Source organism: Phlebotomus papatasi, chromosome 1 (assembly GCF_024763615.1).
Source record: "Phlebotomus papatasi isolate M1 chromosome 1, Ppap_2.1, whole genome shotgun sequence".
In the NCBI taxonomy this organism is placed as follows: Eukaryota; Metazoa; Arthropoda; class Insecta; order Diptera; family Psychodidae; genus Phlebotomus; species Phlebotomus papatasi.
Genome location: NC_077222.1, coordinates 72,359,665 through 72,424,240, shown reverse-complemented (window position 1 = coordinate 72,424,240; position 64,576 = coordinate 72,359,665). Strand labels below are relative to the sequence as shown.

General features: G+C 31.9%; 1 protein-coding gene and 1 long non-coding RNA gene across 2 annotated transcripts; one reads left to right on the top strand and one right to left on the bottom strand.

Moving 5' to 3' along the window:
• Window positions 1-10,325: 10,325 nt before the first annotated feature.
• On the bottom strand, window positions 10,326-64,183 carry LOC129800736 (soluble guanylate cyclase 88E). Its single transcript, XM_055845351.1, has 12 exons — window positions 63,897-64,183; window positions 42,847-43,002; window positions 31,488-31,691; window positions 28,343-28,830; window positions 24,906-25,029; window positions 23,243-23,505; window positions 22,442-22,646; window positions 22,056-22,335; window positions 16,876-17,103; window positions 16,498-16,800; window positions 11,940-12,225; window positions 10,326-11,837 (listed from the first exon to the last, which is right to left on the bottom strand). The coding sequence occupies exons 3-12, from the start codon at window positions 31,653-31,655 to the stop codon at window positions 11,519-11,521; spliced, it is 2,664 nt and encodes an 887-aa protein (XP_055701326.1). The 5' UTR covers window positions 31,656-31,691; window positions 42,847-43,002; window positions 63,897-64,183; the 3' UTR covers window positions 10,326-11,518.
• Window positions 15,452-16,460, top strand: LOC129801504 (uncharacterized). The gene is made up of 2 exons (XR_008751700.1): window positions 15,452-16,203; window positions 16,276-16,460. It is a non-coding gene; the product is annotated as an uncharacterized LOC129801504 (long non-coding RNA).
• Window positions 64,184-64,576: the final 393 nt, after the last annotated feature.

The window sequence follows — 64,576 nt, the reverse complement described above, 5'->3', positions numbered from 1 at the left end:
CTTATTTACACAAAGTTGAATCTCTCATGCTGTCTCCTGAAAAATGGCCGAAAATTAGTTGGCCCCTTGTAATTTCCAAGGAGCGATATGGACACTCCTATCCTGAGACTCCTCCCACTTACTGTATTTCCTTTATCAAAGGCCAAATGTATTCCTTGCCCTATTAGTTTGTTCGAAGTATAAAAAAATTCAAAAGGTTTTTAAACACTTTCTATCCAATGTGCACACTTTTTTTGTTTTTCCTATAAAGTCCTATTGGGGGCGTGGCTTATTTTTTAATGGGCGGGAACTTTTACATTTGTCTGAAGATTGAATTAATGATGTAATGTAAATATTTCGGATGAACGGCTGTTACGGCATCCTTTTATAAAATATTAAAAATGCAAAAGTTTCAATATTAGTTGCCAGTTACCTATAGAGGAACGTGACCTATTTTTTTTCGTATTTTTCGTTTTTTTTTTTAAGTGTAAAATGTGACCTTGGAAAATATATTTAGGTGTTTGTGTAATTATATACCAAATGGATATGAAGTTAAGCGTGAAATTACACCTTTGCGAATTAACTAAAGCGCTTAATGATCATTTCTCAGCATTTTCTTGCGAAGATGGGAATATTTCTATATACTATTTTTGTTTGTCAATTGAGCTTAGGGTTATGCATCACGTCACGATTTTCTAATATAATTTGAGATTCAGTGTTTGATCTGCGCCAAAATTGCTCTGGGTACTAGCTGTAAATCATGAGTGTTATTTCTCTCAGGATTTCTTCATATTCAATGTATTTCATTGGCGTATGGACCGAGTGTTCTAAGGGAAATTGAGAATTCAGTGTGAATGAAAAGTAACGCAAATTAATTTTAATGCTCCAAGAAAATTTAATTCATTTGAAGACATTTTCCTGATATTTTTTTTAATAAAAATTTGTGCGTGTTTTGCCTTGAATTTTTCCTTGAATTAGATTAATTTAGCTTTTTCTATCGAATTCTCCTCCTCTTGAATTCTTTTGAGTCATTATCCCCAAATTGAAGCATTTTATGTTGTTGTTGAGAGTAATATTGAATTTCACGTTACACATTATATTTTGTTGATTTTTATGCTGGTGTTGATTTGTATAGTGAAGTGATGGATTCGGAGTTAAAATTGAAATTATAATTTTACAAGAAATCATAACATAAATAGCTGTTAGCTTTTGATTGATAAAATTAAAATTCATCAAAGCATCGAAAGAGAATATATTTTACTGCTCGAACTCAAAGAGAAAACAGTTATTTTTTATTAAATTTGAAATTGATTTGAGTAAGTAAGTTTAATATTTCAATATGAATTATTCAGTTTGTTATTCATAGATTATATTTTTACAACATGTTTGAGTGTTAAATTCCTTCGTTATTCAACCTTTCTGTTATTCTAGATGTGACTTTTTGATCAGAAATAATTAAATTTTGCCAGTAAAAAATCAAATCATTTTAAATAAAATCATGTCACATTGCAATAAGGGTAGTTTAAAAGTTAAATTTTCTTAGTAATGAAAAAATAAATAAAGCAGTGAAGATATCATGAAAGTTCTCGCAAAAGCTGTATTATGGAGTTTTTCTCAAACTTATATAAGTTAATCCTATTTTTGTAAAGATTTAAAGTTTTTAACAATCATAATATAATATTTTATTGCTCATTTAAAAAAAGTGAACAAATTTCGTCTATAAACTTGTCTACAACAGTTTGGTCAGTATTTAACCCTTTAATGACGATACACTTTTTACGGACTGAAAATCAACAATAAAAATTAAACTGAGAAACATAATCAATGATATGTCTTACATCTAACCTTGGAAAGTCCAACAGAGTCTGATTCGGTGTATTTTGTGCTTCTATGAACGATAGGGACAAAAATAGCCCAAAAATTGAAGTAATTTTTCTGACAATACCAATGAATATTTTTCGCTTTAATGAAAAATAATACGTATGAGTATTGTAGTTTTTATTGCCAAAAGGGTTTTGCGTAAAAACAATTGGAAGTATAAAAAATAAATAAAATCAATTATGAATTTGGAAATTTAAAAATTCGGCATTTTTCAGCTTAAATATTTACTACATAGCAAATAGCTAGACTTGCAAAAAATATTCTAGATTCCTTCAACCTTCTACTTTACAATTATGTACAGACATAAGAAAAAAATAACTTTAGGTAGTCAGAAAAAATTATTTTCTTTATGGGACACCGGTGTTCCAATCGTCCATAAAGGGTTAAGTAAAGTTGATCAGCAAAAGGGATGGCAAAGCGTCCCAGGCTTAGCGAATTGCTCATCTCGTGGCGCTATACCTCGAAAATACTTTTGCATTTTTACCGGTTACCGCTTTTCAGCCGATTTGAACCGATATCTAAATCATTCAAAATATTGTCCAAAATAGCTTACACTGAGAAAAAAAGAGGGTGCGATTAACTTTTTTCCTCGTAACTTCAACATTTTTTAGGTGTAAAAATATATTTACATTTTTTTATGTCAATTTTACACCTTTTGAAGGGTAAAATTAACATGAAAAAGGGTTAATTTAACCCCTAATACACCTAAAAAGGGTAATATTTACACCGATTTCGGATCAATAATGCAGGGTAAAATTAACATTTCCGGAATGTTATGTTAACTTTTTCGGATTTCTCTCAGTGTAGGAGTAGATAATTTAATTTAGAATAACAATTAGCTATAGGCTATAAATTGGTTTATAACTGTTTGGTAACTGTTTGGTCTCTAGGCGTGGCTACGGGATCACGGGGCTACGGGGTAACATAATTTCTCACAAATTATCTGAAATGTAGAGATTATGTTGAGAAAAGTGATCCACAGAGAGTTGAAGTTGGAAATTTTTGGGAATTCACGGGATGCATAAACCAAGGGATTATAATACTGCTCTCACTGTGGAATTCGAGCAGTAATGAATCAATAACTTTACTTGATCAACTCATTATCGATTAAGACCGATGCAACCGGGTTAGAAATTTCAATATCTTTCCAAAAAATCCAAATTTAAGCAAATCGATTAAAAAATGAGCCTTCCAAAGTCATAGTTATGTAAAGACGAAATCTTCTCCTAAGCTACCTCTATATCCAAAAATCATTGAAAAAGCTTGGGCCAATTTTCAGAAAAATCGAAAAAGCATGATTTTGGAAGTCCATGGTCCCTGAAGACCCGAATTTGATATCTTTTACAGTTTAAGTTCCAAAACTATAATAAATTAAAAACAAGAGGTTTATATAAACTGGTCTCTCTCTTTGAGTTCGAGCAGTAAAATGGTTAGAATCTGAACACGAAATAATCTTTGCGTTTTATTGTTTAATCTTACAAAAAGTACGAAGAAGATCAGCGAATTGAATAGGGTAACATCTTATCGATCCCATCGATCAGAAGAAAATCTAAATCTTAAAAAACGAGTCTAATTTATCGTAGATGCGAATGACTTTGCTACCCCCTTCCTCCCCCTACAGTTCATAAAATTTTCTTAATTCTATCTCGTAAAGATGGTCTTTAACGATCCGATGTACCATGTCCTACGGTGAAGATAATCTTTAAGTTCTAGAATTAAAGAGAAGTTTACGAACAGCAGAGCGGGGTGGGGTTCAAAGTCACCCTCAGAGAGCAAAATCACCCCCATCTACGGTACTAATAACAAACCAAATACTTTTTATTGTCCTTTTTCCTAATCCTATTATGATATTTATACCGCTTTTGAAATTTTAAATTGTGTAAATATTATTTTGCATTTATTCGAATTTTTCAATAACTGTGCTCTATTGTTTGAAATTTTTAATTTATTTTTAGCTTAGAAACTAACCTTTTAGAGAAATTTTTGAACTTTATGATAACGAATGGTTGTCTCCATGGAAATCTATAAGGAATATTATACAAGTCATGAACTATAATAAAAGTGATTGTAAAATAGTTCACGTGTTCGTTAGTTAAACAATAAAATTAATCAGTTTAACCATGAAAATACAAAAAATATTTCCAAATGAGACTGCTGATAAAATATTTACACAATTTATTTTAAAGAAACTCTACTCATAAGTTCAAAATGACCTTTGCCTAAAATTTTGGACAAATGTTCAAGGAAGGTTGATGAGATTCCAGTTTCAACACAATCTGTCTTCTGTGGAAGTCGTTAAAAATATTTATAATATACAATGTCAATTATTTTTCACAAGGTGAAGTTTATTTAAAGAAAGAAGTTCAAAGTATGTTTGAAAAGTCACAAAAGAAAGAGAAGGTTATTATAAAGTTTAATCCAATTTATTTTACTTATTTCTTGTAAAGTTAATCAGGATTGACAAAATCCACCAATAAACTTTGAAATTAGTTAGGGAATGGATAAAAGGAATTCACAGTAGGAGAAAGTACTCTCCCTTCGAACGTTCAAGCTTTCGAGTAATGTGAATTTTCTTTTTTTTCCTAAGAGACTTACAGATTTCTATTGGATTTCAGTTAGCTTATCATCAATTATTGATAATTACGTGATAATAATGTGAAGTGTCTTAGGAAAACTATAAGAAAATTCACATTATTCCAAGGCATGAACGTTCGAAGGGAGAGCACTTTCCCCTACAGTAGTGGATAAATATTAATGGATAGGATTACATATAAACTCATGACCAAGTTTTCCGTCAACAGCGACAAATGCTAACATTTTAATTAAAATGTATTTGATGTTAAAAGGGATTTAATGTTACTGTGAGCTCTGGGAAATAATTATGTTGAATGGAAACATTGGGAAAAAATCATGTCAATACACAAAAGAGCGAAACATGTGGGATGAAATAGTGTTCAAAATGCAATTAAAACCTCCCCCTCGAGATGATTTAGGGACAAAATGATAGAGAATTGTTGGAGGTAGTTCCAATGATATATTGTTTTATTGTTCTCTTGTACATTAAAATTTCTCTGGTTTCAACATTATTGGAAAACTTTAAAAATAATTCTCTGCAGATAGAATATTAATATTTTTTTTTTATAATTTGCAACTAATGACGAAATATTGTTCCTTTTGTGGAAAGGAGAGGATGTGACAACAGACAACGATTTTAAATACTTTTGTATTTCAGTTACATTCAACATAATAAACATTTAATAGACACACATAAAATATATATTCTTTCTTCTTTCCCATCTTGCAGTTTTATAACTGTTTTTTTTTTGTTATTTTAAAGCTCTGTGGAGAAAATTCAATATTCACAAACAATTTTCTTACAAGTTATTCAACAAATATTTTCTAACAAATCTTGCACTCTTTTACAAGATGTTATCGCCGTTGTTGGATTCATTTTAAATAAAAAAAAAAACATGGACTAGAAAAAACAAATGATGGATTTAAAAAGAATCTTGATCATCATTAAAAAATAATTTTTTCCGAGTTTTTAGGAAAATATAACCATATGTGGTCGTAGGAAAATTTTTATTTTTGTGTCACCGATGATCTTATCGTCCTTTAACGGTTGGATCACTACTTTGATGGAGCAAAGGTTCAATCAAATAAATAATATTTTTGAAAGCATTCCAGTGATTCAAATTGAAGGCGAAAAGAACACCGTTTTTTTCTGATGTTTATAAACTTTTCTGTAAAAATATTTAATTGAAATTAAGAGATGCAAGTGGGCTGTTACAGAAATCTTTTTCAACTCCAAACACTTCGAGATTAAAAATAAGGTGATGAATATTTTGTTGGTTCTGTAGATCGTATGGCCCATTCGACAATTGTTAACCCAGTCGACGGCCAAACCCACCAATCCTAATCCTTCATTCATATGACACACCCAACACATCATCCCTAGGCGGGTGCTGAAGGTTGTTATATGGTGCTCTTGTTGCTTATGGCAATTACCACTAGTACTTCAGTGAGTGAATATCAGTCGCCGTGGATAGTTCATTCCGAGGAAGTTGAAAGATGGGTGGCACCTTCAGTTCCCCATTTTCCCTTAATAAGTTATATTATTATTTTCAGTGAGCCCCATCAGGACTTACAGTTCTATAAATAAATTTGTTGTGTTTTTCTTTTTGTAATTATTAATATTAGGGGAAACCTGGGGCAAAATTTAACAAAACGGTTATTTGATTTTCTTATGAGATCTCACAAGATTTGAGAGATTTGCAATCAGCACAGCACATGGTTATAGGCAATTTTCGGATATCGAATTTTGTGTGGAATTATTTAACCAATTTTTTAACATTTCTATGACATTTTCATTGAATTGTATCTTGTATAATATAGGCCATATAATGTTAAACCAGTTAGACCAAATCTAAGTAAATTGAGTAAATAACACCGCTCACTGGCCAAGTTGAGGAACCGGCCGACTTCAGAGCACTTTACACTAACGGCCAAAACATTAAATACACCCTTCGTAAGTTTAAATACACCTGGTTTGGACTAGGAGAACACTATAATATCCAGTTCTATTGACTGAAATAGTTTCATATATAAACCTAAGAACAGTTTTAAACAAGATTTGAGAAAATACCTGGGCTAAAAAATTTATAATTTTATGATCAGTCAAATATGAGCTTTTTGGACAAAAATGCAAAAGTAGCCCCACATTCTAAAACTGATGTAATCTTTCAATAATCATTTAATATAAGCTAAATACTATTAGTAAATATTATTAAAAGACAGAAAAACTGAAAATAATGCCGAGGAAATATTTTTGGTACAGATTGTGGTCGATTTCAGGTGTGATGTGTTCTGAAAAGGTTTTCTTCTTTGAATATTAAAATTTCCAGCCTAATTCTACTTTTTCATATATTTTTTATTATTTTTCAAATTTCTTCTTATTATTTTTGCAATTTTATATCTTTTACTTCATTATTTTATTTAAATAAACATGAATAAAATCATCAAATTTAGTTCTCCTCGAAGAATCCTCCTTTAACTTTGAAAAACGCCTCACATATTCGAGGCATCCTGTTGATCAATTTCCTCAAAACGTCAGAAGGAACTCTGCCCACATATCCTGAAGTGTTTCCACCAAGATTGGAACTGATGTCGGCGCCTTCTCTCGAACCATCTGGTCGAGAAAATCCTAGAGAATTGCAATGAGGCTACAATCTGGTGGCTGGAGTGGCCAATGCATTCGGCTTATTGGGCGTGGGCTTGTTTATTAAGAGGATAACGATCCCAAGCATTCCTCGAAGCTTTGTAGAGGTTTCCTTCTTAAGAAAGAAAAACGCAGGGTCCTAAACACATGCATTGGCCACCCCAATCACCCGATTGTAACCCCATTGCAATTCTCTGGGATTTTGTCGACTAGATGGTTCGAGAGAAGGCGCCGACATCAGTTCCAATCTTGGTGGAAATACTTCAGGATATATGGGCAGAGTTCCTTCTGACGTTTTAAGCAAATTGATCAACAGGATGCCTCGAATATGTGAGGCGTTTTTCAAAGTTAAAGGAGGATTCTTCGAGGAAAACTAAATTTGATGATTTTATTCATGTTTATTTAAATAAAATAAGGAAGAAAAGAAATGAAATTGCAACAATAATAAATAGTAATTTGAAAAATAATAAAAAATATATGAAAAAGTAGAATTAGGCTGGAAATTTTAATATTCAAAGAAGAAAACCTTTTCAGAACACATCACACCTGAAATCGACCACAATCTGTACCAAAAATATTTCCTCGGCATTATTTTCAGTTTTTCTGTCTTTTAATAATATTTACTAATAGTATTTAGCTTATATTAAATGATTATTGAAAGATTACATCAGTTTTAGAATGTGGGGCTACTTTTGCATTTTTGTCCAAATAGCTCATATTTGACTGATCATAAAATTATAAATTTTTTAGCCCAGGTATTTTCTCAAATCTTGTTTAAAACTGTTCTTAGGTTTATATATGAAACTATTTCAGTCAATAGAACTGGATATTATAGTGTCCTCCTAGTCCAAACCAGGTGTATTTAAACTTACGAAGGGTGTATTTAATGTTTTGGCCGTTAGTGTACCTTATAATTAGAAAAACTGAATTATTATAATGAAATATATACAGTAAACTCTCTTAAATTCAGGCATTTGGGACCGAAATGTTACCCGAATTAGAGAGAAATTCGGGCATCAAATTGTTTGAAATGCAACGATTATTTGTTCACCTGCATACTCATATTAAGTCTACATGCTCATACAGTGGTGGAAATAAGTATAATTCCACCCCATTATCATTATAAAAACTCAACAAAAAAAGAAGTCTCGAAAAAAAGTCATATGAAGATCATTACATCCTTTCACGGCAACATAAAAAATCGTCATTTCGATTTTTTATTCTAAATATTTTTAGAATTATAATAGAATTTTGTTTTTTTGGGCTGGAAATAAGTATAATTCCAATCAATAAATTTAGTGATAGAGTACTTATTTTTGACCAATTTAAGGTTAATATCTTTTAATAATTTTATTTTTAACTATAATTAATAAAATAAGTCCAGTTTTATAAAGTTCTTTATTAATTTTTGCTGAAATATCGTGGGAAAAATATTTGACGAACAAAAATAAAGGAAAAATTAAAGTCTTGGTGGTGATGGATCGTAAGAACTAAGAAAAATGATTAGGTTCTATTAGATAATTATCAAATTTGTCAATATATCCGCCATACATGCTTCTTAAGGTACTCCAAGAGTCGAAAGTCTTCTGTTGTTAGAGGCCAAAAAAACTCTGCCTCTAACAGTATTGCTTTTCAGTGGAAAAAAAGAATTTTTCCGCCGAAATTTAATTGCAAAACAATACTTATTCTTTAACCTGGTTATGTCCTGATACTTTTATTCCAAAATGGCATTCGCAAGTGACCTTGGGTCATTGTCGCATGAAGACTAAAAATTATTGCAAAAAAGGCTTTTAACAGTTTCATCAACATGACATGTTTTACGCTATTTTAGAGTTTTAAAGTAATTTTTTTTGCATAAAAATGAATGATAGATCTTGCTTTCGCTTGTTTTTTGTCTGAAAAAGTAATTTTGAAACTCTCAAATAGCGTAAAACATGTCATGTTGATCAAACTGTTAAAAGCCTTTTTTGTATTAATTTTTAGTTTTGATGCGACGATGACCCAAAGTCACTTATGAATGCGATTTTGATACAAAACCATTAGCACATAACCAGACTAAACAGAAAGCATCGTTTTACAATCAAATTTTGGCGGAAAAGTCCTTTTTTCCATTAAAAAGCAACACTGTTAGAGGCAAAGTTTTTTTTGGCCTCTAACAACAGAAGACTATCGACTCTTGGAGTACCTTAAGAGGCATGTATGGCAGATATATTGACAAACTTGAGAATTATCTGATAGGACCTAGTCATTTTTCTTAGGTTTTAAGATACATCGCCAAAAAAACATTATTTTTTCCTCTATTTTCGTTCGTTAACTCTTTCGCGTCTTTAGGGTAATGTCATAACTCGGGGAAAAAAGTTTTTTTCGGGTATTTACATTAATTGAAATCTATCTGTTCGTGCACGACATCATAATAGAAGGATGTAAGGTTCTTGGTTCATTTTCTCAAGACTCCAGTTAGATTTCAATTAATGTAAATAGCCAAAAAGAAACTTTTTTCCCCGGGTCATATATGACCCTAAAGACGCGAAAGAGTTAAACACTTTCCTCACGATATTTGAAGAAAAATTATACTTATTTCCACCACTGTATTAATTGTAAATTTCACGAAAGTCCCTTAATAATGCAGAATCATATCACATCTGATACAAAGCATGGCAAATTTTAGCATATTTGCTTTATTCGATATAATCAAACTAACTTGAAAAATGTCAACAAACTTTTTTCAAGTTAGTTTGATTATATCGAATAAAGCAAATATGCTAAAATTTGCCATGCTTTGTATCAGATGTGATATGATTCTGCATTATTAAGGGACTTTCGTGAAATTTACAATTAATACAGTGGTGGAAATAAGTATAATTCCACTCAATAAATTTAGCACTAGAGTATTTATTTTTGACCAATTTAAGGTTAATATCTTTTAATAATTTAATTTTTGACAATAATTAATGAATTAAATTCCATTTTATAAAATTTTAGATTAATTTTTCTTCAAATATCGTGAGGAAAGTGTTTAACTCTTTCGCGTCTTTAGGGTCATATATGACCCTAAAGACGCGAAAGAGTTAATCTAAAATTTTATAAAATGGAATTTAATTCATTAATTATTGTCAAAAATTAAATTATTAAAAGATATTAACCTTAAATTGGTCAAAAATAAATACTCTAGTGCTAAATTTATTGAGTGGAATTATACTTATTTCCACCACTGTATTAATTGTAAATTTCACGAAAGTCCCTTAATAATGCAGAATCATATCACATCTGATACAAAGCATGGCAAATTTTAGCATATTTGCTTTATTCGATATAATCAAACTAACTTGAAAAATGTCAACAAACTTTTTTCAAATTTAACTGCTGTCCGAATTAAAAAGTAGCCCGATCTTAAAAGAGCCGAATTATCGAGAGTCTACTGTATAATATTATTGTCCCAAAGAATTTAACATTACGGTTTAGCTGCTTACGTCAATATTAAAGAGTAAATTCAGATATTAGAAATTATTCCTCCGTTTTGAGGTCTGAACAGCCCGACTTGTCCCTAAATAACTTTCTGTAATTTTTGGAAGGTAGAGTGACATTAAAATTCACTTAAAGTTTAGATATATTTTGGAATACAATGTCCAAATATATGACTTGTAAAGTAAGTTCAGTGTTTGGGGGTACAGCTGGTAGGTATAGAAAGGAGAAGAAAGCGTAGGATAAGAATGTGTTGTAAAAAGTTCTGACATGTAATCCAATTTGTCCATCATTTGCTTTCCACTTGGGGAATTCTAACGCAAAGCTTTCAGGATGAGTAGCTCCAATTTCAAACACTTCGCTTCTCTCGCATTCCTTTTGCCATTTTGAGATTTCAAATCCCGACGTTCTTTTTTCGAGATGTTTTGTGTTTTTTTTTCAGTCTTAATCCAAGAACACTGACCGGGATTAATTGATATTCTGATGGGTCTTGGATTTTTTTCCCCTTTTGTGCTTTTCAATTTCATGGTATGCCAAATCGATTCAGCATTTCTTTTATTCTATATGAGGAACGTCCCTTTTGTAATCACTTCCTGTGGTTGATGGTTTGGTTTGAATCATTTCTTTGGCAATTTCCTCCTACGCTAATTTGGATGTTTCCCCATTGTATGTGGGTTGATGAAGCCATGTGGAAATTCCAGGAATTATCTCAAACCGTATAATGATAACTTCTTTGGGATTGTTTTCAAATGGATGGGGGTTTGATATTGAGTTAGTATGGTAATCCAATTATTGTCATGAAATTCCTGTTGATCAAATGCACCTGCGTTGTAATTCTCTGATTCTGATGGTCAAGTTTGAGTGATTGGATGGATGGGTTGAGATACACGCAACAGTGGTTAGAGTGATGAGATGTGTCCTAAAGAGTCCCTAAGGCAGTGTCTTCCTCATCTACTCGATTGCAATGTTTTGTGTTCATTAAATAATGCTGCAGGCATTGGAGTGTATCCGATGCCGACCATTTTGATGGTGATTGTAGCTCGAACAACATTGATGATCCTTGTTGTGTAGACTGAAGCTCTGGCTGTTGGGGACACGCCTGGAGTGAGAATGGGACTTAACAGCGCACAGATTTCCATCTGATCGCGAATTTGGGGGTGGTGCAAAACTCAATGGACAGAGTCCTGGAATGTCGGAATCCAGAAAATCCTCCATCATCTTATCTAACTGTTCGAGTGTTTTTGTCTGTGTGAGATTTGTTCCACCCTTTCGTGTGTTCTTAGACATGTCCAGTGTCCTGTTTGAGATAAAGAAAGATAGAGAGTGAGAAGAGACAAAATGAAAGAGATGAAGTCTTTGGCACATGCTGCATACTTTATTGAACATTTTATTGTCTTACATTGCATTCTTTTTATCTGCTGACTCTTCAGCAATGGCGGGTGTTGAGAGAACTGAACTTTGACCACTGGTCAGTTCATCATCAGCCGATTGGCTTGATGTTGGACGTCGTGGTTTCACTTTTGATGCAGACAGACGCTGCTGATAGAGACTTCTGGGAGATGGAGGTGATTGAGCTCGGTGGGTTTGTAGGTCTTCAAAGAAGTCCTCAGTGTCGCTTATAAGGGAACCAAACATGTCGCTTGGACTGTGCATAAAAACATGGCCAGTAGAATTGGAGCGAGATTCTGCAATTAACAGAATTTTTAATTAATTTCACCCTTCCGTGCGGCATAAGAGAGTAACTAGCACAAGAATACATGCACTTTCTCTCTTTAATTTTTTGTACAGCTCTAAATTCGTTTATATTTTTCAAAGTATAAACTTCATTATGCGTTTTGTAAACATAATGCCTTACACACACTTTCGGCTTATTGAGAAACAGCTTTACTGTGTTATCACACTTGCACATTAAAATTTTAATATGATTCACATTAATTGTCGCTGATGAGTGTCCAAATGCGTAATTTGTGTGTTTGAATCATTTTATATTCAAAATTTGATCTATTTGTTGATAAAAAGGTAGACTTGGCCCGCAAAATTTGATATAAATTGATTTATAGCATTAATGCGAAAAATTAATGCGATTTTCTCTTTAGTTTTTTAATGTGAAAATATTTATGCTTTAGGTAAATTTAAACTTATTTTTGCAGACCAAGTCTACTTCTTTATCAATAAATAGAAAAACCTCAAATATTACGTGACTCAAAGATACAAATAACATATTTGGACGCTCACAAGGGACAATTAATGTGAATCACATTAAAATTTTAATGTGCAAGTGTGATTACGCCGTTACGTAAGTATAATAAAAATAATGATCAGATTCATAATTTTCTGACTAACCCGTCTCTCGGTTTAAGTCCTAAGTGTGTCTAGGGTATAAGGCAGAGTGGGGCAGTTCCACGCATGCATAACCTACGATTTTTTTTTTTTTTTTTTGAAAATAAAATCCTGCTTGGAAGATTAGGTACCAACCAAAGTCAAGACAAGAAGTTTGATTCTCCTAAAGTGTCTCGTTTTACAGTTAAATAACTTTTCAAATTTCGAATTTTTATACTAAAAAATCGCGAAAGACTATAAATAATTGATGAAACACGACAATAAGTTGCTGTCAAAAGAATAGAAAGGGCTGAAGTTACGAATAATTTTACGACATATTTTTTCTGTGAAATCTTTTTTTTTTTTAATACGTATGGTTATTGTATTTAAAATTAATTTAATTGTAACGATTTTGGTTGGAATGGCTAATGTATTACCTTATTACTAATATCTAGTGCACTGGCTACTCTATTCCACCTTGTAAGTATCTATTTGAAGTGTGATAAATGCAACTAACATGATAAAACATTTCATGATCTTTAGTTTATTGTGTCATGAACATTATGTAATGCGACTCTTAGAGCGTGTATGGATAGGCGCAATACAGTCGTACAAGTCTTTGACACAGATTTTCCAACACAAAAAAAAATATTGCAATTTATTTGAATCTTTAACAGGTGCCGTACATTTTTATCTATAGAACAAAGATGGGAGACTATTTTAACGACTTTAATCGAATATTCAAATGAAAACCTGTCGGTATTTTGCGAGGATTGGGAATTTATGTAGTTGTTACTCGTCATGACTGTTACAGTTGTTACAGTAATCCTAAATTCTGGATAAAATATTCTGTGAAGGTTTTTTTCTATTATGACTCTTACGGTTTCTCTTGTTTTTGGACATGTTTTGGAGGTGGTCCACGTGAATATTTCGTCCAGACGACAAAAAAAACATTAAGGGAAAGCACACTAGGTTCGGATGACTCAAGCTTCGAACAATTCAATTTTTTCTCTATGGTCCTTATGGGTTTGACCATAGTCCTTTTCTGAAAATTTGAGACATTGGACTAGCTATTAAAATATAATATTATAATGGGCCAAATTCATTTATAACACTCTAAAAAAAATTGAATTATGCGAAACATAAATCGTCCGAAGGTTGCGCGCTTCCCCTATCTTGAATTTTTGAATTTGGTTAAATTTGGATATTTTTGGAAAGGTCTTGCAATTAGTAGTGAATTGCTTAAATAACCGTAAATAACTTAACTTTCTCGTATTTACATTTTTTGTTTATTCGTATGCATGTAACTCATGCCAGAATATTTTAGAACGATTATTTCTTTACCAATTTTCGATTTTGAAATTTTTTGAATCAATTTAATCTCTAGTAGACCAGTAAGCACCAAAAGGCCATGTGAAAAAAAGCAATTCACGGAGAGCTCTATCTCGTAAGTTCGAGCATTCCGCAAAGCTAGGACGTTTTTTTACCTTACAGATAGCTTTCGGAAAACGTAATAAAAGGTTCTGAAGAGAATATATCATCGGTTGAATCAGTAACTGAGCTATCTGCATTTTTTGCATCTGTATTTTTTGCAAACGACGCGTCGCATCGCAGCGTAGTCCAGCCTAGTCAATGGTTCGACTGACGATAATTGATTTGCGCTAGTATTTAGGAAAAGTCTTTTATCCTTGACATAAGGAAAAGCGCCCTACCTTCGGACGACACAAGTTTCGAACAACTCAATCTTTTTTCTATGTTCTTAAGGGATTTGACCTATGACTATTTTCATACATTTTGAAGCATCGAACTAGGTATTTAAAATATAATATTATAACGGATCAAATTTATTAGAAATATTTCGAAAAGAATTAATTTCTCGAAGCTTCAGTCGTCCGAACAATGTTTCTAAAATTTGCAACAGATTCGTTCAGTGGTTCCGCATTATTTTGAGAGCACTAATAAATTTATCTATTTTAGAAAATAAGTATGGGAGACTGGGGCAAAAAGTTACAAAACGGATATTTTATCTTTTTACAAACTACTTGAATGCCCCAGAAATTTCTAATAAGTACAGTTTTATAGGAAATTTACCGCTCTACAACTTTGTGAAAGTAATTTTCCTCTATTTTGTAAGAAAATACATTTATCGAGCCGTTTTCTAAAAGGTAATATTTTGACCATTCTCAAAAATGCTGGGGCAAATAGTATTAGGCATGGGATGTTATCACATTTTGATTCGCTTTGTTACGGGATTCCGTAAAAATTAAAAAAAAAAATCCTAGATAACATATTTTCATAGGAAATTTATTCCTCTACACTTTTGGAAAACACCGTTTTCTCTATCTGCACGATAAAACGATTTTCAAGCTATTTTAGAAAAAAAACACACAAAAGACTGTGAGACACCATAAATTGTTTCGATTTTTCTTGCCTTTGCTCCATACCTTTTGTTACTTTTTACCCCGAGTGGTCGTTCTTAATAAAAAGATTTATTGAGATAAGAATCTTTGTAAAATTCTACAATATATAGCGGCTTCATATTCAAAGAATCCAAGACATTTAGGAAATAACAATCAGTGCATAAATTTTGAATAATAAGTAGGTAATAATTGATATATTCTTCAAGGAAAATATTTCAATAATAGGGCTAAAAATTTTGATATTTTTTGTTTTCTAAATTCCTTGTTCGAATTCTAAGAAACATACAACATCGAAGAAGGTCTATGGAAGCTATCTGTAGAAAAAAAAATTAAACCACTATCTTATTTATCTTGGAAGATACTGAATTTTGAAATTTTCGATTTGTGACTTTTTACCCCAGTCTCCCCTACGTCAAAATTGATACCTTCTTTAAGGAAAAATATTTTAAATCTTAAGTTGACTTAAAATTTCAATATATTTTTTTGTTTCCCCTTATTCCTTGATCAAATTCCTTGAAACTTTGGATGTTTAAGAAAGGTCATAAGGGTAGGTATTTATCATAAAGGTGTTTATTGTGTTTATTCTATTACTGCGTGAATATCTAGAAAAAAAACAGCGACATGTGGAGCACGACAGTGCCATTAACTTTTTTGTACTATATAAATAAAAATTGTTGGGTATATAAGCAATAGTCTCATACAAGTCATCAGACATCGCAAAATACTTTAAGTGATAACAGTCAATTTCACTGTGAATTAAATTCAGTCTTTCTGGTTTATTCAAGTTCATTTTAGTGCCAAGTACAGACGGCTATAACATGATTAACATATTTAAAATTACTTTAATTCTAACGATTTTTATTGTGGTCGCAAATGGATCGCCTTACCGCGATACTGACACTTACGAAATTGTAGAAACACCTCGTGAGTACATTTATTAAAATGTGATGAAAAATCAACTTGAGAAGATACTTTATAATTTTTATTGTGCAACAGAATGCAGCTTAGTCTATGGAGCGTGTATGGATCAATGCCATCCAAACGTACAAGCTGGTAAAACTGATTGTCCAGATGATAAAATATGCTGTGTTCTGGTTTAATTATGGGCAAATCCTGTACTACTAATTTATCAGTAATTTATTTTGATTAAAATAAATTTTAATAAAGAATCAGTGCATGTAGTTTTGTGGTAATGTGTGTATCTTATGTGTTAAGAACCTCTTGCTTTTCCACTGAGGATACTCCTCACAGGTGATCCGGCGATACTACGCCTTGCAACATCTTGGAAGGTGATAGGTGAATAGACCCTTCCAACTTCCTGAATTATAGATGTGGGAGTAGAGGGTTCCTTCTTCGGCGACATTGGGATGCTTACGCGTCGGTCGTGGTAGGAGGGGCGCCTGGGTGTTGTGACGAGGGAATGGGGCGCAGATAGAGCCAGCATGAGATCCTTCCCCTGTAGATTTGGCGTCAATGGCTTTCTGTGCTCTCGCTCTTCCAGCCAATATGTCTTCATATTCCCTGCCGATGACATACAATTGTCACCAATTAATTTATCATTAGCCAACGGTTTAACAAAAAAAAAATCCAATTAACCTTTGCCCTTGACATCCAACTCTCCACGCTCTGAGATCTTGTAGTTTGGTCCTAAGAATGCCTTTGTGGACTCTGATATGTGGATTTTCATAGCCAAGCTCGTGGATTCCATGCGTGATGCTGTATTCACTGAGTCCCCAAAGAGACAATATCTGGGCATTTTTAAACCCACAATTCCCGCTACAACTGCTCCTGAATGGACTCCAACGCGGATTTTCAGATGAGAACCTATGAATCATGGAAATATTTTCAACTTTAAGTTTAATAGCTTTATGAGAAATAGCAATAAAATTTTCACCAATAACTTTGTGCAGTGAAACAATTTCAAATAAATTCACGAAAGTTTTTTCAGGGTAAGTTATGACTATAAAAAATATTTAACGTACATTTTTGTTGCGGAGAGTTTTATCAAGAAAAGGATAGTTAGTAATAATGACTGACACCCGAAACTTTTCAAACATACTTATTATCATTGCAGTTATATCTAAAACAATGGCCTGAAAAGTTTTCAAGTAAGTGGAAACGTTAATTTATTTTATCACTTTCAGAAAGTTTATACATTGCCAACAAATTCTTTCAGAAATAATATAATGAAGACTAAAGAAATTTGTATGAGAAAATTAAAAAAAAATCAGTGTACATACTTATTACTTTAAAAAGACCAACGAATTTAATTATTTTTGAGATATTTATTTGGAATAGTTAATATATTTTTTTGTTAAAAAAAATCTTGAATAATGGTACTATTCCAATGAAAAATGAACATGTTTTCAAGTGCTTCTACATTATCGTCTTTTCTTTGTGTTGGTTCGTGTCGAGACTGTCTAGAAAATCACCAAGCAGTCGAGACAGGAACCAACACAAAGAAAAGTCGGTAATACAGAAGCACTTGAGAACAATAGTGCTAAAAACAGTGTTCAGGAGAAAGATTTCTCCTTTTCGTTTTCTAATAGAATAATGCTTGCCGCTTTCTAAATTAATTCATTTAGTGGATGAACTCAATGGAAACTTTAGAGTAAATTTTTTTCTGGAAAATTTGACCAAGTTTTATTGTATTTATTGTTAAAGATGTTGATAATAAGTTCTTGTAATATGCATTTTCATAAATCGATTGAAAAAGATTCTAGAAAAATGTAAAGTCGAGCCGTTTCATCTTATTTTGAACGCTTATATTATCTTTTACTAGTCCTTGATATATTTTATATTAAGTTGAGGGAAATATTTCATTCTTGCATGTTCTTGAAGTAGGACTACTCTAAATAATAAAATCGATTTTGGTAAAACAAAAAATATTGTTACGATCGAAGGGTCTGAGCACCCTACGCCACTGTGCTCAGTCTCCCTCATCCACTGACATTTTTGTCAGATGGCGCTGGTGGTGGTATATTTTTGTAGGACATGGTAAATTGGGATATTTTCGCTGTCAGTGTGACATTGTTTTGTTTACTGAGTGGATCTTTCTGATCGTTCTGTCTCCCTTATGCCCATAGAAGGTGGGAATTGCCAAGGTAATTTGTCAAGTTTGTGAGAATACTGAACTACCTTCGAGGATAATGCTGTGAGTGAAATATGCAGAAGATTCAACTAGAGAATCAGGTGGGTCATTATCCAGTGAGCACCCCCGGAATATGAAGATAAAAGACTTTTCGTCTTCAGGTTAAAGTTCGGGAGAGAAAGTCGCAGGCCCAACACCTAAAAGAGTGTTGTATTTTGTCATATGATGGTATTAGAGTTGGCAGTGAAGCTTGCCATCTGGGCCCTGAGCGTAGCGCCAGAAGTCCCGGAAAAGAAGTCATAACCTGCAAAGGTTCCTCACGTGTGACTGCAGAAGGTATTCGGGGTGAGTTCCCCCGCGATTCCAGTGGTCCCCAATCTTTGGGTGAAGCAGGAGTGTCCATGGACAGGCTTTCTCGTCGAGACAGACGAGCAATCCGGCTACAGGAATACATCCGGAGACGATCGGAGGAGCGGAGAGAGAATTTGCTGAGGCACCCCGATCATTGCGACAGCCGACGGGAGGTGGCAGTGCACTCAAAACGCCCTCCCCCGTTGCCAAGGGAGAAAGAGAAGGAAAGAGTTCCCAGTGGAAGATCCGCTTGTGTGAATTCACAAAGGCAGCGGGAACGAGAAAGGGCACAAAGAGAGAGAAGGAAGTGGGTAGCCACGAGCCCCGTCATTAAAGCGACTTTCACACCGCCAAAGCGCCCGGAAACTGTAGAAGAGGTTCAGCCTGAGGTACTAAACCTACAAGGGATCACGGGATCTCCTGTGGAGGATCGGATTTCATTAACTCCGGGAGTGGAGCTGGTTTTCTCACTCACGCCATCACCTGAGGCGCATCGAGAAGAGGAAAACGCAGTCAAAGACGTTCAGCCCTTCACCGGGACTGTACCAGAGCAACTTCCGAATTCTTCAGGGGAAAAGACGACAGAGGAGAAGTCTACCGTGTCCAGAGGATTAGTCTCGAGAGCTACCTCCCCCATTGTGTTCCCAGGGGAACACGAATACTCCGGATCTCTGTGGTGGCCGTGTACGGTCGTGGAGAGGCCTTGTCTGTGCTGGGGTTGGCCTGGCGGTACTGTACTTGGACCGGTTCGGGGTTTGCCAACACTTTCCAGGGGCGTTTGCGGGGGATCTGCACCGGTCCCATTAGCCTCGAACCCTGCAACGGTCTCGGAACAGCGGCACCCTGAGTCGGAGCCGCCGCCCCCGGAGACAGCGTCGACGCCCTTGCCGAGACGCCCGCGGAGCTGGCCGTGGGGGCCAGAATCGGGTATCTCCGCCCCTCGAGGATCTCCCGTTGCCTGGGGACATTCGGCGTGTGCTGTCCAATCGGCGTGTGGTTGTCTCTGGCGACATTGCCATTGAGGAGCTGCCACTCACCTTGTCTTTAGCTAAAAGCGAGAAGTCAGTCCGGGGTGGAAAGCGACGCCGAAGGAGGAGACGTCGACGGCGGGAGAAAAAGCATGTTGAGACCACCTTCGTTGTTACAATTTAAAAGTTACTAATAAGGGAAATAAATGCTAGTTTAATTGTCAATTTCTCTACATTCTTTAATTTAGCTGGAAATTATTGGGGAATAAGTCCACTTGCGTCGAGTTCTCATATAGCCAGGGTGTCGAGGTTATTAAAGCCGTAACAATATTGACGTTTAAAATATTAGTAACTGAGAAAAAAATGGGGGTGCGATTAACTTCTTTTCGTCAGAACTTTAACACTTTTAGGTGTAAAAATATATCAACATTTTTTAATGTTAATTTTACACCTCTTTAGGGGTAAAATTAACATGAAAAGGGTAACTTTAACCCCTAATACACCTAAAAAAGGGTAATATTTACACCGATTTTGGATCAATACTGCACGGTAAAATTAACAGTTTCGGAATGTTATTTTAACTTTTTTCGGATTTCTCTCACAGTGAATCAACTCCATTAATTTTTATTGACTTGAGTCATGGTCATTTTAGACTTGTTCCATGAAATTGTTGAACTAATTCACAAACGCTATATCTAGTTCATGAATTTAATAGTAAAAGTACAGTACTAATAAAAATCGCTGAATGCTTCAATATTCATTTTTTTTAATATTTCCAAATGGTATTTTATTTTAAAATTATATTTAAATTATTGGAAATTTAAATACATTTTTTGCCAAAATTTTCTACTATTATGTACGAGAATTAATTTCAAGACGAAATTTCAGTTTATACAACAATATTATCGTAATATTCTGAAGTCGCAAAGTGCGATTGTAGAGTAAAGAGGATAAAGTGTGCAGAATAAACAAACACAAAGAAGCTTTAAGATAATAATGTATCCCAAAAGTTCATATAAGACATGTTGTCTATTCATGCGTATCCGTTTTTGAGGAAACTCATCTAAAATGTTGACATATTCTTCTCAAAGTAGAGGTATAGGGTAGTGTCATGGGTTATAGCTAGAAGGTATTTCTCCAATAAGGGATTGAAAATAGTAGAATATATTTTATAGTGAATTATAGTAGAATATATTTTATGGTAATTTTTGTCCGTCGCTGCTGGAGATACTATCAGAAGTCTTCTCAAATCGAGATATAATTAATATTCTGTTTTGCTCTATCTTTTCTTCCACATCTTATTACTGTAAACAGCCTGAATGACTCCACTATTTAGTACACTCTTTCTGAACTGTATGTTCCTAAAGATTGAATAAATTGAATTGAATTGAAATGTTCCAAGTTCAAATTCTTACTTTTTTTTTACTGATATTTAAGATATTCAAATTGCATTCAGTGAGCTTCATTGTATTTGATTCCATGTGGGATTGAGTACTTCATTCTTTTATAAAAAAAATTATAGGGCTTATTCAAAAGCTTTTGGCACTCAATGGGTCAAGTGGTAGAGCACTCGGTCTATGATGCAAGTGTCCCGGGTTCGAATCCCCTTTAGGTCACCAGGAATTTTTCTGGCGTTAAAGGTGTTCGGAGCTCGGATTGCATCCTGTGAGCTTCACTGCACTTTATTCTACGGGCACGGGACTGACAATCTCATCTCGCACAAGAAAAAATAATATTGCATGTCTAGAAATCCCCTTGTAGGAAAGTCTTGTTCCTTCATGGAATGTTGTGCCAGCATTATTATTATTATTCCAAAGCTTTGCTTGCGAGAAGTACCTCTTTCTTTTACTTAAAAAGTTGACTAAGAATAATGATGAAAAACGTAATATTCAATAGAAAATTTGATTAGGGTTATTTCAACATTTTTGAGACCCTTTAAAAGGAATTGAATACGTGGACTTCATTCATTTCAAAAGAATAAATTAAGATCCTGTATTAATCATTTAGTCTAATTGATCAAATTGAACTTTAAAAAAAATGTTGTAGAGGAAAGTACCCCTGCTTTGCACGGTTCCAAGCTTCATAATGACTAAATTTTTCCTTTGTTTCTGCTGAATAAATGTGACTCCGCTATATATTTTAAAAACAGGACACTTCCCCCTAGTTTTTAAAATATGGGTGCGATAAGTCACATTTATCGAAAAACATAGGAAAAATTTCGCCATTATGAAGTTTGGGATCGTGCAAAGCATGGACACTTTCTCTTACTTGGACAAAAAGTCCCAGAATTATGGGCGGATGTGTTTAATGTAGGCTGTAGGTATGACTTAACCCTATGGGAAAAAGTTGTTAAAAGGTAACATTACCTGTCGATGGATCTTTGAGGTCCTGAATCGCATCGACCATGTCGAGTGCCATGTCACATACTTTCTCCGCATGATTGGGTTCCTTTTCTGGAGCTCCGGAAACCACCATATAAGCATCCCCTATGGTTTCCACTTTGTACACGCCATTCCGTTCCGTGAGCGTATCGAAGATTGAGTACATGGCATTAAGCATGGAGACAACTTCCATGGGTGTTATTCGGCTGCAAATTTCCGTGAAGGTGACAACATCGGAGAAGAGCACAGACACACAGTCAAACATCTGTTTGGGGGGGGGGGCATTAGGGGGTGGTAAATTAATGTAATTATCGTTTTAGAGATAACAGAGAATCAAAATTCTCTGAGGGGTGGTTTTCACTTTCACTTACTTCACATGTATCAATTGGATTCTCTCCACGTCGCAATCGATCAGCAACTTGCTTAGGTATCATCTGATATAGAAGTTCATCGGTGCGTCTCATTTCCTCATCCAATTTCCTCATGGATTCCTCTAGTTTCTTTGATTTCTGCTGCTCCTGATCCAGGGCCAATTTCAACTCAACAGACTGCTGGGTACCAGCCAGCATTAAATCTCTTAAATTTGTAACAAAATTAAACGCAATTAAATTTAAGTGTTCAACGGAATGTCTATTAAATTCTCAGAGTCTCAAGCACGTGTCAAATGGAACAACCGGGCAAAAACGGGGTGTTGATTTTTTTATTACTGTTTTTTTCTGTTTTATCTTTTTTAAATCGTACAAGATATCAATAGGTATCTTTATGAATTATGTGATTTTACATGATTTTGATCGCTTTATTTAATAAAGTTAAGGATAGTGTAGTAAATCAAATACAAGCTGTTTTGTTCGAAAATTTATCACGGATTTGAAATATGAAGATAACATTATTATAAAGACGCCTAATATTTTTATTGAGAAAATTCAAAAAATTTTAACACGAATTAATAAAATCGGAAAATAAAATAGTGTTATTTTTGGTTGTTGTTCGAAATGTGTTAAATTTTAAATAAATCATTCTTGGTATTTTTTTTTTGTAAAACGGAACAACCTTTTTCAGAGCATAAATAAAAATCATACCTGTAAAATCTAGCCCGTCTATCCCTTATCATTACATTTTATGCTTCTTGAAATAAATTGCAGATATTTATTTCAAATTCCACACATTCTTACCTGCTAAAGTCATGCATACTAAGATCATTTATGTACAGTCCAGTGTTGATGAGGGATGTTAGGTCAGGCATCACAGGTGTTCCCAGGAACATTATCATTCTCCAGTTTTCCATATAAATCATTTGTCCTTTCAAACGTAAATTTTTCTCATTTTCCAATTCTTCGTCGGTGTTGCTTGAGTCCTTCTGGTCCATCAGGGCAGGTCGGTCCATGAGTGATTCCACAGTGACCAATTCAAATATGTTGTTTGTACGATTTAGAATCTGTTAAAAATAAATGTTGTCAATTGCTTCAAAATCTTGTAACCCCTAAACTTCACTGCTTTGCGTCGGATCTATTTCAGAAGTTTTCTGCTGAGTTTTTCAATTTGGAAAGGTCTACTTTATATAATAATGTATATATGTATAGCTTTCTATTTGAGTTCGAAAATTAATATACTTATTTGCTCTTTTTTTTTTACTAAACCAGAATGGCCAAGAGGTTCAGAATAATAAACAAATAATCAATCAACTATGTTATTAAAGCCATAAATTTTTAATTGGTAGCTCAATAAATCTCTTCAAAATAGAACATAGATTGTATGAGATTTTATATCTCTATGGTAAGTGAAGCATAATCAACCCTGAAAGTTGGATTGTCACCCTAGAATATAATGATTTTTTGAAAAATAGTTGTCGCTTTTGACGAATTATCTTTTGCAACATGCTTTTCTTTGGTAACTAATACAAGATATTTTGGGAAAAAACAATTAGCGTAAAATGAAGTAATTTGGAACCATTTAAAATTTGGGACATTTGAGATTTTCTCACTGTTTAAGAGATTCAAAAGGAAGAAAATCAGTTCCTTTTCTTCTTAATCGTCTTTTTCTTCTATTTCGCGGTCTTTATTTTCTCTTTGCTCATCTGAAAAAAGAGAAAATCTCAAATGTCCCAAATTGTAAATGGTTCTAAATTACTTCACTTTACTGGTAAAAGACAACGAATGATTTTCGAAAAATCATTTTATTTTATGGTGACGAACCAATCTTCATAGTCAATACATGCTTCACTTACATTTTTCTAGTAATTTTTGTTTATAATATATTTATTTAATACAAATCAATAATAAAATCACATATTTTATTTACAGATGAATATTTTTAATTATTATATTAATTTCAATCTTCTATTACATTTTAAAATTTTTAGATTTTTAGATTTTTTTAGATTTTAAAATTTTGTTTATTGAATTTTTAAATAGGGGTATATTTATAATTTAGTATAATTTCGTGGAATAAATATGAAAATATTAAAAAATAAAAAAAATCAAATCTTTCATAAAAGTTTGTTATTTTAGTTTTTCTTCTAGTGATTTTCTGTGACTCAGTCAGAGACTCTTACAACAAGTTTAACGTTTATGAGGTAAGGTCGGAGGAACGTCTGTTCGAAAGGGAACCCCTATTGACACTTTTGTCAAAATGTTGAAAATTATTTAATGTTTCTAGTAAAATATAAGTAATATAACGTTTTTTCTGTAATATACCTTATACTATAAACAATGATGTTCAAATTTCATATCCCAAATGGTACAGAGTAGGGTGTCAATAGGTGCTGACACAAGTTCTTAAACTGTCAATAGACGTTCCTTTCACCCTATTTGTTTTAAAGAGAATGTATTTATTTACCGTTTGAAACTTAAATGCAATGAGAGGTCGAACTAAATCGAACAAGTTGGTAATTTTCTTTCCTACGATGTCAGGTAGTATCACCATAAGAGAATTTCCAATGCTCCGTACGACCATATCGGACCTGCAATGATGTTTAGTAAAATAGGATTATAGAATTAATTGAATAGAATTTTGTCTTGCATCATATTATCTCATATGTATAAAGCTCTTAATAACTATCTCTTGCATTGTGTATTATTATAAGTTTACGAAAACCCTATTATAACAAAGAGTAATGTCTTGAAAATATTTAATAAAAATTAGTGTATTGCATATAAAATAGTCCTTTTAGTTTATTTCATTAGATTTTTAAAAATGAATATTTTCATGTTATTTCTAAAAATTTAAGGCATGTTTTGAAATGTTAAATATATAAAATAGACCCATTTTTGTAAAGATTTAAGTTTTTTACTGACCATAATCAGATATTTTACTGCTCATTTTTAATTTTTTACTGCCCATTTTGAATTTTTCACTGCTCGTTTGTTTTTTGCCTTAATTAAAACACCAATCAGTAGAATCTTTTAAATTTTGGCAAAAAACAAACGAGCAGTGAAAAATTCAAAATGGGCAGTAAAAAATTAAAAATGAGCAGTAAAATATCTGATTATGGTCAGTAAAAAACTTAAATCTTTACAAAAATGGGTCTATTTTATATATTTAACATTTAAAATAGTTCCATATAGAGTGAAAAACCCTTTATTTTCCCTTTGCCAAAATTTGGACGATATTAACTTTTTACTGCTCATTTATTCAATGCCTTTAATTAATAGAAAACTGGTAATTTTTATGATAAATCTGATATTTGGAAATTAAAAAGTTTCGTAAGACACTTATAGAAATTTGGCCAAATGGGACAAAAATGGAAAACTTATAAATTGAATTAATTTATCTATTCACATTTACATATTTAATTCCATAATATATTCTCGTCTCGTCACGTTTTCTGACTGTCTCGAGCGGATAGAGCTTGAGAGGCATTTAAAATCGTGTAAAATTGTTCAAATTGAATACTATCATATGTTTGAAGTTTGAATTAAAAGAATTTTATCTTGCGAATAGCGAAAATATGGTATATTTTAAATATTATGTATTATATTTTTAAGCTCTATTTAAATATAGTGCCTGGACTTGCAGTGTTATAATATGCACTCTGATTAGCTGGAACTTAAAGACATTCAAAACTTTTAAAGCTCTATCCAATCAAAGAATTTATCTGAGTTTAAATATTTTATTTATATGTGATGATTTTTTTTTTAATTTAGCTTGTGTGTTTTTGTATAAGATTGTGAAATATATTATATGTTATTGTCATATCGTCACTTTTATCAGCATTTGTCGTAACTTGCTCGTTGCCTAAATAAGTAATTCTTGTGTATATATTAGGTGAGATTCTTAACAATCTCACCTACTATAATCCTAACAAAATTTCATGTCGTCCGATCGACCTCAAATTTGGCCAAAATGTGTTTCGCCACTTCCTGATTCCGAATATATATGTGGCTAAGTTACGTTCCCGGCCGGCCGGCCGGCCGGCCGGCCGGCCGCTCTTTGGAGCTTAATAGCTCCTAAACTAAAAAAGATATCGACTTGCGGTTTTCGGCAAAGGTTATATATCGGGTGAAAATTGCAACTTGGTGCATAGACCCCCCACCCCCCACCCCTCCTTCCGCCATTTTGAAGACCCCCCTTTTTTTGTTTTCTCAATAGCTCCGCCCCTATGGCATTCAGCGGACTCAAATTTTAGTATGTTATAGCTGGGCCTTAGAGCTTTCCATCAATACCAAACTTAAGGTCCCCCGACCCCCCTGACCCGAGCTATAAGGGTCCAAAAAAAATTTCTTAAAATGGCCATAACTCCGGTTCTAATTGTCAGAATTTAAAAAGTGAGGGCTTTTTGGAAAGCTCTCGTGAAATGCCACTTCCCCTTCTAACATCGCAAGTTCATAAAACCACCGCTAGGGGCGCTTTTTTTAAAAAGAAAATTTTTAAATCTTAAAAGTTAAATAACTCAAAAATTCCATTGTGCATCGGGCTGAAAATTTAATATGTTGTAGCCGTTGATTATACCTATCAAACAAAAAAAACCTTAAGTCGATCCATAACCCCTGACCCGAGCTATAAGGGGTCAAAGTTCGAACATTGACCGGCCTCTATCTCCGGTTCTAATTAACATAGCGACCTAAATTTTACCTTTTTGGTTTCGTCTCGATGAGCACTTTCAGATGGAAGTTCAAAAAGTCACCACAGGTGGCGCTGCGATAGCGTCAAAATTCATCGAAATTCAAAGTCACTTTTCTCAAAAACGGCATTGTGCAAGTTAATGAAATTTTAGTATGTTGTAGTCCAGTCTAGGACGTTTCCAAAATGGTGCGTATGCGCGCTGTGGTTTTAATAGAACCGGAGATATGAGGGGTCAAAGTTCACGAAATTCAAAAAATCATATCTCCGGTTCTATGTGACCGATTTTGATGAATGAGGGCTTAAACGAAAGATCTCACCAAATGCTACAACTTTCTAGAATATTTGAACTTCGTGGGACCAACACCAGGGGCGCCACAGTCAAGAAACTAATTTCAATATCACATAACCTCAATTATCTCGAATGTCGCTGAACCGATTTTGATGATTACTTCAACATAATTGTAGAGCACATTTGTCTCTACATTTCGTCCATACATCATTTTCCACTCAGACTACGCTATCACTCCGATTTTGCCGTTTAAGTGTGAAAAAATTGATTTTTCCAATAATAACGCTTTCAAATCACTCAGATGCCAATTTGACTGCCTCTACTCCACCAAGACACTTAAAATAGGGGTTTAAATGGAAAGTCCCGCAAAATACAACAATTCTTTGATATAGTTGAAGTTCAACAAATGACTACTTGGGGCACTCTGGATGAAAAAACGAGTTAAGAAACAAAAAACCTCGCTTATCTTGGCTTCTGAGTAATCGATGAGTTCAAGTTCTACGGCAAAATTATAGAGAACATTCTGGTCTACATTTCACCCATATAACACTTTTCTGTCAGTTCATCCAAATCCTTGATATTTTGGTTTAAATACAAAATTTGTATAATTTCACGAATTTGATTCAAGATAACTGAATGGCGTCTCCCAACTTCAGCTCCAAATCGAATTTGCATGCACTCCGAGTTAGCTCACGTTAAGAATCTCACCTACATAAGCCGGTTAGGATTATCTGTCCTTTTTCCACAATTTTACAAGAATTGTTGATAAAGGCGGGGAATAAATTACAAAAATCGTTAATCCAAGCAATGATTTGCTAGATTGAAGATTCTGGGAAGTTTTTTTGTACATTTTGAACAATTTTGTTTTCAATTAGAAAATTTAGTAAATAAGCATTTGTACACTTTGTATTATTGTACTCACCCGAAAACAATGCAGAAGGGGAAAATTTCAAATAACACTGATGCACTGATGGGTAGATGTTTTTCTTCCCGTGTCATAGCCAGGGAGGCCAATGTAAAAGCCCTATTATCGAATGTAAGTTGGAATGTGACATGAACTGTATCAAAGAGAATTTCCTCCCGAACCAATTCAATGTGCATCTCTTTGTGATAGAAATGTCGTGCAACTTCTCTAATCAGTCCCATGGTATAGTAGACAAACCCACGTCTCTTGGAACGGTAGTGAAGAGTTAATCCCTGCCGAGTTTCATTCTCACAAATAAAGGACGGTGCCCGCATTCTTGGATATGAAAATTTGAGGTATTCATGAAGATTATCTAGGCCATTCAAAAAATCTCTCATATGTCGACCGAGAACACTTAGAACTCTATCGTATCCATATTGACTGACAAAGTTCACGAAAAATACACCCATTTGATCCATAAACTCCTTCTCTGTTACTCCCAGAATCTATAAAAAAAAAATGTTTTATGAAAAATGATTGAATATTAGAATGGAAATTGTTCTCTTTATATCTAATTGCGCAATCAAAGCACTTTGTGAGTTTAATATTATGCATTGATAACAAAAAATATATAGTAAAATGTATTACAAAACAGAAACAAAGAAGATTGCCTTCAATAAATTATAAGATATTATATGTGTCAGATGCAAGAACAAATTGTGTATCATCCATGTTACAAAGTTTATGCTGTGATTTTTTCATAATCACAGCTATGAGGATGCAGCTGTTTTGTTAGCCTGATCGAGAGTATTAATTTTCGTATTATTGTAACACATTCTATAAAACATTCCTGACTCTGAAACAAGGTCAATATTTTTTTGAATAAATTATTCATTCAAAAGGAAATTAGTAAAATTTGTATTTTTGTTGAAATTTCCCTAATGTTTACCCTAATAAATCCAATCGAAAATGAACATTTTTTAGCACTTTACTGTTTTTAAGTGCTTTTTCCTTATTGACTTTTTTTTGTGGTGGTTCCTGTCTCGACTGTTTTCCTCAGTCTTCGCTGTGTTCTAAAATCACCAAACAGTCATAACAGAAACCAACACAAAAAAGTCGATTATTTAGAAGAACTTGAGAACAGTAAAGTACGAAAAAACATTCAGGTTTACGTTGGAATAGCACCATTAGGGTGAGGTGGGGCTATTTTGAGCTGTTGGGTTACATTCACTGAGAGAAATCCGAAAAAGTTAAAATAACATTCCGGAAATGTTAATTTTACCCTGCAGTACTGATCCGAAATCGGTGTAAATATTACCCATTTTAGGTGTATTATGGGTTAAAGTTACTCTTCTTTAATGTTGATTTTACCCTTAAAAGGTGTAAAATTAACATTAAAAATGTTGATATATTTTTATACTCAAAAAGTGTTAAAGTAATGAAGAAAAAAAGTTAATTGTAGCCTCTTTTTTTCTCAGTGTTGTTAACTGGGAAGGAACTGTGTAGGAACTGGGTTTTAACATGATGTGATTTGGATAGACAAAACAATTGTGGATCTAAATAAAATATTTGTAAAGACCAGATTCATTTAGATATAGGCGAAAAAATCATATATCAATGTAGCCCCACAGCTCACAGAGTAACCCCACATCCCCCTACTTTTTCAAGGTATCCAGATACCGAGTAAGTCAATTTCATTCAATCTTACATATTTTCTTTTAAGTTTTAGCTTCTTAATAAGAAATTTATGATGAAAAATTAATTTTCCGATCTTATGTACACTTAGTTTAATGAAAAAAAAAATAGATTAAAAGTACCTTTAAATTTGATGAATTAGAACATAGCTTTCCAATTTTGAAAAAAAAAGTTTCTTTTAGCTGAATGCTTGTAAGAATTATTTTAAACTTGTATATCGCTTTAACTTTACAATAAAACTATATTTTATAATTCTAAGTAGTTCACAAAATTGTTTTTTTTTAGATACCAACAGTCCCAAAGAAGATGAAGAAAAGCTAAAATAATTTTTTCTAGGATTACAACAGCTAACGAATAGGGGGAAATATTCTCCCTTCGATCATTCACGCCTTTGATTAATGTGAATTTCTTTTATTTTCCTACTAGGCTTACCGTAACTGTGTTATCACACTTGCACATTAAAATTTTAATATGATTCACATTAATTGTCGCTGGTGAAAGTCCAAATGTGTAATTTGTATGTTTGAGTCATTTTATATTCAAAATTTGATCTATTTGTTGATAAAAAGGTAGACTTGGCCCGCAAAATTTGATATAAATTGATTTATAGCATTAATGCGAAAAATTAATGCGATTTTCTCTTTAATTTTTTAATGTGAAAAATATTTATGATTTAGGTAAATTTAAACTTATCTTTGCAGGCCAAGTCCACTTCTTTATCAATAAATAGAAAAACCTCAAATATTACGTGACTCAAAGATACAAATAACATATTTGGACGCTCACAAGCGACAATTAATGTGAATCACATTAAAATTTTAATGTGCAAGTGTGATAACGCCGTAAGTGTGGGTGGCTTTGTCCTTTGCGGATGACTGCACCCTTCTGTTCGTAAGCTTTTCTTTAATTCTAATGTTTTATGTTTAAGAACGGTTCTCACCGATCAGACATGGTTGATCGTATCGATAAAGATCATTTTTTACCGACGCGGTGTCAAAGTCACCCGCAGGGGACAAAGTACGGTACAATTTATCAATAATTGATAATAAGTTGAACAATATGTAATAAAAGTTTGTAACTCGCTTGAAAAAATAAAAGAAAATTCATATTATTCGAAGGCATGAACGTTCGCAAGGAGTATATACCCCTACTTGTAAACTTGGAAAATGCACTAAAGGCTTTTTGCAATATATGCAGATTGCATTCGAATTTCCAATAAAGAATGTCGTATTAGTTCTCGTAAAACAGAACAAGCTCATCACTTTTATACTTGGTATATATTTTTAGCAAGATGCTTCCTAGAATATTGGCATCTCCTCTGTTTATTAAATCCCTACAATAAAACTACCCCATTTAAATGGATAATGTTCCTTTTCCAAAAAACTTAACTACAATATTATACCATACATGGTATATCTACTTCTTCGTATTAGAACCCATAAAATAGAAGCGATAAAATGTGAAAAACCTGTAGAGACTTCTTCGCCAATTTATTGAGAAGTGTTTCCGGGTAAACTTGATGGACGGAGAATGAGGGTGAATCTAGTCCAGCAGCTTTTCTTATCTCTTCCCATCGTTCTTCTCCATACACAGTCTTCACATACTCAGCCAAATTCTCCAACAGTAATCCATACATCGCGTTAGTTCAGTTTGTTTAACTTGATGGTTTTTCCTAGAAAGGGATAATTGAGGGATGAATTTCATTCACTCTGCTTGGCGAGGTTAAAGATGCTGAAAATATTTTTCTAAGGGTACAATTATTCATCATTTACAGAGAATTTATTTTCTTAAAATGTGCCCTTTGTGTCATAAACACTTTAAGGAAATTTCTTTCAAGATCTTTCCTAATTTTAGAATACTGAGAAAAATTCTTGTTCCGATAAAAAGACTTTGATACAATGTTTGCAAAAATCATCGCTTACAAAATTATCTTATAATAAAGAAGATTTTCTTAAAATACAAACGAGACGGGTGATCCGAAAAGTTTCCATTACATTAAAGTTACATTAGATAAAGTTCTAGCTTTGAAAGGGACCAATTTTATTTACTGTTTCAAAAGGGGAAGAAAAAATGAGTCAATTAAAATACCATTTCGATTTAGTACGTAATTCTCCTTAGTTTATTTTTAATTTTTTGCAATTGAAATGTCTCAATAAACTCTTCGAAAAAATAGCCCTGAAATCTAAATAGGATATTTAAGTGAATTCGAAGAATAAGGGTTAATAAAATATATTTTCGAATTGAATTTTCTTACTGATTTTGAGATTTAACTTTGATATTTTACTTTGAATTCAATTTTTACATAGAGTTTGCTAAAAAAAATATCTTGGTGGTTAAAATTTTCGTAATTAAAAAAGAAAAAAAAACCACACAGAATCATTCAAAAATTATCACGAATTTTTGAAATCCAAGCTCAAAAGTATTATTTGATACTTAAGCAGAGAAAACATTAACTACTGATTTATGCATTTGCTTTGGACGGTATATAATTAAACTTGATCCTCATCTCTGAGAAATAAAGAAGGCTTAAAAATCTTCTACTCCAATATAAGCTTCTGAATTTTCTGCATTTAAAGATGTGAAAGGTCCCCGAGCCAGTACCTTTATAATTAAAGAAATCTTAAAGATGTATGATATTTCCATTTCACCTTCGTTGAACATTACATTTTAGTTTAACCCATTCCTTACCATGGTATTATACATCATACGCAAATTGAGTGATTTTGATGATTTATTTCTGGGCAATTTTTATCCGAATTGCTGTCGGGAATAGATTTTTAATAACATTAGTTATTCAATTACTTGAGAAAAATAGTCCGACAGAGATGAAAATACATTTTGTTATTGTTTTCTTGCTTCGTGGAAGGTCATGCAACATTTTTGCTCAAAATGGCGGACGGAAAATACGACATCCCGTCGAATTTGTTAAAATTGGCCTCTTTCCTCTTTCCTGATTTGAATTCTAGTTGCCAATTTATGTTCTTGGATAGTTGCTCTATTTAAATCAATAGAGTTTGTAATGAATTAATGCACAGAATTTAAATTCAGTGACCGTTAAGACGTGTGTTTGACAGAGGCTCCCCGCGCCCCCATAAGAAATAAAATTTTCTTCTTTTCAAAAAAATCATCTATTAATCTGTAGAAAACTAATCCCAAAATATGAACATTCTATATCAAGTATTTCTGGTGCATTGACTGAATAGGTTAACGGCTTAAAGAAATTTGACATTTAATATTAAAGATATCTTTATCAGAAAATCTGAATCAGTTTCGATAGCCCAATTTGAAAAATTAGTTTTTAAATAATTCTAGCTTTCCTTTTGGATCAGAAAATTATCAATGAAATCAAAAATCAGTTTTATTTCTTTTTCAAACGTTTTTTTATATACTATCCCACTTTTTCGCACTCTTCTAATTCTATCGAACATCGCAACAAATTCAAATTTAAGTTGAATGCCAATGATGGAAATAGAAATCGGCTAAACGTTCGAGAAAGAAAAAGATGTAAATTTTGATTTCATTAATATTTTCTGATCTAAAAGTTATGTCAGAGATCTGTATATTTGTCTCAGTTAGAAGGATTATTTGAAAAGAAATTTCAAAATAAATTTTCAAGTAGGGGAAAGTGGATCACTTTTGAAATGCTGCATTTTAAAGGTGAAGGTGAATGTTAAATTGTGAAGTTAAATTACATTATGATACGTCTCAATTCTTTTTGAAAATAGGAGACAAAAGTCCAATTTCAAAGGTACTCCAATTCAAAAGTGCCCCACTTCTCCCTAATTTTCTAAAATTACACTTTTTAGAAAAAAGCAACAATGTGCAAAATGCATAATATTCTCATACATGTAATATTATATAATATATCCTTAAGAAATTAGATAAAATACAGCTTATAATTTTATTTAACAAATTATTGAGTAGATAAACCAATTTCTGTATCTCTTGAGTTATGACGTTGCCTGTGTAATAGGTCAAAAGTCTTGCATAATGAATGAACTTTCTGTTACGCCCACTCATTCTGTATCAGCAATCATGAATGACATCTTTGATTGCACATATTCAGTCATTAAGGAACGATGGTGAAAATTGCCACGTGTGTTGTATCTTCTATAAATGCGTGCGGAAACTTAATTAGCAGATCCCCTACGTGTGGAGGCGCCAAGTAAATTGGTCAATAGGTCACTTGAAGGAAGTAGCATAGAACACACAAAAGTGGCATTTTCAATAAATAAATAGGTACTCGTATCTTGCTTCATGATTGATTGCTATTTAATAAAAGTCTCAGTATTGACTTAGGGCGATGGTAAAGCCAAATTGTGTTTACCGTTCTTGTGCTTTTCCACCCTGTTTGAGGCACTTGAAAATTTAACTTAATATCCCCAAACTACCCAGTATATATTGAGTTTGTTCCTGTATGCTGCAAAATTTCGGGTAAAGTTGACAGACTTTTAATCTTCTTGCCTATCATTCATGCGGCCTTTATGTTCTCTCATGAAGGTATGGGTAAGAAGTTTGCGGGTGTGAATTTCCTAGTCAGGACAAAAAACTCATTTTGTGTGCTGTGTGCGAGAAAATAAGTGTTCAAGAGGACGGAATTGAGAATGGTGGAAGTTGACATCCTTAAGATATACAATTTCGTGAAAGAAGTCTCTCTGAGGAGGATAGAAAAACTCTTGGATGAGTAGTGATAGCGGATGAGGCTATAGAATACGGAGGAGATGGATCCGAATCACTTGGAAACCAAAATACATTATATAAGAAAGTCTCCTTTTCATGGTACATTGAAGCTATTTATATGCGAGAATATAGCGAAAAAGAAAACAAATAGTTTATTTGCATAGAATTTCGATAAGGTGATTCCACGCTCCAGTGTATTATAAGAATATTCAAATTCAATAAGATCAAACGACATCGCATCGTCACATTAATCTCAATAAATATTTCATCACTTCTTGAGAAAATATTTTAGAGACAAAATTCTTTTGAGCAATGACTTATAAAACAAGACTTGAAGGACACGTGTACTGATTTGTGAAAAAAATTCCAAAACATTTAGTCAATTTTTAAATTTATGGTATATTTATATAACTAGTTGTTAGGATTGTTTTTCTTTTGTGTTTATAGTGCAAAAGTGCAATGCATTTAATTCTGCAGTGAATGATATTGAGAACCTTATTCAATTCTTTAAGGAAAATAAAAATTGTGGAAACTAGGGTATAATGAACTTATGAATTTTGCAATGAGCACATTCTTATAGAATAGTTATATTCCTTTTTGTTTTCTTACGAGATCTTACATATCCATTTGCAATTTTTCTCTTGGAAATTTTTCCTTCAATTTTTATTCATTTACTTATCACAGACAATTTTCTTTAATCTTAACATGAAATATTCTAGTCATTTTTAAACTATATTTCCACAAGCTTTTTTGGCAAGAATATTCTCCTCGCTTGCTTACAAAAAATGGAAAACGTGAACTGGGAGATAAGTAGAATGAGTACAATGCAGCCAAAAATGCAAAAAAGTCTCAAATGGTTTTTTCCATCACCGTATTCCTAGTGATAAATTTTTGGAAAGCTTTTCGGGGGATCTCAAAACAGACATTAAGCTCTTAAGCATATAAAAGTACAACAATTAAAACAATTAAACAATAGTCACGAAGGGTCCCTTTCAAAATCCTGAAAGCTAAAATCTCGCACTTGTCAAAATTCCGTCCAAAATCCTAAAAGTCAAAACCTTGAAAAGCCAAAATCCCGAATTAAAAGTATCATAGCTACTCCCACGTTATCGTTGACCATTCGGGAGTTTGTCTCTCGGGACTAGGGTAGAGTCAGCCCTTTTCGCCATGTAAGCACTTTTTGGCCACCTAAGATAAAACAACTAATTTAAGGAATTTAATAATAAATGGTACTTCTACACTCATAATATGCTCTATTCTACTATTTTCATGGGTTATCACGTCTCTTAAATATTTAAAATTCATTTTAAAATAAGTGGCGAAAAGTACTGAAACAAGAACAATTGGTGGAAATACAATTTTTTCAATGAGATTCACTAAAATTCTCGAAGAGTATCCTAGATATTTAGATAGGTGTTGATTCAAAGTATCGTTATACAATAATTCATTTTAGTCTGACAAAAATTTTACACCTAAGGAGGCCAAATAAGCTTAAGGATGGCGAAAAGTACTGACTCTACCCTATAGCTTTTTTGGGATTTTGACTTTTGGGATTTTGGTTTGCAAGATTTCGATCCATTCAGTATTAGATGAGATTCTTAACAATCTCACTTAATACTGAAATTTTACCAAACTTTGAAGCCATCGAAACTATTAATGTTTAGGAGAAACTGGGGCATTAACAAACACGGGGGAGTTGTAAACCCTGCGATGTTTTTAATAATATATTAGATTTCAGAGGACGAGACCTATACGAATTTATATAGATAGTATAGGGATCATGGTTTCCTGAATAAATAGTCAACATAAGTCCAATTAGTGACGACATAAAAATCAGTTTTTACGACTATCCCGTGTTTACTACCGCCCCAGTTTCCCCTATCGAGTTTCATAAAGGTCAATAGTAAAATTTTTGATTTATGGATAAGGTCCAATCTTTTTTTTATCTTTGAATAAAGTTTTTAAATTGTTGGTTTGATGCCATATTTCAGAGTATGAGAGCACTAAATTTACTGTAAATTATGTCAGTCAGTCAGTTCATTTCCTATTTCATCATGCTTTTTAAATTCCTATAAATTTACAACCACTTTGCACATCAATTTGACAATTCGGTAACAATGAGAAAAATGATTATGTTGTTCAAAATAGTCTACACGGAAAAAAATATTTTGTATATTCATAAATGTTTGTGAATTCCTATGGGGGAGTTACGAAATGCTCGTGAATCGTATAGCCCACAAACAAGTTCGTAAAAGTTTGTGCTTTTTTCACAAACATTGTTCGTTACATGATAATTTGGCGAACATTTTTTGTACTTTTACAAACATTTGTTCGTAAATGTTCGTAAACACGCAAAAAATGTTGGTAAAATTTTGTCATTTGTTCGTAGATGTTCGTAAAATGTTCGACAGGAAAACAAACATTTACGAACAAATGACAAAATTTTACGAACACTTTTCTGTGTGTTTACGAACATTTACGAACAAATATTTGTACAAGTGCAAATAATGTTCGTCAAGTGATCATGTTACAAAAAATGAAAAAAATACAAACTTTTACGAACTTGTTTGTGGGTTATACGATTCCCGAGCATTTCGTAACTCCCCCATAGGAATTCACAAACATTTATGAACATACAAAATATTTTTTCTGTGTAGGTATTTTTGTCTGTCATTTTTGAGCATGTTTTTTTTAATTTGTATGATGTTTAATATAAATATTATTTACTACAGTCAGTCAAGTGAAAATTTCCAGAACTGTTTTTTTTTTTTCATCTTATTGAATGCAGCAATGAGGAATTTAATACAATATTTTTTACACAGGTTTATGGGAGTAACTATTTCATTTTCCCTTCAATTTGAGGAAGAATAGGATAATTCCGACAGATTCTGGACGTTATTGATTTCCTCTTAAAGAATTTAAAATACTTTTCTCCAGTATTATGATATAACTTTAACTTAATCTTGCACCGAAAGAAAAATAAAAGATATGGACAAGACAAGATTTCACAGAATGCTAGAAACCTGAATTTAGAAGCTTTGTATGGAGAATTGGTTCTGCATGGCTTATTTGTCCTTTTGTGGAACGGCTTCTAAATAATCTTCCCATAACTTTCGCCTTGGAGAAACAGCATTTATGAATTGGAGCATGTCCAACTTAAAAAAAAAACCGAACAAGATAATAATGGAATTGTATTCAACAAAAATCTGTTTTGCAGGGAAAAAAAAGCATAAGTTGCAAATAATGGTCATGCTAACTATTTTAAGGTTGCTTCACGTGATAGTAATCAAAAGACTCAAAAGTTGGCATCTTTAACAGTTTGACCTACGAATGAGGTGACTGATAAACAAATTTCCAAAAATAGGGTTATTTTGCTTTGTTAATAATAAAAATTTATAGTTATATGTGTAGTTTAGGTATTAAAAATGTAAAAATATACTTTTGGGGCTTTAAATCTGAACAAAGTTTGAAAAAGATCCGCATTAAGTGAAATATTGGATAAATTTAAAAGTTTTATTTTAACGATTTATTATCATTCGTAAACTCGAATATGTGACTTTCTGTTATTTTATACAATACCGCTTTCATATCGGAGGGACCATAAACTTTTAAAAGTTTTAAAACTTTTAAGAACTTGCTGTTTTTGCCTACAAATATGTTTGTTTTCAGCACCACAATTTTCTATGACCATTTCTATTATTCTCAGCATTCTCTATCCAAGAGATAAAGAGACTTGTAATCACGTAGTATATCCTCAGAATATTGCAATTTAATTCCACTTGTAACTATTTTTGTTATAGCGTAAATTGTTTGAACTTTGGACAAAGAATTCAATTTTGGTTACAAAATAGTACAATGCAGTGCATTTATAAAATGAATATTGTAGAGATGTAGAGTGAGAGTTAATGGAACTTACTTAAAAGGATAACTTTTGTTTTGAAAACATATTTTCAAAACAAAAGTAATTACGGATAATCCATAGAAAATTCATATTTGTACAGCGTTCTTTCGATTTTTAATATAATATGTTTGTATAAAAAATTGTATTTATATGATATTTCATTCTTAGCAAAAAGTTATGCCATTGATATTTCAACCCTAGTACTTTAGGGTATTTTCTATAATGATATATATAAGTTTTCTCTTGCTCATGTTACTTGAATGTTTGTCCATCAAATTGGATTATACTTTTGTAATTTTGAGAAAGTCTACTCTTTGAAAATAGGGGAAAGTGCTCTACCTTCGAACGTTCATGCCTTCGAATAATGTGAATTTCTTTTGTTTTTCGTAAGAGATTTACACTAAATTATCACGGATTTATCAACAATTGATGATAAGCCAACTAATATTTAATAGAAATGTGCAAGTCTCTTAGGAAAACTAAAAGAAAATTTACATTATTCGAGAGCATGGACGTTCGAAGGGAGAGTACTTTCCCCTACATTTTTCATCAATGTTTTAGAAGTGAATAAATCTTTTTTAGTAAGGACTAAAATAAAAATTTAAAAAGGAAGAGTAAATATTTTGTAATGAGCACGATACGGGAGTTTTTTTGGAAAATTTCTTAATACCTACTTTTGAAACACGAACAAAATTTGCAAATATGATTAGTTCATTTCAATGAAGCAATATTGGAGAGAATGATAAGTTTTTATTTAGAAACATTTAGAGCTTCTTATGGAACTTTGAACTGCCTTTTAATATTTATTATCTTCCTTTGTCTTGTGCAAAGTGAGTGGAATAAAACACTTGCTTTTACACAAAAAAGGTTTTAGTAAAAGTCATGATTAGAATGTTCAAAATAGACATAAAAGCTTCGTACAGAGAAAAAAATATTTAATACACACGTAGATACATCCTATAATAAAGGTACTCTTCTCAAGCATATAAACTTGTGAAGACTGAATACACTATATATAATATATTTTAGTTCAAACATAATCCTATATAAAAATTAAAAGAAGATTATTAAGTGTAATTAAATTAAGATGAGTTCTTGTGATCCTAGCAAGTGCTTTGTTCTTCAACACGAGTAAATATCTTTTTAATTAAATTATGCAAGAATATTTCATTAATCCTAAATTCTACCTCTTCAACTAAGTAATTTAGAAAAATAAGTATCGAAATATTTCGTTCATTAAATGTACTTTGCAATTAAAGCAAAATTGTAACCACATAGAATTTAATATATTAACATTTTAATGTAAAATTTTACATTTAATTAAAATTTTCATTGTGGGCTATTTGTTCTATACCAATTGATGCCACGATTTTTTTTGTGAATATCGCAGACAAGGAATACTTGCACAATTACATAGTAATTAACAAGTTTCTATTGTACAAAATACGAATCTCTATATGTTTTACATTTGCTCTAGGGGAGACCGGGGTATATTTAGGCAACTAATGAAGCTTTTTATTCGCGTCTAATTTGTGAAAAAAATGGTAAAGTTTGTTTAATGTTTTTTATAGATTATTTAAATAGCACTAAGATATTGATTGTATGAAACCGTTTAGACGAAGGTGCGCTACCTTCGGACGACTGAAGCTTCTGTCAATTCAATTTTCTCTCTATGTTCCTTATGGATTTCACCCATAGCACTTTTTTTTTGAAAATTTAAGGCATTGGACTAGCTATTAAAAAAAAATATTATAATGGGCAAAATTCATTTATAACACATTGAAAAAATGAATTGTGCGAAGCTTAAATCATCCGAAGGTAGCGCGCTTTCCTCTAGTTGAAAACTCTAAGATTCTTTTGAGAAATTTGATAAATGTATTCCAGCAGAGATAAATATATATCGTCAATTTTGGGGTACAAATTTCCACCATTTGGGGGAGGTGGGGCTACTTTGAGCTCTAGGGCTACATTGATATACGATTTTTCGCACACTTCTGAAAGAAACTGAGCTGTAACGTAATATAATCTAGATAGTCAAACCAACTATGGATATAAATAAGTTAATTGGAAGACCATGCTATCTTTAGAAATATTTGGGGTCGAAAAAAGTTCTCGCTGTTCACCGATAAATGATGTTGTCAAAGTCTGTGCGTACTGGCGGTATTTGTAACCAACTTCATAATGATTCTTTATGATTACTAGGGGAGACTGGGGCAAAATTTGTCAAAACGAAAATTTCAATATTCACTATTTTCTAAAATAAAAGAGACTGAGGCTTGAAATTTTTATTATAGATAGTCTATATGAACCTTCTTAAACTTACAAAGTTTCAAGGGATTCGAGCAAGGATTTTGTAAAATAAAAAAAATGAGATAATTTTGAGCCCTATTTTTGGAATAATTGTCTTACAGAAATTATCAACACTGATTAGCTCAATTTAAGCACATTTCTCGTTAAGATAGAGAAAAATTATCTTCGACAGAGTTGTAGAGGAATAAATTTCCTATAAAAATACGTCTATTTGATATTTTTAACGTTTGCGAGAGTAAAACGTCACAAATTATACGAAGACTGACAAAATTTGCCCCAGCAATTTTGAGAATCTCCACAAAATTGACTTTTAGAAAATGATTCGAAAATCACATTTCTTTCGAGATAGAGGAAAATAGTCTTCTGCAATGTTGTAGAGCAGTAAATTTCCTATAAGAATATGCTCATTATAAAACGTTTAAGTTTTCTCAGAGGTCGTGAGAGAATTAAATATGCGTTTTGACAAGTTTTGCCCCAGTCTCCCCTACTTGTTCCGAACGATGACTCATGACCTGGCTGGTGTGCACTTCAAGTCCTACGAAGACACCCAGAAATGGGTTGACGCTTGGATAAAGGGAAAAGATACCTCATTCTTTCGACGAGGTATCCGTATTCTGCCTGAAAGATGGGAGAATGTAGTAGCAAACAAGGGACAATATTTTGAATGAAAAAACATTTACTATAATTATCCTTAACAAAACTTCGATTTTCACAAAAAAAAACAGCGAGAATTTTTTTCTGTACCCCCAATTCATACATGAAAAAATTGTACATCAATGTTTCCCCACAGCACAAAATAGCCCCCTTCTCCCCTTAAGTCAAAATTTTAAACTGGACATACCAAATTAATTATTTTAGTAAGAGTTTAGGATCAGATATTTTTCTTGCGTAAATTTTCCTTCCTAATTCTTAACCATAAAATTTTATGGGTTAAATATTTTCGAGAATTATCCTGATTCTATTTGGTCCTGATATGATAAATTTTAAACTTTTTGTAATTCAACGATATTTATTGAAATTTAGTAAATTTAATAAAGTGTAAACTCGATAGATAAGTGAGAATTTATGAGGCACATAGGGCACATACATTTAAATAGAAATTTCACGTTGTATAGGTTTTACAGAATTGTGGTGAAGTTACAGCAAAAGGGATGTGCCGTTTTTTACGTTTTCTTTCAGATATCTTGAAGCAATTCTAACTAAGATTTATAACTATCCCAAACGGCAATTTTGTGTATACAAGAAGTATATAAAGGAAAAATTGCAGGATATTTTCGAAATCTATATATACCAAGATTTATATATGAATTATTTTAAAAAGGAAATTTCAAGAGAGTATTACATTACAAAAGAAAATTTCGTTTGTTTCCTCTATTATTATTATTTTTGTCATTAAGGATTAAACTGAGCAAAGAGGAAAAATGGACGAGGTCACATTTTACCTTGTATACTTAAATTGGAATTGTGAGGAATCTCAGAAAAGTACATTTTGTTATAGTAGTAGACAAGAAGAAAAATAGAGTTAAAACAGAAGGTTTTTTAGTCATTGAAACCTTTTGACGTCCAACGTTTTGGTTCCTTTTGCAGCTGGTTTTTCATTTTTTTTTACATATTTCATGATTTTAAACACTTTTGTTGTTCGTTTTTCATCTTTTTCAGACAATCTTGATTTTTAGTCTGAGAGTTGGTAGATGTTAGAGCAATAAATTAAGTGATAGTAGTAAATTTATTTCATGGATCAACCATCAGAAATTTTCTCCACAGATAAACAATTTTTATGCATCAAATGGTATCTGACGTGTTAACAGAACAGTGAGTACTTAAATTTCCCATTGATTTGAAGAGCCCCATTTAAGGGATCACAGCATTCAAACTTTACAATATACGTATTATGTCTATACAATTTCCTCAGTGAATAAAGGCGAAAGATACTCACCTTTTGAAGCTTTTAAAATCAATGATACTCGACTTTTAGGATTGTCATTAGGTTTCTTCTTACTTATTTCTTCGCATGGAATTACTACTCCATATGGTTTAGAAAACTTTTGCGTAGGAGGTTATTCTGGATCAGGGTGTCAAAATACGGAGGTGACTGGAATAAAGAAAAAAGAAAAAAGATACATAAAAATATTATCCTTACGCATAATAATTTTCCCCTAGATACCAAGTGAAATTTCAAATCAAATAAGAAAGTTCATGCCTAAATCTCTTTGTGATTCCATAGAGAAAATTTGTCAAATATTTCTGGCTTCCCAACCAACGCTTTTGCAGGTGAAATAGAGGTGAAGTTCGTATGGAAATAAGTATCAAATATCATCATGCCGTGTCCCACGTTTCAGTAAAATATTTTAAGGGGGTGAAAATCACTACTTGACTATAAACTCTGAATTTTCTCAACACAATTTGTAACTGTCTTTGCTTTAAATCATGCAAAATTGTGAATTTTCAATTGAGGTTTACTCCTACTCACAGTATATTTGACTTCAACCATTTGAATATTTGCAATGAATAATTTAGGTTTGTATTTTAAAATTAGAATGCCAGATTCAATAAAATTTTGGAACTTCGACTATAGATTATTATATATAAATATTGTATTAGGTGTTATCTGTTATCAGAATATTAGTGGCCAATAAATATTTCAATTAGTTATAGTTCACAAATCATGTAAAACCCTTACCAGTTATTCATGCTTTTATGGTCTAGCCAATCTGAGAACATGTGCGGATTAAAATGTATTTCAAGATTTAATAATATATATATAGTGAATGTTTCAAATTTACTTAATATTTTTGTAATTTTAATAATTCTCTTTATATCTCTCCTAGGTAATTACAAGGGGCCAGTTGAAGCTCAGCCATTTTTCAAATTCAATTTTCATTTATCATGTCATTTTCATTTCATCTTTCAGATTCAGATGAAAGATTGAATTTATTTCTTTTCTGTTAGTTTGAGCATTAATAGAAACATCGAAACTATCAAAAAGAGTCACTGCTAAAAATAAAAGAACCAAATTGATCCAAATATGATCCTATTGCAAAGGATGGATCAAATTTCAAACTCTCTGAATGCACATTTACCTATCATAAAGAACATGTTAATTTGATCCATCCTTTGCAAAAGGATAAAAATTGGATTGGTAACTTTTATCATTTGAAAATATAATAAATTCTCTATAGCAAAAGTCTGTGTATAATTTCCAAGGAGCAATATATTATCATTTTAAAAATTTTCCAAATCATTCGGTTTAACTCCCTAAAATTATAATTTTTCCCCATTTCTTGTTCAATAGCGAAATAGGAAAAAATCTGTAATGTAAGCATTTTTTACTAAAGATGTCAGAGAATTTTAAAACTATTTGTTTTCTTGTTAAATTGGTTATTTCAAATAAATCATATTTTCAATTTTTATATTTAAAAAGTTTCTCAAAACTCTTGCAGCAGTTTTTGTAAAAAATATAAAAAGCCTTATGCCGGCTTCAGACCTGGGGTTTAGCCCAGTTGCCGAAAGTTTCAAATTTCAAAATAGTAACCAATTTTATTGATTTTTCAGAAAATTTTTTGAAAATATTCATTCCTAAGTCATATTTTCCCAAAAAAATCTCGACTGATAAGAAATAAGAGAAGTTAAGCCATATGGCTAAGCCTTAGTCCTGAAGTCCGTATTATAGCTTAGACAGAAAGATGTTAGGTTTAAAATAATTATGTTTTATGAAGACTGTCAAACACAAATTTTTAAAATTATAATCATTTTAAATCTCATATTGTTTTGATATATAAAAGTTCATCATTTAAATTTTTTAAAAATTATTTCATATTTTCAAAAAATGCTATATGAACTGAAATATGCCTATGATTCCTTTTTTAGTGTTAACCTTATAAGGAGGAGAGGATAAAAATTTAGGGTCAAAAAAATCACTTTTTCTGACTTCTTAGAGCAAAACATAACTTTAGAAGGCCGTAGGAAAAAAATAGAACATTGGTGCTCCTATCGTCATTAGAGGGTTAAATTATATTAGTTCAACTTTGAAGTCCTAAGGTTATGAATACAAATAGAACAGACAGACGAAAACATGGGTATGTATAAGCAAACAGAGTCATTATTTATTTGTTTTAAGAACCACATTTGTTGCAGTTCTCACGATGATAAAATTTCATTCCGAGTGTTCCACTGTGAACTATTCTATTTCAAAACGACTGCTTTTCTAAAATCCCATTTGAAGTTAGAAAATTACTACACAGGGGAAGGCGATTGGATCGCTTTTTCAGGATTTATAGAATACTTCATATTTATCCCATATTCTTTTGATGTATCTGGTCTATCTATCGTAATACATTTTAATAGCTAGTCTTTAGTCTCACATTTCCTGAATAAATTAGGTTAGATTTTCATTAAAGGATGAGTATGAGAAAAATATGTAGTGTTCGAAGTTAGTGTGTGTGCGAGCCCTGAAAGCCTTCCCTTACTTATTTTACGTGTGATTTTTGGTGTTGTTTAAGTGACTAGTAAATATATTGATTTGGATAGTAAAAATTTAATTGGAGCAGTATAACTCCATTTAAAAATTTAAAGACGTGAAATTTTTATGCAAGTTTTTGGCAAAGGATAGAGTTTTTAATTTTGCTGACCAAATTTGATTTTTTTACTGCTCAATTTTAATGCTTTTTGTCTCTAAACGTATTGATTATTATTATTTGTCTATGAAATTGAAATTAAATTTTCATGAGCTGGATCAGCCAAATACTCCCTATGTCACAAAAAAAAAGTCGTACATTCTTTCATACAAAATGCAGTAGCAAACGTACAACTTTTTTCGGGACGGAGGGAGTATGTTATTTGGAATTTGACTTAGTATAGAATGCAATGTAGCATTCGATGTATGGCTTACACGATATGTGATCAACAGACAATTTAAACCGCTCTTGGTAGTTTGCTTTCTTCCATCTAAAAGGGTGAATGATTCTGTCTTCGCAAAATTTGTCACCAATAGAGATGAGTGAAAAGTGCGGTGATGTCGAGGGTGAATGAGTTAGAAACAATTTGGCACGAAAATTGAGTGGATGAAAAGAAGCTAGAAAAATAGAGGAAAGCGGGGATATTTGAGATGATTTTTTGATATTAGAATTTAAGACAGGGATCCTTGTATTCAAGATTCAACTAATTCTTTTTTGTTTTCGTTGTTAACAAAAAAATGACCTAGTGACAATTATGATAATGAAATAACGGAGATCGTTAGAGGCTTGAAATCCGATTCTGGGGTCTTGATATCTGGAAAGAGTTTCTATTTCTCCCAGAGTCATTTAAACCCTGTGGCGATCTCCATTTCCCCAGCATCATACTTAAAATTTAATCTCAATCGAAATTAAAATATTTTTAGCATCCATTTACTTGAGTGAAGTGGAAATCTAAGTAATGAGAACGAAACTTTATTTCCCTTTTCTGCTAAAATTAAAAAAAAAATTATATATGTAATATAAAATTAGATTTATTTATACATACAGTAGACTCTCACTAATTCGGCTATTTTAAGGTCGGGCTACTTTTTAATTCGGGCGGCAGTTAAATTTGAAAAAAGTTTGTTGACGTTTTTCAAATTTGACTATGATTATCGAATTAAGCAAATATGCCCAAATTTTCCACGGTTTGTCTTATTTTTGATGTGATTTTGCATTATTAAGAAGATTTAATGAAATTCACAATAATTACGAGTAACTAAACGTAATATGAATCCGCAAATGAACAAAACATCGTTGCATTTCAAATAGTTTGATGCCCGAATTTCTCTCTATTTCCGATGACATTTCGTTCCCAAATGCCCGAATTTGAGAGAGTCTACTGTAATAGATATCATCAATGGCTTTTTGGAATGTAAATGTAGTTATAAATAATAAGAATTATTTGACAATCATTTTTATGAACACTAAAATTACTTTGATATTAATTTTTAATTTTAAATTACTCTATTTAATACTAATAATAAAATGGATGCTTGTTAGACTGTCTTAGTATCTAACCTGTAACATCCTCGTTCTCCCCTATGTGCCATTTTTTTTAACCGACAACGAGAGTAATCTGATAGTCTGGTATATAGAGCTTTCAGAGAAGTATATTGTAACGAAAGAATAACTTTTTCGTGTCTGGAGGAAAGCAGTAAAGGTTTTTACGATGAAAGAGGATGTCTGGTTTAAATGTGGCATGAAAAAAAGGCCACAGAAGGTTCCGGTAATTGGACAAATAATGAACTGTCATATGAACTTCCGAAACTTATTTAATTTTGTAGGACTTTATTAAATTCAGAACTTTTGTGATTATTTTGCTTTAATATACCAGATTTCTATTCAAAAACTTTTCATTAAAAATAAAGGCATAAAAGGTCTTATTTTATAATTATGTTGTAGTATCGATTGTGTTTCAAAAGGTAATATTTAAAATTGCATATCCCCAGATTAGAATATTTTATCTTGGCAAATGATCCTGGGATTTTTGAAATAAATTTTAAAGCAAACTCTACGAAGTGCGCTAGAAAGATTTTTATAAATGGAAAGATGAAAATTCACGTATAAGTAAATCATAGGTATAATGGTATAATGCTAGTCTCTTGCTGTCTCATTTAAAGCAAAGTATGTATTCTGTGTAATGAAATACCGCTGAAGTAGTTGCGTTGAAGTATCTTACGGTCTTATTTAAGTTACCTCATGAGAGTAAATGCAGAGCTTTTATCGTCTAAAGACTAAGCTTCAGCAGGGTATTTGGTGGCTTGGAAGGACTTTAGTGAGGATCTCTGAGATTAGTCAGAAACATCAGAAAGTTGTGGTCATGATGTGATGTAAAAATATTACTAAATAACTTGAGTTTGCGACTCTATGCGGACCACGCAAATGAAATATAATAGATGGATAAATTATAAAGCGTATTTTCCAAGACATATCCCTATAATTAATTCAATACAATTTTGACTTTAATGTCCAAAAATTCAAATATAAATATAATTTGAAAAGGATTAAGAACATCACCAAGCATCTAGAACCCCACTAAATCAACTCATATAATAATGTAAAGTAAAAAGGTGGACAGGGTGGACAACTATGTAGAAATTTTCAATAAATTAAGCAGAGATACACACCGAAAGTCATTTGTTGAAGTATCATTTGTTGAATTATCACTGAGAAAAAAAAGAGGGTGCGATTAACTTTTTTTCCTCATAACTTTAACACTTTTTTAGGTGTAAAAATATATCAACATTTTTTTATGTTAATTTTACACCTTTTTAAGGGTAAAATAACTATGAAAAAGGTTAACTTTAACCCCCAATACACCTAAAATGGGTAATATTTACACTGATTTCGGATCAATACTGCAGGGTAAAATTAACATTTCCGGAATGTTATTTTGACTTTTTCGGATTTCTCTCAGTGATGGTAAAGAAATAGACAGAATACATTAATTCAAGAAGGATTTTCCAAAATTAAAAATAAAAGAAAAGTTGTCATGCAATGTAATAAATTAAGTTATTTTTCTACTAATATTTAATTTGTTAGGATATTGTATCTGCTTGCAATTTTCCTTATCTCATAAGTAATGTATTATAAACAATTAAGCTTTTAAACTCAATTTAATTGAGACTTATGTTGCTGAATAAATTATCAGTTGTGAAAATATCAGAAAATTCATCTTCATTTTGAAAAATCAATTGAGTTAAGAAGAATGAATTTCTATAAATTCTGTGCATAATTTATTATATTTAAGTGATGGATAATGGGCAATAATAGAAGTTTGGAGAATTTTCCAATATTAATTTGGTTTTCAGCGGAAGTGTTGAAAGATTTATGTTGATTTTAGGAAGAAGATTATTGGAGAATTGTATTGACACATTATGGTTTCATTGGAAAATCCACCAATGTTGTTGTTCAATGAGTGGAATTAATGAGCATTTTGTGGTCAGGCTGGTTTTATAATTCAGATTCATCGTACCATCAAGAGAACCATTGAAGTTGCAATTTATTTGAAGTGAATATCTCTTGAAAGTCAACGAATAGGATTTACATTTAATTTTCTTCCCTTATTATGCAAGGGGTTATATATTTTCTGAAAAAGACACAGCTTCATGGGGTAAGTCGTGGGGGTTGCATAGTTTTTCTAAAGAAAGAAAGGCGATATGTATGAAGAGTGGAAAATAATGCCACCGCAATAGCCTCCGTAATTGGTGACAGTGGTGTTGAGAGATTGCACAGATTGTGCATTGGATTCTTTTGCTCCAATTTCCCTTATTCATTAATTTACCCTCTCCCACACCTTCAGTACGACACATGAGCGTCAACGACGAAGTTCTTAAGCATTCGTCCCATGGGGAAAATTTATATATCAATACGTCTCTTTGGCTTTGCTGAGAAGTTCCCTAATGATGATTGAATAGCTTCATTAGGAATTAGACGAACAGCCACGTTTGCAAAGAAGCACATGATAACCATAAAATGTATCTTCAAAGACACTTTCTCTCATTGGTATGGCAAAATAAGATAAAGTTAGAAGACATGATATACTTTTGGGTCAAAGTAAATTGTAAGAGAGCACTCAATCTAATTCAATTATATTAACATTTCTTCGAATTCACTGATAATTGCATTAAGGTAGAAATATCAGAAAGGGGTTAGTTTATTAATTTCTTGAATTCAATATATTCTATGTTTGCAACACTGAGAAAAAAAAGAGGGTGCGATTGACTTTTTTTCGTCATAACTTTAACACTTTTTAGGTGTCAAAATATATCAACATTTTTTAATGTTAATTTTACACCTCTTTAAGGGTAAAATTAACATGAAAAAGGGTAACTTTAACCCCCAATACACCTAAAAAGGGTAATAGTTACACCGATTTCGGATCAATACTGCAGGGTAAAATTAACATTTCCGGAATGTTATTTTGACTTTTTTGGATTTCTCTCAGTGAACATTACTTTTTATCTGAATTTCAATGTAAATTTACTTTATAAGTATGATAAATATACCTGGGGAAGGGATTATCGAATCGAAAACCATAAATCAATATCTCCAAGCGGCCAAAGCGATATAGTGTATATATAGAGTGTGTGCTTCGCACACACTCTGGCTCCGAACACTTCATATATTTTCAGATATTCTTTTAATGAGTTTAACTCATGCAACATATTTTAATGTATTAAGTCACACATCTTCTCAAAATAACTAGGTCAAATTTATTAAAGGAATATGGGAAAAATATCCAGTGTTCGAAGGCAGAGTGTATGCGAAGCACAACAGACTTCCCCTATATAGACTAAAACTCTTAAACTTTTTTTTAAAACTTTGAAATCGTAAATTTATCAATAAATTTAACTCTATGTAAAGTGGTAGAGCTATAAATCCCAGGGCTTTTAATATTCCTCTTTGTTTCTTCCTGTTTTCGAGCAATTATATTTATGAATAGAATATTCTTTATTCGTAATATGTTTATGTCTATGTACAGCGAAACCTCCATCAAAAGCTTTTCAATCCAACACAGAATAATGCAAATTTTATTATTTGACGTGTGACGAGGGTATACAAAAAAATTGTCTTTAAAGAGAAAGGACAGTTAAATGGTGAAAAAAAGCTTAGGCCTAAAGCATGGAAATGGACACGAATTAATTATGGCAGAATTTTATAGTCAATAAAATTGATAAATAACACAGGCCAGCTTCCCAATAAATGATGAAAATGGAGGTGGTGATACTTAACTACCCTCCACCTTCTAAACAGAAAAGGACACTAAAAGAAGACGGATATGGAAGTATTAGAGTAATTAAGAAATAATACATTTTGTCTCGCAATATTTCTCCTGGTTTTACGATAAAAGTGAAGTAAAATTGCGTGTCAAGCGACAATAATTTCCATTATTTTTTTTATTCTGCTCCAAGACTATCCAATTGCGCCTTATTCCTCTTCTTAGAGACTTCTTATGGCGAGAGGAGACATCCTTGGAGGGAAACACAAAATATAATGATATATTTCCATGGCTAGTCACAGTGTAGTGTCAATATTTGAGATTGCCATTTTCATTCACTCAAGTAGGATCTTTCATATTAGGCTGGTAAGAAGGACCTCCACAAAGGAAAAATTCTTACGGAAACTCCCACCAGTTAAGGAAGGGAGACAAAACAAATAAATTATAGTGGAGCTATTCATAAGTAAACTAATACATAAAGTGTTTATTTAGCACCGTTCTCTTTTCCAAATATATAACTTGTAAAACTATTCATTCAGGATGAACATAAGTATTATATAGGAAAATTGTTGCTTCATGTGCTTGATTGCAAAAAATAAATTGGTCTGTGACCTTTAACATTTAGCATTATATAAAGTGCAGTTGAGCATCACTTTATGTCCTAATGCATCCAACTAAAAAAGTTTTATCATAGAAAATCGCTCACTATCTACTATTTCTTCATTAAATGCAGTGGAAATTCCTGTCACAGATAGATTTTCATTAAATTCTATTTTGTTGTTTATGAGATTTTACGATTTACCAAGCCGAGCACTGCAGAAATCTACAAATCATGATGCTCTAGACATTCTTTTTTTATTATTCTAAAGAGTGAGAGTAAATTGTAAACAATCTCTGGATTTTGAGTCATCTACAGCATCTACATAATTCAGTTTCACACATTTCTGTATTTTACTAAGTAGTTTTTGCAAATATGAAGTTTCGTAAAACAAAGAATTTCATTTTTTACTTCATTATTTAATTTTGATCTTATAATAGTGGAATTTAATATTATATAATGTATTGATGATAATTACTACAGCTCAATATTTCATAGGAGATTTAGGCTATTTTGCAAAGGAGATTTTTATAAGCATGCATTATTATTTATTCTTACTGAGAAAAAAAGAGGGTGCGATTAACTTTTTCTCCTCATAACTGTAACACTTTTTAGGTGTAAAAATATATCAACATTTTTTAATGTTAATTTTACACCTCTTTAAGGGTAAAATAACATTAAAAAGAGTAACTTTAACCCCTAATATACCTAAGAAGCATAATATTTACACCGATTTCGGATCAATACTGAAGGGTAAAATAGACATATCCGGAATGTTAACTTTTTCGGATTTCTCTCACTCAGTGTAGGAATAGGTCAGTTACGTGACCAATGGTATCAAGTGCGGTGATAATGTTTGTGATTCAAAGACTTTTAATACTACCACATTTTTGCGATCTAAAGTGGATTAGAAACTGGAACACTCATATCACAACACAAGCGTTCTATTACTTATGGAACTTACTCTAATACAAGGTCAAAAAAATTAATATTTTTTATTGCTGAGTTAGATAGATGATAAACTATTTAAGAATATACCGTAAGTGAGGGTGACTTTGACACCTCCTGTTCATAAGGTTTTCTTTATTTCTAGAACTTAAGAATGGTCTTTACCGATTATTACATGGTAGATCGGATCGGTAAAGACCATCCTTAAGTTTTAGAAATAAAGAAAAGCTTACGAACAGGGGGGCGTCAAAGTCATCCGCAGGGGACAAAGTCACCCTTACGGTACCATAACAACTTCAGAATCTAATTCGAAGTAATTTGCAATGACACAGAGACGAAAGAAAAGTAGCACACCGTGCAGATTTACAAGTTTTGCAAGTATTCGGGCGAACATTTAAAACTTTGTATCTCATTATTAACAATTTTCTCGAATTAGCGGTGAAGATAATAAAAACAGTTATTGATCGAATAAAGGCTTATTCTCTATGGAATTATTTTCTCCTTATTTTAATATAAAGAATTGTTGCAAACCTTTCTTTTTATTTTTTTTATAGCATTATGTTAAAATGATTTTTTTTTGTAAATTAAACTGTTTTAATTCCAACTGAACGGTTAATATAAGATTAGATTCGTTTTATCAAAAAGTCCAGCATCTAAGAAAATAGTATAAAAACCAAAACATTTTTAATTGACCTTTTTATTTAACATTCACTGCTTTATTAACATTTATTTCCACAATAAACATGATAATAATAATATTTTCACTTAGTTAAGACTTTAGTTCTTATCGAGAATTTTATAATTTTTTTTTATTGGAATTATAAGCTCGCTCAAACTACTACTAAAAATTTGCAAATCTGCAAAGTTTTGATTTGTAAAAGCGAAACAACTTATTTAAGAATTAACGGAACAGGCTCTCCAGAGAACCACTAATAAAAGTTTAGAAATTTCCGAGTAGTTTTTTTCAATCTAGCCGAAAATCTTTATTTTTCAATGTTTATCATTTGAGAAAATTTGCTTTTTTATCCCTATCCTTTCCCATCTACACCGAGGTCTCAGGCTCTAGGCCTATCATGACCGAAAACCTACACGCGGTGAAACAGGTGCCTCTAACTCACAGTCATTTTAATAAAAATAAATAAATAAATAACATTTTCAGTAATTTACACAATTTTAAGTACAGCTAGGAGGGGTACTGAGGCTTCGAAAAAATTTCAAAGTTGGTAATTTTCAATTATGGTACGTGCCTCAGGGCCCACACATATTAATTGGCGGTAGTAAATTGACTTTCTACTCGAAACAACAAAAATTCGAGCATTCTGCCAATTTTTTTCGACTCTGTATTTAACTTGTGCGGATAATTCTCTGTCAATGGTGAATTTAAAACCACTCTAATAAATAGAGGAAGCTATAGAAAGCTGCATTTAAACTAAAATACAGAACTTTAAAGCTTAGGTAGGGATCATCTACATACATTGCATATTATGTACGAGGGTTAGATGTTTCACGTATCTTTTGCTCAATTTATATCCAATTCAAATTCAACACATATGAAAGGTAATATACAATAAATGGACGATGCACAAGTTTACGCTTCCGTCCAAACTTTTCTGAAAGTAAAGTTTAGCAGTGTATAAATTCAATAAAAGAGTTCTCTATATAATTTGTGTAAATTTCCTGTTATTCTTTTTTATTTGTCTCATGTTACATTTTCTATGAAGATATAATATTGCTATATTTTGTACTTTAAGTTTGTTTACGACTCTTTTACTGATTTAATTAGTTATTTTTCTTTATGGTATTACTGATTAATTATATTTATACACGGTTCTACTAAGTTTCTTAATGTTTTTCTTCAGAAAATTTCGATTTTTAATCGATGTATTAATTTTGAAGTATTGAGACATAACATGCACAAAAAAATAATAAAGAAACTTTTTATTATTCCAATATATTATATAACACAATGAAAGAGCATTTATTATGCACATAATTTAAGTTATCTTTATTCCATATTAATCACAATAAGGAATTCAAATTTTTACATAAATTTATGAATTTTAATGACTGAGTTGGGGTGAGTATTCATTCCTCCCTTGTCTTTATAAAAGTCAAAATCAAAGGAAAAGTTTGAATTAATACCATTTAAATTTGATCACTTCAAAAAACATTTCAAACGGTTTTAAACTGTTTATGCTTGAATTTACATTGAAAAATTTATTTCTTGGTAATTTTGGGAATAATCCCATTAAATTAGTGCAAACACCGAAAACATTAAAAAAGAAGCTTTTTTTTCATAATTGCTGGAATTGCTCAAAGTTATTATAAGCTTACTCTATATATTTTAATTATGTTTTATAAGTATTAATACGTAAAATTCACTGTTTTCAGAGTAGGGGAGACTGGGGTACTTTTAGCCAGCAAACGAGGCTAATTTTGAACCCGTTCTGTTCTCTAGGTTTTGGTGTAGACCCCTTGAGAAGTCGCTATCGAAAATAGTATACTTCTGCCCTGAGTGTCTCAATTGTACCCCGGTCTCCCCTATAAATATTCATTAGAATTTCCAAAGGCCTAACAAAAATTAAGTTATAGGTTAGTGAATAGAACTTTTAGTGCTTTTTGCCCAATTTATGTTTATTTATTTCATAGAAATATTTTTCCGTCAACAAATTCTTTCAATATTCAATTAGTACAAACAAATACAATAGCCTACCTTCCTACGGAACACAGTTGATGGTTATAATATTGAAAGTGGCAAAGAAAGCTCTCTTGAATATTCAGCAGCAATTCACTAATTGAAATTTCTCGGTTAGCTTCATTCAAAGGACCGGCAACCGTACTCGCAAATTGGTGAAAATGAGAAAATTTTCTGCTTTGCTTCGGATACACCTTCCAAAGAGCAATAATTTGGTTGGCTATATGGAATTGTCTGAATCTTGATATTCAAAATTATAAGAATGTTTTTCAATTTTCGATTGCAATTAGTTACAGAATGTGGATGTATTTCGAATTGAATAGCTATTTTCATAATAACTTATTCATTTTACTGCACGAATTCAAAGAGAGAGGTTATAGTTATTTTCAATTTGTTTAAATAGGAAATTTTAATTATTTCTTACTGTTTATTATAAGATTATTTTCTAAAACTTTCCTATTTATGTATTAATAAATACTTATACATTTTCATAAGACATAAGATTGTCCAAGATATAAAACTTAAAGGATAAAAAGCTCAAAAATACTTCTCTGAATGCTTGCATTTATAAGTCTAATACTTAGTTGTATCTTTGTATAAAGTTTTATCGTTTTATTTATGGCAATTCGTATGAAATATATTTGAGCACTTAACTTAAAAAGTTGGAACATTATAAACAGATTTATTAACCTACGCAAACTAAAATTAAAATCTGAATAATTATTAGTATAACCCGTTTAGTATCAGTAACCAATTATCGATATCAACTTATTAATTCGAATCAATTTTATAATTTTGTCAGAAACGTTTCACAATTTATCTGCTAAATATGCAGTCGGTTTTGTTACTCATATAAATTCTATCCCTTCCCTGGGTTAATGGGGTATGGGCTTTGAAGCCCTTATGTTACCAAGGTTACCAAGTGATCTCTTTATCTCTCAATAAACAGAAGATTAAAAATCTTGTCATTATCTCTCAAGTTAGATCAGAAAATATAGAACAAAAATTAATTTTCTATATCGACTTGTCAGAATATGAATCGAATAAGTCGATTTTTTGCAAATTCGTTTTTTCGCTTTTCAAGTACTCCTTTACATCCTCTACATACCCTTGAACATTTTTCCGGAAAGATAATTGTTCCCAAAGTTATAGGGGTTTCAAATCTTAAAAATCCTACTCAACATGTAAAATCTCAGTTTGAAATTGCTGTCCTGTAAATTTGGCCATTCGCGACTTATTCGTTTTATATTCTGAGTCGTCGATATGTTAAAAATCGTTACATTTTATACTTTAATGGAACCAGGGATATTTAGACACCTTTTTGACTTTGAGAAATTATTTCACATAGCCTAGAAACTGTTTTAGAAATCTATATAGCCCACATGTATTGACTTTAATAAAATAATTCGATAGAGCTAGGAAAATAAATGATCTTTCTTGAAATAAGAAAAATGTTTGATCAGTCGTCCTGTCCTAACATCCCCAATCCGGAGCACAGTGGGCCAAAAATGGGATATTCGGGTTGCGATTTTCTCTGACACAATTTGGTATTTCTGGCTAATAAAAACTACAATCCTGCATAACGTACTATCTCAGGTATAATGCCATTCGTGGATTAACGCTTGAAATCTCTTTACCATTCTTCCCAGGAGAAGTTTTTCCAACATCATGCACCATCCTGAGAACTTTGTAGTCTTCTTGGTACTTTTCAATCTGCACCTTGTTTAACATCAGTCATTTGTAGACTACTTTTCTCGCCTTTTTCTTCAAATTTTTATAGTTACTATTGAATACAAAGGGAACAAATGAACAATTAAAAAGATTACTATTTTACTGAAAAATAAAACTGTGTACATCTGTCCTAATGTTGTCTACGATTATGCAGTGGTTTAATTTCATTAATTTTGATAAAACCAAGAAAAAAATCGCTTCGTCATAAACTGCCCCAAAGAAACCTATAAACTGAGTCTGAAACATCCTACACTCTGCTGCACTGCAGCGACTGAGTAAATTATTTTTGGTCATTCGTGTATCGCACAAAGTAAAAGATGAAGATTAGTGATCTTTTCAGCAATAGATAATTATTCATTTTTTTTAAATATCTTTTTAATAATAAAAGAGGATGAGCCCAGTTTCAGGTACGCACAACTTACAAAAACATAGAGTTTTGAGTTAATTAATCAATATATATATGGGAAATGCGTTGTATATTTTCAAATTTTGCAAGGACAAAGGGGAGTGGCAATGCGTTCCAGTTTTGCGGAATGCTCGAACTCGCGAAGTAATGACTTAGATGCTGTTAAATCAAAAGTACTTTCGCATCATTTACCGTTTACCGGTTGACAACCAATTTATTGAACACATTGTATCACTCAAAAGACCGCGGAAAATAGCTTAGGATTAATACAACTGATTTTCTGATGAAAATTACTTATCGGTTATGAATCGGTGCATAACCGATTTGAACCAGTTTAATCTTGTCAAAAATTCCAAGAACTTTCCAACGATTCCAAACATGATACTATTTGGATAATAAATGCGTTCTCTAGAGCCTTTTTAACCTTTCACTCTTAAAAACGAAATATCGGTCTAGAGGTCTAGACAACATATAAAATCTATTCAAAATGAAAAAAATCACACGACGCGTTTTAGAGCAATCTCATAAAACATGGTTATGGAGAGAAGGAGTGTGGTTGGGTGAAAATGAGGGGTATGTTAACGATCATTGGGTTGATTAATTGGGGGGGGGGGTTCTCGGAAGATCCCAAGTCTCTGTTTATAACTGTTTGGCCTCTAAAGTTGGCAACAGCTTGACGGATCAGACAGACAAGCGGGCGGACGGACAAAGCGTGATATCATTTCTCAGAAATCTTCCGCAACGCGGAGACACGTTGAGAAAAGGGGTCCTTTAGGGGGAGGGGCTTGGAAAGGTTGGAAGGTGGAAATTTTGGGAGGTGAAAAAATCGAGGGATCCTTATCAATGTGATAACTGGAAAAGTTAAAATAACATTCCGGAAATGTTAATTTTACCCTGCATTATTGATCCGAAATCGGTGTAAATATTATTCTTTTTAGGTGTATTATGGGTTAAAGTTACCCTTTTTCATGTTAATTATACACTTCAAAAGGTGTAAAATTAACATTAAAAAATGTTGATATATTTTGAAACCTAAGAAGTGTTAAAGTTACGAGGAAAAACAGTTAATCTCACACTCTTTTTTTCTCAATGATACAACGCTCTGTCTATGGAGTTCGAGCATAAAATAGGCTGTACTTTGTTAGGCTCAATACAATTCATAAACATTTGGCAAATTAGGTTTTAATTAGTCTAATTCAGCTTAATGAGCTAATTCAGCATTGAAACTACCCTGATGTGATCTACTCTCCCCTATCAGTTTTAACTGAGTTTTGGTTTTAATGAAATTAATTTATTTTAATATTATATGCAAGTAGCATTATATGCCAAAATAATGTAGGGGAAACTGGGGTACCACCAAACACTTTTGAAAGATGCGATTTTGACTGAATTTCCTAAGAAAACTGTGAATTTTTGAAAAATGTTGCTTACCCCATGTTATACTCTTGGGTATAGGCTGCATATTAATGTATACAAGGATTACGTGAAGCACTTCAATTTTCCGTAAAAAGGAAAATTGTATCACCATGCATTTTTCGCTTTTTTCCAACCACCCGGGGTACCAATAAACACTTTCTGGGGCACCAAAAAACACCTCATTTTCTCACCCATTGAAGTTATTTTGGGCATTCACCACAATTCCTAATTATAAAGAATGTATTGAAAATGTAAATAATTCTCAGAAAAGCACTGCAAAATTTAGAATTAGTGACCAAAATAGCAAAAAACTAAAGCACTGCACACCGAACATATTTGTCAATAGATTTTTCATCATTTTGACATCATTCGACTTCTGACTGGAAAGCAGCGCCACTAAAATCGTGGCAAACACTATACCTAAAGTTGAAATTTTGCGCGCTCTTCTTATTATTTGTAATAAAATCGAGAAATCATTCGTCAATCCTTGATTAAAATCACTTAAGAATCATTAAGAATCATTTAATGCAAAATTGGGTTCTTGAAACTATATTTCTCTTGAGTCTTGAATGAAAATCCCATGAATGGATATAAATTTCTGAAATCAAACAAAGAGGGAGATGAAGAGTAAGAAAGATAAGAGGAAAAATTTTGCCATTCAAGCTACGCTCGCGACATCTGCAATTGTGAGAAATTTGCCTGTTTGTTGGTGCCCCAAACTCTGTTTTGTGATGGATTTTATATTCTTTTAAAAAAATGTGAACATTAATTTCTTTAGTAGATACATAAATATTATCCCGAAACATGTAGGAAAGTACTGGTGTAGTGAAATTTGATGTAACTTATTTCAGTTTTATTTTCCAGGTAGATATATAAATGACTAAAATTATCAAAATCTCACAATTTTGCGAAAAAAGATTCTTATATCTGAACTACTTGAATTATGTGGATCATTCTTTCTCTGGACAAGCATCCCTATAGTATCTATGATTTCATGTAAGTCTCATTCTCTGAAGTCTTATACCTATTGAAAAAATCGCAGTGTTTGGTGGTACCCCTGTTTGGTGGTGCCCCAGTTTCCCCTATACATTATTTTTATATACATTATTTTTTATACATTTTTACATGCATTATATTTTTTTATATACATTATTTTTGGTTTACTTTTATCGTATATAGAAGTATTTCATGATTCAAATTTTTTGGAAATAATTATTTTCTTCTCAAATTTGTATAAGTAGCTTTTTCATTATTTTTCTATTCAACGAAAACACTTCTGGGATTATTTTGTTGCAGAAGAGGAGAATTCTGAATTTTTCATTAAGGGGTGTTTTAAGCAATTTTAAGTTAATTACAAAAATGTTTCAAATCCCACATGGTAGTAATTGTGGTGAAATTTCACTTGCGGTAATTTAGATGTGCATTCATTAATGGAAAAGGTTGCTTGTGTATTGTTAATAGATTGATTAAAATTTTAATAATGGAGTAGAGAGAGAAACGTTGGTCTTTAAGAGTTCAGGGATCGTAATTGCAGAAAAATTGTCCTAGATAGGAGATTGTGTGTGAGCTTGAACAATTTTTCATAAGACTTTATTGTATACAGAGCAATTGCGTAGAGAAATCAGGAATTGTGAGAAGTTTGAGTTTTATTTGTGGAAATCAACTGACCTTCAATTACCCATCCTTATAATTATGATTTCACTGAGGGCTAGGTGTATTCTTTAAAAGTCCTATATAAGTTATTCTGTTGATTAAAGTGAAAATCTTCCGTGACAATTGGTTAAAGCTGGTCACGTGCCATTTCAATTTTTTTTACAGCGTTTTTACCAAATGAAGATGGATATTGAACACCATGTACGTCAACTCAGCATAACACAATATTTAAAAATAAACTATAATTGAAGTAATTGTTATTCATAAATGATATTGCAATAATATTTGCCGGAACACGATGATTTATAAATAAATGGCATTCAAAATTCATTGAATTTCCACTGTTGCCATTTTATTTAATTTAATTTTTGCACATTTGCAAGTCTTCTTCTGATCTAACCAAATATATAGGTCAGGTACACCCAATATGAAATTTTTCATCATTTAAAGACACCATAGACATACTAATTACGCGGGCTATTAAATAATAATAATTTACTACCATACCTGGCAATCAAGTGGGCATTATAAAATCAGCGAAAGTGAGAAGAACACTTAACAATTATCATGCAAGTTTTAGTAAACGGAAATTTCCTCGCCAAGTCAGTCTATATATTTGGGTTATATAGCTGAAGAACCATATGAGAATCTGCGAGATCGGATATTGCACGTGAAGCACGTAGCACGATGTTATCAAATCCAAAGGATTATTCTTCTGTGAAAAATTCACAAGTTTATATACATCTGAAGGTTAATCCAGGTAAAAGGTGAAGTCTTTGATTCACACGAGTTGGTTGGAGCTTTTAGAATTTCGTAATGCACAGAAACTTTATAAATAATATACAAAACTCAATAGATTTTTCCGAATAATTTTAAATATAATCTCGCAAATAAGTTTCTTCCGTAATTTTGAGGATTGCCATTTTCGATTAAACTCTAACATTCAAAGCACACAAATCTGTGAGGATTTTTCAATTTTTTGCACACGTGGCAAAGCTCATAATGCTGATGCTTTTCATTCCATTTTGAAGGGATTATAAGAGAATTGTAAAGTTTAAGAGGATATTTTCAACTCCAGTGTGATATAAATACTTGGATTAGCAAATGTCGTAAGTAATGTTTTTTTATTTTTTTTTTAAATTTATTTTAACGAAATTTAAATTTAGTTTCTAAATTTAATAGATTTTTTCTATAGAACTGGATTTTAGATTTCAAATATTTTGAATGTCAAATCTTATTCTTATTCCTGTTAAAATTTGAAAAAAAGTCATAAATTCAACTAAAAATGGGTGAAAGGAATATCTATTGACCCTTAAAAAACATGTGTCATATCATGAATGACTTATTAAAACTTTTATGCCCTAGACACACTTACAACTTAAGCCGAGAGACGACTTAGTGGAAAATGATGGAAATATAGTTTAACCATTATTTCTACTATAACTACGCTAAGCCATCTCTTGGCTAATCCAAAGGTCTGTCAAGGCCCTAATACGGTCTTCAGACTAGAGATTTAGCGGGTTTAGCCATGTTCTTGAAGGTCTCAAAAGAGTCTAAAAGAGTCTTGAATCTAAAAGATCATTTGCATCGAATAATCTAATCCTAATTTATTTTCTTTCCAAAAATCTTGACTGATAAGAAATTAGAGCAGTTAAGCTATATGCTAAGCCTTAGGTCTGAAGCCTGTATAAGGGTGACGGAAAAGCTTTAATGAAGCCTTGTAGAGTGATTTGGATGCCAAGAAAGCAAAAGAATTCTCTATTAGAAAAAAGAATTCTCTATTATTTCTCTATAAGATCCATTTATAGTAAAAGATCAAGTAACCCTTTGAAAACGAGAAATCTTTAATTGGGGATCAGAAAAAAATTGTTTCTGATTTTTAGAGAAAACATAACTTTAGATGGCCGTAGAAAAACATTTCTCTAAAAAAAATCTTTTTATTTCTTTTATATGTCAAATCATTTACTTCAATTCATTTTAAATTATTTCAAATCAAATTTCGAAGCAGACAAGTCATTACTCGATTTTTTGAATTTTGAAGGTGCAAAAGATTCCGTTTTATTTGACTAAAAAAATTCTTTTATATTAGAGTCCCATTGAAAGATGATAATGCAAAATAATTTCGAATAAAAAATACCTTATTTAGTGCTGAAAATAAAAATTTTACCATCTCAGAATAAAGAACTTCTTAGTAAATTATCCATATTCTTCAATAAGTTACTTGCAAAATAAAAATCTGATACCACAATTGCTCACTTTGTGGATTTTATTGACAATTTCGACAATTTCACTATTTTTCTAATTTTCTTTCAGCACACTAAATGTTTATTGAAATAGATATTGATATTTCAAGTTACAAGTATTCTGTGAAGAGCTTCTCCGAAGAAAACAAGAAAACATATCTTCCGAGTATAGCTATTTAAAAAATATTGCAATAATAAAACTTTAACAGTTTCGAAAAACTTCATTTCGTATGAGATAATTTGGTAAAATCGAAAAATAGAGTAGAGCTAATTGTATTCTTAGTTTAATACTTTATACTCATAAGTAAGTCTTAGTTCTTTTTGAGATCAACAAAATTACAATTTTAGATACGGAAAATATACGGATCTAGATAGTGATATTTCCAAAATATATTTTTTTAATTACTTTTACAAAGCCTTAGGGGAAAGTACTCTCCCTTCGAACGTTCATGCCTTCGAATAATGTGAATTTTTTTTCTTACTTTTCCTAAGAGACTTACATATAATTATCACATAATTATTAACAATTGATAATAAGATAATAAGCTGACTAATATTTCATAGAAATGTGTGAGTCTCTTAGGAAAAACGAGAAAAAACTCACATTATTCGAAGCCATGAGCGTTCGAATGGAGAGTACAGAGTACTTTCCCCTACCGAGTAGGACAAAATTTAGTTGAAAATATTTTGAAGTTATGCTATGTATAACATCTTTGTTGATTTTTTTTCTATAAACTCTAAACTAATACACTGTTTTAATTTATGAAAAGCTTTAATGCCACAACACCACATTATAATTGCCATAAAAGAACTTTTTTAATATCACGTTATCAAAATGAAAATTCGGAGAACTAAATTAAAAAAAATAATAATAAAAATTTAATGCCACTTTGTAATTTTATTCAAAATAAATTAATAAAATAGAACTGTTTGAAATAATATAAGAGTTATTCCTAAAAAGAGGATGAATGGACGAAATAATTTAAAGAACTATTTCTGAAATCTTATCAGAAGTCTTTAATATTGAAATCTGCAAAATTCATAATTATTTAAGTAAACCTTCAAACAAGCATTTTAATAAATTCAAATACAATGTTTTAAAAAAATCAATTTTCTTAAAGTTGCATTGAATTATAGTAGAGGTATTAGGTGCCACTATATCATATTAATGAGAAATCTTTCGGTCACCCAAATGAAGTTACGACATTGGTTGAATGAAGCGACATTCATTGTACCTTTTAGTTGAAATGCTGATACTAAGCTTTAGTTGGTATATCCTTAGTAGTAAATTCTCTTCACTTAGAGTAAACAGATTTTACTTGTATGGAATCAATTGAGACTGGTAATTTATATTGCTCTCTTGGGTGAAATATCGACATAAGTCAGAGTGCTTAACAAATCATTGTGTTGAATAAATCATGTTGGTGGTTTTTAAAATAGAAAAGGGCTAAAATGAAAATTATCTCTTCCACCAGCTACCCACATATATCACTAATATTTGGGGAGTGACTTTTGGTCAGCGCAAAATGTGCATAAAAGTGGAAAAGCTCCATTAATATATTTAATCATTTTCACTTACAATTCTTTTTCTCTGGTGTTGGAAAATGTCCTCAATCACACTTTTGTCACTTAAATCACCAGAATAGAGATAAAGGAGGTCGGAGCTTTATCCGTGATTAATGATGTGGAGTGATCTGTGAGAGATTTCTCAATGAACCTTCCACAATCGCGACGCTCGAGAGACTAATTTTTGCGAAGTTTTGGTATCCGTCTGGGAGACAATATCGGAAAAGACAACCACACGAGTCAATTGTCGCCTCTGAACTGAACTTGGAGCTTTCCTCGCGATTTTACGTTGCTCCTTGGATGAAGAGGGAAGCAGGACTGATCTACCTTTCTCCTGTTCCAGTTGTACCATCTTCATCTCACTCTCAATCGCTTCTGCGCATCCCACTGTGACATTCACCCAACTGACTCTCTGTGGAAGATTCAATTTTTTGCTCAGTGCCAGAGTGCGTTATGATTTAAATTTGGTGTCATCAGCAATTAAAATGCTTCTATATACATTAAAGACTTAACACACTACTCTTCTATCCGTTCTTCAGAACATTGCCTTTGTCTGCAAAATGGCAATAATTAAAACATTTTCCAAGTTGAAGAGTCAAAAATTTCTAGGGATGAGAAATTTATTATGAGAGCTTCCAGAAGTCACAGTGAAAATCCAATTAACACGATGGAAGCGTATTTATGTAGAGATTT

Coding starts and splice junctions, on each gene's coding strand:
- LOC129800736 (XM_055845351.1), bottom strand. CDS start 31,655: ATGTATGGATTACTGTTGGAGAATTTGGCTGAGTATGTGAAGACTGTG. Junction 28,831..31,487: donor TGGCGAAGAAGTCTCTACAG/GTTTTTCACATT, acceptor TTTTTTTTATAG/ATTCTGGGAGTAACAGAGAA. Junction 11,838..11,939: donor GCAGATAAAAAGAATGCAAT/GTAAGACAATAA, acceptor TATCTCAAACAG/GACACTGGACATGTCTAAGA.